Here is a 59344-nt window from a genome sequence, read left to right as displayed (position 1 = left end):
AAGTAATTGCGGATTTTCATATAGTCGGCGTTGACAAATTTTTTTTTACAGCTTGACTCTGTAATTGCATTCTTTATTCTGTTTATTCTGTCCGCAATTACTTTTTGGGCAACCCAATATATCCAAATCTGGACCGATCTGGGCTAAATTAAAGAAGGATGTCGAAGGGCCTAACAGAACTCACGGTCAAAAATTTTAGCAGAATCGGATGATAAATGTGGCTTTTATGGGCCTAAGACCCAAAATCGGCGGATCGGTCTATAAGATATAGTCCGATACAGCCCATCTTCGAACTTAACCTGCTTATGGACAAGAAAGGAATCTGTGCAAAGTTTCAGTTTAATATCTCTATTTTTAAAGACTGTAGCGTGAATTCAACAGACAGATGGACAGACGGACGGACATGGCTAGATCGTCTTACGCTGATCAAGAATACATAGGGTCGGAAATGGATATTTCGATGTATTGCAAACGGAATGACAAAATGAATATCCCCCCATGCTTCGGTGGTGGGTATAAAAATATTAATCAGCAGGCTATGCTCAAAAACAGTCTCACTTTAATCGCCTCAATATTAATAAATAAAATAAACTAAAATTATTTATAGCCTATATGTAAATTTATTGGGTAAATAATTTAATCGACAGCAGCAGCATACCAACAAAGGCTATTGGTATTGTGAAAGAGTTATAAAAAATATTACGCTCGTTTTATTAATTACCCATCAATTTGTTGACCTGGCATCATAAGGTCTGGATTAAAGTCTCAAAGATATTTTTAGCTCTGCAATAAGGTAAGACAATAGTGACTCTAACCACTATTGGCCAAGTGTTTGAAGCTATTCCTGGGAATTAAGTTGCAGCTACAATTTGGCTTAACTGGTTTTGTGTAATAAACAGCGCTCTATTAAGTTCAGAAATGATGATTAGAGACTGTAACTACGATACCATCTTGAGTTGAAACGTTGTTCGAATAAGTTTTTTTATCCACAATCTAATTGAGTTCTATGATATTAGAATAGAAATCATCAGCCGAAAACTACGAAAAAAAAAGATTTTACACAAACTACAATATTACAACAACAACATATAAGCTATTGAGCCACACAGATGAGATGGTTAGTGTGTTTTTCCTTTTCCGTTTCCTCAATAGAAAAATGTCGATACCTGACAAGGTCAAATACTCAGGTGTGATCTGGGACAGGAAACTGAATTGGCATGCCCTCCAGTCCCTTGACGGCACACTTCGTTATGTTATCCGCTTTTTACTCGTCAATATTTGTATACCCATCACCGTAGATGATGGGTATACATTTAGTCATTCCGTTTGCAACATATGATATATCAATTTCCAACCCTAAAAAGTATATATATTTCGGATCGTAGTAAAATTCTAAGACGATTTAACGATGTCCGTGTGTCTGTCCGTCCGTCCGTTGTAATCGCTCTAGAGCCTTCAAAATTGAGATATTCAGCTGAAATTTGGCACAGATACGTCTTTTTGATGCACGCTGGTTAAGTTCTTGAACGGTTCAAATTGGACCATATTTTGATATAGCTGCTATATAGACCGATTTTCCGATAAAGGGTCTAATGCCCATAAAAACCTTACTTTTCCAATTTTGCTGAAATTTGAAACAGTGAGTAGGCTTCCCGACAAATGATACAAATATGGTTCAGATCTACAGTCCGATCTGAACCATATTTGGGTCTGTTGCAGATATAGCTGCCATATAGACCGATCTTCCGATAAAGGGTCTGAAGCCCATAAAAGCTTTAATTATTACCCGATTTCGCTGAAATTTGCAACAGTAGGTTATTTTAAGCCTCCCGACATCTGACCTAAATATGGATTAGATCGGTTTAAATTTAGATATAGCTGCCATATAGACCGATCTCCCGATAAAGGGTCTGAAGCCCATAAAAGCTTTATTTGTTACCCGATTTCGCTAAAATTTAAAGCAGTGGGTAATTTTAAGCCTCCCGATATCTGACTTAAATATGGTTCAGCTCGGACTATATTTAGATATAGCTGCCTATAGACCGATCTCCCGATAAAGGGTCTGAAGATTTATTTATTTGAAGAAGCTTTATTTTTTGACCGATTTCACTAAAATTTTAAACAGTGAGCTATTTTTAGCCTCCTGACACCCGACTTTAATATGGTTCTGATCGGACTATTTTTAGATATAGCTGCATATAGACCGATCTGCCGATAAAGGGTCTGATGCTTACAAAAGCTTTACTTTTTATCCGTTTTCGCTGAAATTTGGAATAGTGCGCACTTTTAAGCCTCAATAGAAGCATTATTTTTTAACCGATTTCGCTAAAATTTTAAACAGTGAGTTATTTTTAGACTCTTGATACCCGACTTAAATATGGGTATGAAGCCCATAAAAGCTTTATTTATTACCCGATTTCGGTGAAATTTGAAACAGTGAGTAGGTTAAGACCTCCCAACGTCGGACCGAAATATGGTTCTGATCGGACTATTTTTAGATATAATAGCTGTCATATGGACCGATCTGCTGATAAGGGGACTAAAGCTTTATTCATTGCTCGATTTCGCTGAAATTTGAAACAGTGAGTTTTTCTGAGCCTCCCGCTATCCGACCTTAATATGGTTCAGATCGGTATATAATTGGATATATCTGCCAAAAAGATCAGTATTTTGTTCTACAAAATTGAATAGTGACATATATATTAGACCACTCAATGTCCGTGCCGAATTTGGGTGCTTAAGCTATCCAATTTTTAACATTTTTGTTAGTGACCACTGTTGCTCTATAATCTCTTACGTGATTTTTGCGCGTTGTTAGGGTCAATATGTTTCAAAAAAACAAATTTATTTCATCCTTTTCTCGACGTTTCGTCGGCTTTTTTCCGACTTTTTCAAGAGTTTATTTTGTGAAATCTATTAACAAGAGACGTATTTTAAATATTTTGTTCTGTTTTATTGCTTTTAAGGTTTTTACTTACATATTATTCTCTTAATTTATTAAAAAACTAGACATCACGACACATTTATAATAAAAAAAAAAAACAAATAAAATGTTAAATATTGCAGCGAAAAATTTAAAACTAATATCACAGAACTATGTTTACACTCTAAACTATTGCAACGGAATACTGTAGCTTTGTATTATCTTTGTCCTCTTTCGTGTTCATTGACTTCTCTATCCTCTGTTGTATACGTAAACTTTCAAGAGTATACCTCTTATTTTCATTTCTCTCTCTGTCAAGAATTCTAACAGCTTTGAAGTCAATGTTGTGTCCCGTCTCCTTAATATGTTGCGATAAAGCTGCGCTTTCTCTGCCTTTCTTGATGTCTGCTTCGTGTTCTGCCATTCGTATTTTCAATTTTCGTCGAGTGTTGCCCACATAACACATATTGCATTGTTCCCCTTCTTTGTCATTGCACGTCAATTCGTAAACAACATTGTCTAGTTGAAGTTTGTCTGCTTTGGTAGTTGTTGTTGTGAAGAGCTTTTGTAATGTGTTATCCAATTTTCACCGGATTGTGACAAAATGGGGTTTACATATATACCCGAGGTGGTGGGTATCCAAAGTTCGGTCCGGCCGAACCTAATGCCTTTTTACTTGTTTTTGTCTTGAACAAACCTTACAGGCCTTTTACCCCAATTTTGGGTATCAGATTCCGACTCTACTTTCAAAGCCTTTTATTTGAGTCCCATATTGTTCGGTCATACAGCATGACGCCACATATCGTTATGTTATCCGCTTTTTACTCGTCAATAATTTGTATGCCCTTTTTGCTTCACATATAAATTCGGGAGGTTTTTTGTAAATGGGGCATGCCCCAGTGACAAAATTTCATATCAGTTTTGTTCTCAACCCTTTTCATTCGGTACCCATATTGTCCTTATCAATTAACATGTCCATTTGTGAGGGTTTTAGTGTGGCCCGTTCTCCCCAGGTTGTTTGACCCAAAATTTAGATATAGGATTCGCCTTTTTGGATTTGGATTGTCTGTCCCTGAATATGGCATTTGAAAAAAAATTATTCCCTTTAGACCATTCTTAATAATCTTTTGTAAGTTTCAAAAAAATCGGTAAATGGGGCATGCCCCCAGTGACAACATTTCTCAGATATTGCATTGGAAAAAAATTGTGAGAGATTCCATCCCCCTACAGATTTCGAACAATTATATAGCCTATTATACCCGTTAGACCATTCTACATAATCCTTAAAAGTTTCAAAAAAATCGGTTCAGCAGTTTTCGTGTTCATGAGGACGAAATATACGGGCAATCAAATACACTCTGACTTTTTTGTTACCTTCCCAAAATTTTCGAATCTAGTTGCTTTGTCTACGAGTATACAACAATTTTCCACGGAAGGCATAATTGCCTTTGATGCAACTTAACAATTCAGCAAATATGACAGACTTATGACTGAAAAAGTGGATTAAATCTCACTCCAATTTTCAGGTTTGCCTAAGTTCCCATAATCTTACGTTTCAAACACTATCCATCCGCACCATCCACAACACAACATAATAATTCAATTAAAGCTATAATCCACAATCTTGTGAATGCCGATCAAAGACGCATTTGATATTAAATTCAATTTTCCATTCTGTTGATGGTGCATCGTTGCAATCTGAAGCGGTAAAATGGTTAATGTTTCATTGAAAATCATCAAATGTCATTTTCACCCTTTATTATTATGTGCTGTTGTTGTGGTTGTTGTTGTAACAACGTAAAGAACCAAAACGACGCCGATAATGATGATCATGTGCCTTCAAATGGCAAAACTCATTGACTTTATGGCGATGAAAAAAGCTTTTGAGCTTAGTCTTGTTTATTTTGGGTGGAAGCTTTCATTTCCATTAGCCCAGGTCTGTGGGGATGTGTTTCGGTTACATATAAACGAACACACATACGTATGTGTAAAAACAGACTAACACTCATTCGCCTGTTGGTACTCGTCTTATTTTTTGTTTTTACGTTTCACATGATCAGCAAACAAAACGTCATTATTATGAATTATTTTTACGTGTTTTGCTCTCGCTCTCTTTCCTCTTTCTCTCACGCTCTCTGAAAAGAGTTGTTTGTGTGTGTTTGCTTTTTTAACCATTTTCGTCTGCTGTTGGTTTAATATTTTTTGTCGGCTGCGAATGATGATGGACTGGCAGACTGACTGACTGACACTCGAGAGTTCGAATGATTTACGGGGCAAGAGAGAGGTGCCACAAATTACGGACGGACTTTGTTTTATTTTTTTGATTGTTTTTGCTGTCGTATTTTGCTCGTTTCGTTAAGGTGTTTTCGTAATGGTGTTGGTTCGTTTTGGACTGTTGGTTGGGTATGTTTTTGAAGTTGTGCTGGCTGACTGGTTGGCTTGTGTCTGTTGGAAAAAAACCACATCAGCTTAACAAATCTGTAGAAAATCTGAAACTCAATGCCCGGCCAATTGCAGAAGTAGAGTGGCAGTCGTTGTATTAAGACGTGTTTTGCGGATCCAAAACCAACCAACCATCCAACAAATCAAGCCCAAGTTTTTTGTTCAAAAATAAATGTAACTCTTAAAAAACTAGTTTTTATCTTTAATAGTTTCTTCTTTTGCAAGATTAAGCAAAAAATACAAACGAAAAAAAATAATTGCATTCAAGCACAAACAAGAAAATACAAAGAAAAAAGAAACAAACTAAAGAAAAAATCCTTTTACTTTTATTTTTGTAACTTCTTTGCAAATTGCCAAGGAAATTTCGAAAGCTCTCTTTTTGTAAATGAAACAAACTGTGATACCTATATTTGTGAATTTGTTTTTATTTTTTTAGTTAAGAAAGAAAACAATTTGAGTCTGAAAAAGTGTTGCGAATTAAGAAAAAAGAAAGCCGTTTATAAGGAGAAATACTTTTAAATGACCGATAAGGATACCGCCTCAATGACAACAGTCCAAATGAAGGCCGACTATGCCGCTAGCGAGGTGTATAGCACCGCTAGCGAGCCACCACCGGTAAGTAGGCCTTGATTGTTTAACACACAAGAACACGAGCACATTAACACACATTGTATGAGTATTAGGATATATAATAAAAAATTTTATAGAGTTCTGAAAGGACTAGAAGTTCGAAAGAGGACTATCCCTTTTTTTTATAAAAACAATTAAAATATAAAAAAAAATTAAATTCATGATGGGTTATATATATATACCGATGGTTGGAAGGCTGGCTTTTAAGTGAATTGAAATTGATTTAATTGAAATTTTCCCACGAACATTCCATTAGCGTACAACGGAGAAACTTCTCTCATATCAGTTGAAGCTGTCCGACTCAATTTCTTTGCTTATCGATAAGGGACCTGCTTATTATAGTCAAATTTAACGGCGCGCCGTTCAGTAAAATCTTTACATGCCAGTAGACTTAACAATTGTCGTGAGATTAAGTGAGGGGATAACCACAACTGAAAGATTTTTCTGATGTTCTGGTCAGGAATAGGGGCGTTCGGCATCACAGATCTAGTATTTTTATTGTTTAATATTTATGGCACTTAGACACGAAAAGTTTCTTTGCGAACAGCGTCAAAGTTATTGCTGCTTCGAGGGGAAGCAAGAGCTTTTAGTCATTCGTAAAAAGATTAAAGGTCAACCCATCGGCAATCCCAACTCTTGTTAAGGAAAATCAGGTATTCACTGACCCGGTTGATAAGGCTAATCAACTGGCTGAAATGTTTGCAGAAAAATTCTTCCTTGCCGTTTAGCAATCAACCACTCCCCGTGATTGATAGTGTCCCTAGTTTGATGCCCCAGATATTCTTTCGAACACTTGGAGTTTAAAGGGGTCCTTGCGGATGTCGACGTTAATAAATCTCCGGGCCCGGACGGTATATCAACACTTGTCCTTTGTAAGTGTTCTTCGACGCTTGCTCGTCTACTACGCAACCTTTTCAACCTTGCTAACCGTGCGGGAGTTTTCCCGGCGAGTTGGAAGATTGCGAATGTTCAGCCCATCTCCAAAAAAAAAAGGTGGGGCGAACAACCCTGCGAATTAACAGCCAATTGTGATATGCTTCGCGCTCTTCAAGGTTATGGAGAGTATGGTTAACCATCATCTTGTCAGATACTTAGAGTTCAATGGCCTACTTAGCGATAGACAGTATGGGTTCCGCAGAAATCGCTCTACGGGAGACCTAATGGCATTTTTGTCGGAACGATGTAGTCGCTTTATCCACCAGTTGGGTGCATATAAGGTCGTGGCTCTGGATATCTCCAAGGCATTTGATAGGGTCTGTCACGGTGCACTTTTATCAAAGCTTGTCGCTTTTGGAGTCGGTAATAACTTCGTTCGATTTATATCGAGCTTTCTCAGAGATCGCACTATACGAGTTGTTGAAGACGGGTTCTCATCCGAAGAGTATACATTGAGCGCTGGTGTGTCACAGGGCTCTATCCTTTCCCCTTCCCTTTTCCTCATTTTCATTGACGATCTGTTGGGTATTTGCCGATGACAGTAGTCTGTGTCATTCGTATTCATTCGACCATAGGCCTAGTCCTCAAGAAACTGTGGACAGGAAGAGCATTATATATGAGACGCTCTCCCAGGATTTGTTGGACATTTCCGAGTGGGGTAGAATGAACAGAGTAGACTTTAACGTACAGAAGACGCAGTGCTGTTTTTTTTTTGTCTCACAAGCGATTCACTGACCCACTACAATCGTCGATATCTATCGACGGTATAGATATTGAGCAGTCATACACTCGTGATGTTCTGGACATAAGATACAATGTGATGCCTTTTGGTCAAAACACTTATTCGAAGTGTCGAAAGAAGCATTCAAGTGTTTGGGCGGCGTCTTAAGCGGTGGAAGAAATATTTCACCTCTTTTGATCTTCTCAATGATACTATCATATCATTTATGACCAGGAGCTCCAAAATCATCCTTAGAGCTACTTGACCGGATTTCATGGAGAGCGATGGTGTTGATTGGGGACAGTAGAGTATCCAACTATTGGTTGAACATCGTCGGAATGTGGATAGCGTTGTATGGCTTATCGTTATTTTCATGGCGTGTATTCCAGAGATATTCGTCTTCTTATCCCTGACGTTAGGATGTTCATCAGGAATACAAGATTTGCCAGGAACTCACACCCATTTTGTAATTGATTGGCCTGTCGACCGAACCATGCATTACCGAGAAAATTCATTTTTCGCCCGAACCATTCGTATGTGGAATCGACTTCCGGCTAATGTCTTTCCCACCGACATTGACGTCCAGAAATTTAAGACGAATATCAATAAACACTACTCCCTCTTTCTCACCTCCAACCCTTCACTTTCCTAATTGCCAACGTAAGGCACTGCATATATAGGGGACATCCCCTGTGTGTTGGTTATGTGAAAAAAATATGGAAATCTCATATCGACTCTTTTATTATCTGATGAAGAATATATGCAAAATTTGAAGCTGCCAGCTTTATATATTCGGAAGATAGCATGGTTTCGACAGACAAACTTTGCTGGATTGACTTAGTATGTCATTTCGAAGGCTCTAAGACCGGTATTTAAAGGTGTAGTGCCTTAGGGATTGATTACATATAACGGGCGGAGAAAATTGTTCCAAATGATTGAAAGAGTGGATTAAGATAAAATATTGATAAATTTTTTAACGAAATTTTACTTCCCTCCGGTGATAGATTTATTTTACTAATGCCGATAACTGTACATCTGAACCGACTTTTTATCAAAATTTATAGCGTTTGTCTTTGGCCTTAAAAAGTCATATGTGGTCTACAAATGTGATATCAACCTTTATACGGCATGTGCTATTGTACTGTCGAGTTGTTGATTTTATCACCGCCACAGAAGTGATGCAAGGTATAGTTCCTTTTTTTTTTGCTACGAATGCTATATAAATGGATACTTTGTTTACGTACTTCATGCTAGAGGATCCCTTAGAAACTATTACAACCAACTTTGGATGTTGTGTCGGCGCGGGTTATCTTCAACCGATAGCTTTAACATTTGGAATTTTGCTTATTAGTATCAAACGGAAAAATAATAGAGGATATGCGTTTAAAATAGATACTTTTTGGGACACTCTAGTGTACATATAATGTTTGGAAGAGTCAATTAAACTTTGGGTTGGTGTACATACACATTTTATAGGGAGGATGTTTATAACGGTCGGTGCATGAAATCAAGAACACGCGTTCTCAAATCATCCCCGCATGTTGAAATTATTTTCAACAACGCCTGTTTATGACAAAGGCGCCATTGGTGCATGATTTTGCAACGTCTTTTTTCTATCGGTGTATGCGATTTCACTGACATGTTGACGATGCGTTCTATTATGAATCCTTCCATGACATGTAAGGCGCAATGTGGTCTAGAGTCGGGTAGATAATATACAAATACTTCAGATTTTACTTCTTACTAACTTATGATCCCAAATTATATATATATATATATATATATATATATTTTTTTCTTTTTAACCATTAAAAGAAACTCTGCAAATGGGGTCTAGGGTACAGGCCAATCCAAACAGTGTGTTTTCACTAATATTAAAGCGATGGGAGGAGTCATGGCTGGAAATGTTTGTATATGCACCTATAATGCTCAATGCTTTTGCTCGAAGCCTGGTGACATTTCATCACAGCTCATTGTCGTTCATGCCCGTCTTTAAATAAGGCCTCCCTTAATGTTGAGCTAAAATTGAAATGGGAAAGCATACATTGAGGTGATATAAATCTCCCCGCAATTCCTTAATGTGAAGTGTGTTATAACACTTTTCATTTTCCTTTCGTAAACTGAGTTTCCACTGTCTTCTAAACGCTCATATACGTATATGTACATATTTTGAGATCTATCCTGCATATGGAAAAAATTACAAAAATTAACCATAAGCCCCACTTTACGAATACGATTAAAGCCACTTACCGCCTTAAAACAACTAAACATTTGCAATGCCTTTTATCTCCTCATAGAGCCACCATATATGACTTAAATTAATTGTGAAATGTTTTGTGGCATAGTTAAAATTGTGGTAAATTAGCACATTAACTAAAATGCTCTCGCTGTTTCGCAAAGTATTACTCGTATGTGCAATACGCATGCCACCATCAACAAGGTTGACTAAACAATAAAAAGATGATGTGTGTATTGCAGCTTTGTCAAAATGAGTAAGGATTTTTTTTTTAATCATTTAAGTGAAGAAGTTTTTGGCCACATTCTCGACTGTCGCTCGACTCTTAATGCAATAGTGGAACAGTTAACTGAAATATTGGGTTGCCCAAAAAGTAATTGGGGATTTTTTAAAAGAAAGTAAATGCATTTTTAATAAAACTTAGAATGAACTTTAATCAAATATACTTTTTTTACACTTTTTTTTTCTAAATCAAGCTAAAAGTAACAGCTGATAACTGACAGAAGAAAGAATGCAATTACAGAGTCACAAGCTGTGAAAAATTTTGTCAACGCCGACTATATGAAAAATCCGCAATTACTTTTTGGGCAACCCAATATATATAAATCTTTTTGCCAATATTATTATACCCTCCACCATAGGAGGTGGGTATACCAATTTCGTCATTTTGTTTGTAACACCTCGAAATATGCGTCTGAGACCCCATAAGGTATATTCGTGATCGCCGTGACTTTTTAAGTCGAACTAGCCATGTCCGTCCGCACGCTAACTTTCGAAGGAGTTCAAGTAAGCCACTTGAAATTTTGCACAAACACTTTTTATTAGTGTAGGTCAGTTGGTATTGTAAATGGGCCAAATCGATCCATATTTTGATAAAGCTGCCATCTAAAACGATCTTGGGTTTTGATTCTTGAGCCTCTAGAGGGCGCAATTCCGATTTGACTGAAATTTAGCACGTGGTGTTTTGGTATCACTTCCAATAACTTTGTTAAGTATGATTCAAATCCGTTCATGATCTGGTATAGCTGCCATATAAACCGATCTTGGATCTTGACTTCTTGAGCCTATAGAGGGCGCAATTCACGTCCGATTGGACTGAAATTTTGCATGTAATGTTTTGGTATCACTTCCAACATTTGTGCGAAGTATTGTTCAAATCGGTTAATGTTTTAATATAGCTGCCATATAAACCGGTCTTGGGTCTTGACTTCTTGAGCCTCTAGAGGGCGCAATTCTCATCCTTTTTTATACTGAAATTTTGCACGTAGAGTTTTGGTATCACTTTCAACAACTCCGCCAAGTATGGTTCAAATCGGTTCATGTTTTGATATAGCTGCCATATAAACCGATCTTGGGTCTTTATTCTTGAGCCTCTAGAGGGCGCAATTCTCATCCGATTTGACTGAAATTTTGCACGTAGAATTTTGGTATCGCTTCCAACAACTGTGTTAAGTATGATTCAAATCGGTTCATAATCTGGTATAGCTGTCATATAAACCGATCTCGGGTCTTGACTTCTTGAGCCTCTAGAGGGCGCAATTCTTATCCGATTTGGCTGACATTTCGCATGAGATGTTTTGTTATGACTTCCAATAACTGTGCTAAGTATGGCGTAAATCGGTGCATAACCTGATATAGCTGCCACATAAACCTTTCTAGGATCTCGACTTTTTGAACCTCTAAGGGGCGCAATTGTCATCCGATTTAGCTGAAATTTTTTAAAACTGTTTCTCTCATGACCGTCGTGTCTAATATGGTCTGAATCGATCAATAGCTTGATACAGCTCCCATATAAACCTATCTCCCGATTTTGCTATTTGAGGCTCTAGAGGGCGCAATTATTATCCGAATGAACTGAAATATTACACAATGACATATACAATGTTGAGCATTCATTTATGGTCCGAATTGGAGTATAATTTGATATAGCTCCAATAGCATAACAGTTCTTATTCAATATTCTTTGTTTGCCTAAAAAGAGATAGAACTAGACAAATGCGATCCATGATGGCCCGGCTGAACTTAGCACGCTCTTACTTGTTTATTTCAGTTTTGTTACAAACATGTTTTTGATTTAGAAATTGTATAGTGTTGTTACTGTTTGAAATCTAGCATAGGAAATTTACAATTATTTGAAATTAGAAAAATTGTTTCCATTAAAAAATTTGCATTTTAATACAAAACACTATTTGTCTATGGTTAATGGCATGTTTTTACTGCCCACAAATTGGCATTTTTATGACCCCATCCTTATGAGCACTCGTACAAACGAAGAGCGACCTTTTGAAACAAGGTTTTACATTTTCGCTGGCAACAAAAACAAAAAACCTTGAATCTGGGTTACTGATGTTTAAGTTATTATCACTTTTCGTACGCTTTGTTGCTTAACGCAACCACCTTTTTAATGTTGGCTTCAATCTTTGATTGCATACTCATACCTAAGCGAGTCAGTCAGTCATCCAGCCAGCCAGCCAGTTAGACTGCCAGTTAGCATGAATGAAGAAGATGAGGTAGTAATGAAAACAAGAAAAAATCATTGCATTGTTTTATTTTCTTCTGAAAGACAATGTATTTTTCACATGTTTTTTTAAAATATTGTGTGTGTTTTTTTTTCTCTGAAAAGCTGCGTGCTAGTTTTAATTTCTGTAAAAATGCCATGGCCATTTGATGTTGGGAAATTAATTTTTTTAATTCTTTGTTTTTACTTTTCATCAGATCAACTTTTAGAACAAAACTTTTTGTGAAACGGATGCGACTAAATGAAACCAGTCACGTTTATGTTCGATCAGCAAAATACCGAATCAATGGTCATGACCAGACATTATTTTGTAAAAGGAAAAAAAAAAATAATAATTAAATTAATAAATAAAAAATTTTAAAGTTTTGTTTAATGCGACCAAGATTTAAACATACAATGAATGATTTCGTTATGCAAGAAATTCTTCTCCACAAGATAACGATTAGTTCCCATTTTTTTATAATTATCGATTAGTACGTGCTATGGAAAGAAAATTTTATTTTGGGCATTATGAAATCCAAAATGCAATCAGAAATCCAACTTTGCATTACGCAAACACCAATAGAATACTGTTTAGCAAATGTGTTAATTTTGCCCATGAACACTCCACTAAGGAACAGGGGCAAACTTCTCACATATCAATGAGTGCAGTCCGATTCAAGTTTAAGCTCAATGATAAGTTGCCTCCTTTTTATAGCCGAGTCCGAACGGCGTGCCACTGTGCGACACCTTTTTGGAGAGAAGTTTTACATGGCATAGTACCTCACAAATGTCCCCAGCATTAGGAGTTGAAAACCAACGCTGAAATTTTTTTTCTGATGATTTCGCCAGGATTCGAACCTTGGCGTTCAGCGTCATAGGCGGACATGCTAACCTCTGTGCTACGGTGGCCTCCTTTGTTCAACTGTATTTAAGCTAATTTTATCGCTTGGTATTTGTAAGCAATTTTTCAACGTTACATTGCCAAAGAACTTAAACACGATTATCGGTTATTTCATGAAGGGGGTAGTGACAAGGCAGCCATGATCGTTTCTGACCATATGATCTCGAAAGGGAAGGAGGAAGAAGAATAAATATTTGGTTCCTCCTTCCCTTTCGAGATCATATGGTCAGAAACGATCATGGCTGCCTTGTCACTACCCCCTTCATGAAATAACCGATTATCGTATTTAAGTTCTTTGGCAATGTAACGTTGAAAAAGTGCTTACAAATACCAAACAATTTTCTCAACAAATTTGTGATTTTAACAACACTTTATCTCCAACTCAACAACAACATTATATGTGACTCCATGGCATTTCTGCTTCCAAGAAAATCCCATAATATTTACATACGTGGATGTGCTATATACACACGCTTACCTACACGATTACTATACAAAGTTTACTTTGCATTGAATCGGGCTGACTGCATCAGATAACTCTGACATTGTAAAAAAAGAGTAATGCAATTCAGCTATGGTGTCATCATGTCATAAATATTCACGTGAATCGGAGAAAAATGCTAAAGTACTATCTGACCTTCAGTTTGAATTCAAACAATTGGTAAGATTTACATATGCACTTTACATATATTTCGTATATATATAGAGGGGCTGACATTGAAGATGATGCTTCTTTGGTGGACATGGTTAGTTTATGAAAATATAAAATGAACAAGTCAAAAAAGGCATTAAGTTCGGCCAGGCCGAACTTTGGATACCCACCACCTCAGGTATATATGTGAATCACCTTTCGTCAGAATCCGGTGAAAATTGGATAACTTGCACCCATGCACCCAAATTCGGCACGGACATTGAGTGGTCTAACATCTATTTGACTATTCAATTTTGTAGAATAAAATATTGGTCTTTTTGGCAGATATATCCAATATTAACCGATCTGAACCATATTAAGGTTTGGATAACCTGAAGCTCAGAAAAACACCCTGTTTAAATTATAGCGAAATCGGTTAAATAATAAAATTTTTATGGGCTTCAGACCATTTATCGGGAGATCGGTCTATATGGAAGCTATATCTAAATAGAGTCCTATCAAAACCATATTTAGGGCAGATGTAGGGAGACCTAAACCTACCCACTGTTTCAAATTTCAGCGAAATCGGGTTTATCGGGAGATCGGTCTATATGGCAGCTATATCTAAATATAGTCCGATCTACACCATATTTGGGTAGGATGTTGGGAGGCTTAAAACTGCGCACTATACCAAATTTCAGCGAAATCGGTTAAAAAATAAAATTTTTATGGGCTTCAGACCCTTTATCTGCAGATGGGTTTATATGGCAGCTATATCTAAAACTAGTCCGATCTAAACCACATTTGGGTCCTATGTTAGGAGGCTGAAAACTACGCACTGTTTAAAATTAAATCGAAATCAGTTAAAAAATAAAGCTTTTATGGGCTTTAGACCCTTTATCGGCAGATAGGTCTATATCGCAGCTATATCTAAACATATTCCGATCAGAAAAATTTTTAGGTCAGATGTTGAGAGGCCTTAGCTAACATACTGTTCCAAAGCGAAATCAGATAAAAATTAAAGCTTTTATGGCCTTCAGACCCTTTATCGGGAAATCGGTCTATATGGCAGCTATATCTAAATATAATCCGAACTGAACCATATTTGGGTCCTATGTAAGGAGGCTTAAAATAACCCACTTATGAAAATTTCAACCAAATCGGGTAATAAATAAAGCTTTTATGGTCTTCAGACCCTTTATCGGCAGATCGGTCTACATGGCAGCTATATCTAAATAAAGTTCGATCTGAACCATATTAGGGTCAGATGTCGGGAAGCCTTACTGTTCCAAATTTCAGCGAAATCAAATAAAAAATATAGCATTTATGGGCATTAGACCCTTTATCGGCAGATCGGTCTATATGGCAGCTATATACAAATATGGTCCGATTTGGCCCGTTCAAGAACTTAACCAGCGTGCATTAAAAAGACGTGTCGGTGCCAAATTTCAGCTCAATATCTCAAGTTTTGAAGGCTCTAGAGTGATTAAAACAGACGGACCGACAGACGGACAGTCCTACGGACATCGTTAAATCGTCTTAGAATTTTACTACGATCCGAAATATTTATACTTTGTAGGGTCGGAAATTGATATTTCGATGTGTTGCAAACGGAATGACTAAATAAATATATGGTGGGTATAAAAAAACCCTCGAAAAAGAAATCCATGCCAGGAATTCCGTGCTACTTGCAAAATCCCTAATTTATTTCCATACTAAGCCCCTAAGTTGGTTCATGTCAGGTATTGTATCTCCACCGCCGGAGTCGGTTGGATGCGAAAGCCGGGCAATTTCACAGAAAATGCTCCAAAGGCCCCGCGTTAACCAAGTTTATTGATGGCAGTCCTCGCCCGGATCTACGCAGTCAGGCAGTCGAGAACTAATCTCAGCCGCTGGCTTCTCAATGTAGGCTCCCAGGTCCACCTTGTTCTCTAGCTTTGATCCATCTGTGTTGCAAGATTTTCCAGATGTCAATACCAGATTTCAGTTCCAAGACTGTGCCGCTGGCAGCAGTGACTCGCACTCGACCTAAAGTGTCGTCTCATGTATCCGATCGTCAACTTCTTCCTTGCAGGTTTCCTATCGTCTCCTTTATTATAGCACGATGGTACAGACTGCTCCTATCCTCTATCCGTACTCCCATCGCCTTAAGTCTAGTAGCCGCAGTCTGTCCGTCCGTCAGTCTGTCAAAAGCACGCTTACTTTCGTAGGAGTAATGATAGACGCTTGAAATTTTGCACAAATACTTTTCATTAGTGTAGGTCGGTTGGGATTGTAAATGGGCCAAATCGGTCCATGTTTTGATATAGCTGCCATATAAACCGATCTTGGGTCTTGACTTCTTAAGCCTCTGGAGGGCGCATTTCTGAAATTTTGCACGTGGTGTTTTGGTATCACTTTCAACAACTGCGCTAAGTATGGTTGAAATTGGTTCATAGCCTGATACAGCTGCCATATAAACCGATCTTGGGTCTTGACATCTTGAGCCTCTAGAGGGCGCAATTCTCATCCGATTTGACTGAAATTTTCCATGAGGTGTTTTGTTATGATTTCCAACAACTGCTTTAAGTATGGTTGAAATTGGTTCATAACCTGATATAGCTGCCATATAAAGCGATCTGGGGTCTTGACATCTTGAGCCTCTAGAGGGCGCATTTCTCGTCCGATTTGACTGAAATTTTCCATGAGGTGTTTGTTATGACTGCCAACAAATATGCTTAGCATGGCGCAAATCGGTACATTACCTGATATAGCTGCCGTTTAAACCGATCTGAGATCTTGACTTATTGAGCCTGTAGAGGGCGCAATTCTTATCCGATTTGGCTGAAATTTTCTACAACGGCTTCTCCCATGACGTTCAACAAACGTGTTCAATATGGTCTGAATCGATCTATAGCTACATACAGCTCCCATATAAACCGATCTACCGATTTCGCTTCTTGAGCCCTTTAGAGGGCGCAATTCTTATCCGAATGTACTGAAATATTGGGTTGCCCAAAAAGTAATTGCGGATTTTTTTAAAAGAAAGTAAATGCATTTTTAATAAAACTTAGAATGAACTTTAATCAAATATCCTTTTTTTACACTTTTTTTCTAAAGCAAGCTAAAAGTAACAGCTGATAACTGACAGAAGAAAGAATGCAATTACAGAGTCACAAGCTGTGAAAAAATTTGTCAACACCGACTATTTGAAAAATTCGCAATTACTTTTTGGGCAACCCAATATTACACAATGACTTCTAGAATGTTCAGCATTCATTCGACAAATGCTATCCATGGTGGACGGTATATAAAATTCGGCCCGGTCGAACTTAGCACATACTTACTTGTTTTTCATTTCAATTTCAACTTGATGCTCTCAAGCCTTTTGCCTAACTCTGACCCCTTTTTTGAATTCTACGTTTCACAAAAAAAAAAAAAAAAAACTGAAAACATAAATGGAGTGTTAATTATAGGTCTTAAATATTATTGCAGAGAATAAATCCGTGCAAAATAACACGGATGAATAAAACACTTTTCGGAAAAAAGTCATGCAAAATTAAGCAAACGACAAAAACCATAAACGTGACATTTTCTTTAATTGAGTTGATAACAAAAAAAGTGCAAAATAAATTTAAGCAAATGTGACAGAAACTTGCAAAAAATAGAAGAAAAAAATAAATAAAAAACAACGTCCTCTTACGGATTAGAAAAGACTTAAACGACCAAAATAGTGTAGACGTCAAAAACACAGCAAGAGCGCCACAGCGGCGCACAAAAAATCAGCCACGACTGACTTAAACCTGCCTGGTTTGGGACCTGAGCATGATTTGCATTTCAATGATATTTAATGAGAAATTTCGAGGAGTATTATGAACGTATATGAAAACGACAAATGATGATTTCGGCTGTGATAAAGACCATAAACTCACACAATGACACTAGGCACCAGGCACCAAGCAGGGAGCTTTAAGCGCACATGGATTTTGCAACATCATCTTTCTAATGGCAGCGCCTCAGTGTGACTTAATCGAGAGTCTATTTGTTATAGCCAAAAGGGAAAATCCCATAAAATTGGATTGTAGATTCTTTTTCATTTTGCCTTTTGAACGAGCGATAATAAAACAATCACCTGTTGGTGAAAAACAACCAAAATTTTACTATTCATATTACAACAGCCAGGGTGTCAGGCATGCAGCCAGGGTGCCGACAAGACAGCCTGATGTCTTATGAAACCTCAACTAAGTACCATGAGGTGCTTACAATCTCAAATGTAAATTTGCTCAATTGGTTGGGACGCCGATAATCAACGTGTTGATCATTGCACATTTTTTTTATCAACAAAAAACACTCTGCAATGGACTTTGCATTTACAAATCTTTGTGTGTTTATCTGTGTAAAAGCTTTTTAAAGCCTAAGAGAATCCAATCGGTCGTTAATGCATTCACTGATTTGTTTTATTCCAGCCACTGTATGACGCACTTTTTGCTGCGTTATGACAAAGGCCTATGACTTTTAGTTCGTTCGTTCAAGTGCTACTTGACTGTAGTCGATATTGGTTCAGCTCATGGTTGTGCATTATTAAAGGTCTGATGGATTTTTACCCTTGACAGATTTATGTTTTTTTTTTGCCTATGGCATGGACGTAATCATTGTAAACCATAGCTACTCAACTATGACAATACACTGACAAAAAGTTGTTAATATTGATCAAAGTTTTTATACCCACCACCGTAGGTAAGGGGGTATACTAATTTCGTCATTCTGTTTGTAACTACTCGAAATATTCGTGTGAGACCCCATACTGTCTATATATTCTTGATCGTCATGACATTTTATGTCGATCTAGCCATGTCCGTCTGTCTGTCTGTCGAAAGCATGCAAGCTCTCAAAGAAGTAAGCTGACTTCTTGAGCCTCTAGAGGGCGCAATGCTTATCCGATTTGATTGAAATTTTGCACGAAGTGTTTCGCTATGACTTCCAACAACTGTGATAAGTATGGTTCGAATTGGTCCATGTTTTGATATAGCTGCTATATACACCGATCTTGGGTCTTGACTTCTGGAGCCTCTAGAGGGCGCAATTCTTATCCGATTGGAATGAAATTTTGCACGACGTGTTTTGTTATGACTTCCAACAACTGTGCTAAGTATGGTTCAAATCGGTTCATAACCTGATATAGTTGTCATATAAACCGATCTGGGGTCTTGACTTCTTGAGCTTCTAGAGGGCGTAATTCTTATCCGATTTGGCTGAAATTTTGCATGAGGTGTTTTGTTATGAATTCCAACAACTGTGCAAAGTATGGTTCTTGACTTCATGAGCTTCTAGAGGGCGCAATGTTTATCCGATTTGACTGAAATTTTGCACGAAGTGTTTCGCTATGACTTCCAACAACTGTGCTAAGTATGGTTCAAATCGGTTTATAACCTAATATAGCTGCCATATTAACCGATCTGGGGTCTTGACTTCTTGAGCCGCTAGGGGGCGCAATTCTCATCTGATTTGGCTAAAATTTTGCATGAGGTGTTTTGTTATGACTTCCAACAACTGTGCTTAGTATGGCGGAAATCGGTTTATAACCTAATATAGCTGCCATATTAACCGATCTGGGATCTTGAGTTCTTGAGCCTCTAGAGAGCGCAATTCTCATCCGATTTGGCACAGATTTTGTACAACGACTTCTTCTTCTTGACCTGCAACTTCTTCTATGACCAATATGGTCTGAATCGATCTTTAGCTTGATATGGCTCCAATATAAACCGATCTCCCGATTTTGCTTCTTGAGCCCCTACAGGGCGCAATTCTTATACGAAGATCACGGAATGCGTGATGTAGTGTGGTGCTTACGTGGGTGTGATCTTCTTTACCGACAGTAAAATTGCAATAACAACCAGGACGGTAAGGTCACGAAGAGTCTTGCAGTTTAAGAAGGAAATTAACGCCATCTCTGAGCCATAACGGAGTAAGGGGAAATGGAACGATTTGGCGGTGAAGGCCAGAGGACTGCCGTTATTAAACTCGGTTAACCCGAAGTCTTTCGGGTCAACGTAGTCCGAGTTAAGGAAGACGGCGACGAATGCACATGCAACATTGTGGAACAGCGGAACGGTCGGTAGGCCGGTGAAAATCCTCTGGGGAATCCAGATCGTGAGAAGACGAGGCTATTACTGAAACGAAGGGATTTGTATCATAACGGGACACATAAGACTACGAGCTCATTTATGTTAAATCGATGCGGCAAGTGATAGCATGTGTAGGGCATGCGGGGAAGATGACGAGACGTTGGAGCATTTCCTTTGTCATTGACCGGCTTTCGTGTCTAACAGATACCGCCACTTAGATGGAGATACAATACAAGACATAAACCAACTTAGGCGGGGTGGTATTGAAAACAATCAAGGATTTTGTAAGTAGCACGGAACTCCTAACTTAAAATTTTCTTTTTAGAGGTTACTTTATATTGGGTTGCCCAAAAAGTAATTGCGGATTTTTCATATAGTCGGCGTTGACAAAATTTCTCACAGCTTGTGACTCTGTAATTGCATTCTTTCTTCTGTCAGTTATCAGCTGTTACTTTTAGCTTGCTTTAGAAAAAAGTGTAAAAAAAGGATATTTGATTAAAGTTCATTCTAAGCTTTATTAAAAATGCATTTACTTTCTTTTAAAAAATCCGCAATTACTTTTTGGGCAACCCAATAGTTTTTAGAGCGCACAACAAGTCGATTACTGGCTTAGGTATATGTCCATAGTGGCATGGAGCGGATTAATATCTGCGGCCTTTGTTCAACCTATGCTAAACTATTCTGTACTCCAAACAACTTCATTTTAGAGCTTAGAGGTGGAATTTCTTCTTAGCTATGAAGATATGTCTCTCCTTTGGTATTGCTACTAACCAATATTCCATTTGGTATTGTCTGCTTTCATTACAGACACATTGAAATTCTTTGAACTTGAACCTATCTAAAGATGTAACATTAGTACATTGATGTTCTTAAAACCCTTTCTTAGTGATGATACTCTTGAGCTCTAGTGATTCTCTCAAAGTGTATGTAAATAGAAAATTTGATTTTTTTAAGTGTAAATCTCATTTAAAAAACCATAGCACGTAATAATTGCTACCGGCTATCGTATGTTTTAAGCAACTGCTTATAATTATGAATAATGCGGTGTCGCGGCTTTTTGATTAGCCGATAACATGTCATCATCAATTCGCCTGCCTATAATGGCATGTATCTATGCATACATTGTTGCTGTTTAACATATTATGGATGGTGCCATGAAGCGTGTTGATGGTCTGATATACCTAAACGGTGGTCTTTGCGTTTTATTTTTAAGAAAGAGAGAATCAATAACAATTAGTTCCGGCTGGACCTAATGTCCACCATTAGAATGTTCTTCACTAGGGAATTATTGCCTGAGAATGAAATCAGCACAAAATGACATGACCATGAAATTTTCGGAAAAAAAACAGTACAGTCCTTTTAGTTGATACCATTAGGCTAAAAAAAAAAATTTTATTGTTTCTCTTATCGAAAATACATCCGTTTCCATGCTAATGGCTGGTGAGAATGTCACGTTTCAGTTCATCTGAGTTGCAATAAAAAAAAACACCAGCGAACAAAACAAAATATTTCTCATCAGCTAAATTTTAAAACGGTTGTTGGTACCACCAGTGTTTGCCAGTTTGGTAGGTAGTATAACCCCTACCCCCCCCCTACCCGCTTCAATAATTATTTATTGTATTAGCTGGCTGGTTGTGGTTAATTTTCGACATGGCTTGCATGTAACTTCATTTATGTTAATTTTTTTTCAGACTTTGCATTTGTTTTAGAAATCTTATAAATTATGGGGGTTTTACTTCCAAAACACCTCTTCAATGACTAGCAAATTAAAGGGGAGTTTGAGGTTTTTTATGGTATTTAAAAACAAATATCATGAGTAAGCTGTGCTTAGCCACTCTTGATTTCTAAGCAATATTTGCGTTTTTCTTTCCAATACACTAGGAAATCGCTTTAATTCCAGTATACATTGTTGCTGTACGAGGCTTGAAACATTTACAATTACTTTTTATTTCGTCAAGCGCAAAACCTGTTTGAATTTTTCATCGTTGCTCATTTGCTTTTTTCTTTAAAATTATTATTTACACTTGTGCACAAATTTTTTGTTAGATAGCAGGCTCTGCAGCAGTGCTGTATATAACTTAAAAGTCAGTAAAGTTGGCAATAAATAAAAGAAGTGGCCACAAGAAAATTCAAAGAATATAATTTCAAGATAATCAAGTAAATGTTAAATTTTGAAAACTGAATACTTGAACCATTTTTCAAATGCAAAGACTCTAAATTTAGAGAGAAACAAGTAAGAGAGTGCTAAGTTCGGCTGGGCCGAATCTTATGTACCCTCCACCATGGATCGCATTTGTCGAGTTCTTTGCGCGGTATCTGGTTTTAGGCAAACAAAGAGTATTGAATAAGAACTATTATGCTATGGGAGCTATATCAAGTTATAGTCCAATTCGGACCATAAATGAATGCTGAACATTGTAGATGTCATTGTGTTATATTTCAGTTCATTCGGATAAGAATTGCGCCTTTTAGGGGCTCAAGAAGCTAAATCGGGAGTTAGGTTTATATGGGTGCTGTATCATGCTATTTATCGATTCAGACCATATTAGACACGTATGTTAAAGGTCATCAGAGAAGCCGTTGTACAAAATTTCAGCCAAATGGGATAAGAATTGCGCCCTCTAGAGGCTTAAGAAGTCAAGATACCAGATCGGTTTATATGGCAGCTATGTCAGGTTCTTTACCGATTTACGCCATACTTAGCACAGTTATTGGAAGTCATAACAAAACACCTCGTGCAAAATTTCAGTCAAATTGGACGAGAACTGCGCCCTCTAGAGGCTCAAGAAGTCAAGATCCAAGATCGGTTTATATGGCAGCTATATCAGGTTCTATACCGATTTACGCCATACTAAACACAGTTATTGAAAGTCATAACAAAATACTTCGTGCAAAATTTCAGCCAAATTGGACGAGAACTGCGCCCTCTAGAGGCTCAAGAAGTCAAGACCCAAGATCGATTTATACGGCAGCTATATCAAAACATGGACCGATTTGAACCATACTTAGCGCAGTAGTTGGAAGTAATACCAAAACACCTAGTGCAAAATTTCACTTACATCGGATGAGAATTGCGCCCTCTAGAGGCTCAAGAAGTCATACCCCCAGATCGGTTTATATGGCAGCTATATCAGGTTATGTACCGATTTGCGCCATACTAAGCACAGTTATTGCAAGTCATAACAAAACACCTCGTGCAAAATTTCAGCCAAATTGGACGAGAACTGCGCCCTCTAGAGGCTCAAAAAGTCAAGACCCAAAATCGGTTTATATGGCAGCTATATCAAAACATGGACCGATTTGAACCATACTTAGCACAGTTATTGGAAGTGAAAACAAAACACCTAGTGCAAAATTTCAGTAAAATCGGACGAGAATTGCGCCCTCTAGAGGCTCAAGAAGTCAAGACCCAAGATCGGTTTATATGACAACTATATCAGGTTATGGACCGCTTTGAACCATACTTAGCACAGTTGTTGGAAGTCATCGCAAAACACGTCGTGCACAATTTCAGTCAAATCGGATAAGAATTGCGCCCTGTAGAGGTTCAAGAAATCAAGACCCAAGATCGGTATATATAGCAGCTATATCAAAACATAGACCGATATGGTCTATATACAATCCCAACTGACCTACACTAATAAAAAGCATTTGTGCAAAATTTCAGGCGGCTAGCTTTACTCCTTCGAAAGTTAGCGTGCTTTCGACAGACAGACGGACGGACGGACATTGCTAGATCGACTTAAAATGACAAGACGATCAGGTCTATGTGGCAGCTGCATACAGACGTATGGTCTAGTCCATACACTTAAATGGGGAGGATCGCTTTATCCAAACTTGGTGCAATTGTTCATTGAAACTACGATTTTCTGAATTCAAGATTTATTATCGGGAGATCGGTATAAAAAGTTCTATATCAAGATATAGGCCATCTTTGAGCGCAAGGCGGACATGTCTGGATCCAAATGTAAAATTTAAAGTGTTCCAAATGGAATGGCAAAATTGCTAACCCTTCGGTGGTGGGCCATCATTATACCCTTGCCGCCTACAGGATATGTCGGTCTTTGTGAAGTACTTTATCATTGATATGAGGAAATTCCTCCTAGTCTCTCAATGAGGAATTTCATTAAGCTAATCAAATGCCTTATTTTTATATAGAATGACATATTTTTAATCATCAACAACATTTCTTGAAAAAACATTAGATGGGTTAAAACTGTTATTTTCCTTTATGTAACCTTTATTTTCTAACTAGGTCGAAGTTAAAAAATTCCCCACTAGATTAGCATAGAAAATTAAAAGTCAGTGCTATGAACTTTTCTAAAATGTTCTACATATTATTTTAAATTCAAATGTAGACTTTAAGATAAGCCTAGCATAGGTGTAAGTGACCGTTTATGTTATGTTAAAAATTTAACTAATTAATATTATTCAATATTCACATACAAGTTTGTGCTTATAAGAAATTTCTTTGACAAAATAAGAACTGGTTATTTTTGCAAAAACTTGAGCCATAAATTACTGTTTAATATATTGACATAATAAATGGGCTTTGAAAATGTTGAAATCACCTGTGGGATCCCACACAATAGCAATTATTGTAAAAAATAAAAAAAATATTAATATTATACCCAACTGCTTAACATAAAAAAAAACAAATTAAAACATTGATAGGTTCAACATACAACAACAATTATAAATATTTATAAACTAAAGTTAAATGCAATTCATAATCATTTGTTAAATGTGTTTTGTTTTTTTTTCTCTAACATTTTCTTTTTTTATGTTTCCCCGCATAAATTTTCCAAAAATGTGTGTGTGTATGTGTGTGCTGGCAAATGTTTTATTTTATGAAAACATCACTGCTCACCAACTCATTTTGCCCAACACCACCAAACCAAAAAAAAAAATCAAACCTCCTATCCCACACCAATCAACCAAACCAAACCAAACTACCAACCAAACAACCGCAATGTGATGGTAATTCGGATCCATAACAAATCTCCCTTCACCCATGCCAACTGAACATTTGAAATGCCCTCAAAATCACAAAACAATTGCAGCTGGGATTTTTTAATTTTAATCCTCAACAGGTTTGTTGCCTAAGTCTTTCGTTTTCGTACAACAGCACCATTAACTCAACTCAACTCAACTCAAACTTAAATTCATTTGGTGTATCTGTTTGTCTTCCTCTGGCCTACTGTTTCTTTTGTTTTTGCACTCATCTGAATAAAGCACTTACACTCGCACACACACACACACGCATAGACTCGAGAAACTTTCGCAATTGCACCTTTTTCTTTCTATGAAGCACCAGCATAAAATATAATTAAAATGTCATTTTCTGTTTTTTGTTTCTGCATTTCTTTGTCTTAGGGCTTAGCTTTGAGCTCTTTTTCATTACTTTAGTTAGATGATGTATGTTTGTTTGTAGGCATGAACAATGCTTGATTTATCATTGTAGAAGGCAATTATTGTCATGAAATTCATCTCATCTTCAAACAATGAACTGAAAAAAGTTGAATTTACTGACAAATGAAGCTGTATCACTTTGGGGGGTGGGGGGGGTACTTGAAGATGATTCCAAGCCAGCGTACCAAACAATGAATAATAATGATGAGAAAGGTGATAAAAAAGCAGTAGACATTCACTTTTCTCCTACACAGCTATGCCATCTATTAAGTTATTACTGCTGCTGCTGCTGCTGCCATCGCAATGAATTTCGAGAAGATGTCGCAACGCAATTATTCATAATTAATTATTGCATTTCTAAGCAGTACCTATTTGCATAGATAGCCCATTAATTTGAGCAGTATAATGCATGCTAACAACTCACGACGACGACGACTACTACTACAATAGCCTAGTACGGGCGGCTTGCCATTTTTGTTTTTTTGTTTTGTTCGCACCTTATGAGCAAACAATAGTTTAGCTAGCAGTTTGAGTGTGGTTATAATTCGCAGTGTATTCGCATTCGTATTTGTTTTCTAAGAAAAAAAATTCTCTTAGTTGAATTAACAATAACATTTGAGTTATGTTAATTTCTGTAACCTTAATAAGGAGTGCCTTAACACAAACGAAATAAGAAAAAACCACAAATCCGAGTAATGACCATAAATGTTAGTAAATAAACCTTGTTCACACACACACACACACATACGCAAATTGTTGGCATGTAGATATAACCTCAGTTGGAGTTCTTTATTTAAGCTTAGAGAATAGCTAAGAAGTGTTAATAGTTTTAGACAACATAAAAACAATTCGCAAATTTTAAAACAAAACTTAAAGAAGCTTCAAGTTTGAAAAAATATATTTTTTCTTCATTAAAAATAAAATAAAAGTTATCGGTAATCGCAAAAAATAAAAAATAAAAGTTATCGATAATCGCAACATTCGATATTTTCCATATTTTTATAATAAATATCGATAGTATCTATACTATCTTTAATTTCCCGCCACCTATATTTCAAACGAATTCATTGCACAATTTTGGCCCAATCGGATGAAAATTGCGCCCTCTATAGGCACAATGTACCTTAAAGGATACATTCAGTGGTGGATCGCTTATTATACCCTCCATCATAGGATGGGGGTATACTAATTTCGTCATTCTGTTTGTAACTCCTCGAAATATTCGTCTAAGACTCTATAAAGTATATATATTCTTGATTGATATGACATTTTATGTCGATCTAGCCATGTCCGTCCTTCTGTCCGTCCGTCCGTCTGTCTGTCGAAAGCATACTAACTTTCGAAGGAGTAAAGGAGTAAATTTTGCACAAATACTTCTTATTAGTGTAGGTCGGTTGGGATTGTAAATGGGCCAAATCGGTCCATGTTTTGACATATACCGATCTGGGATCTTGACTTCTTTAGCCTCTAGAGAGCGCAATTCCAATTTGGCTGAAATTTTGAACAACGGCTTCTCCCATAACCTCCAACGCACGTGTCAAATGCGGTCCGAATAGGTCTATAGCCTGATACAGCTCCCATATAAACCGATCTCCATATTTTTTTCTTGAGCCTCTAGAGAGCGCAATTCCTATTCGATTTGGCTGAAATTTGGCATGACGTGTTTTGTTATGACTCCTAACAACTGTACTAAGTATGGTTCAAATCAGTCCATAACCTGATATAGCTGTGATATAAACCGATCTGGGATCTTGACTTCTTGAGCCTCTAGAGGGCGCAATTATTATCCGATTTGGTTGAAATTTTGTACAACGGTCATGACCTTCAAAATATTGTCTGAATCGGTCTATAGCCTAAAACAGCACAACAGAGATTTCGGGAAAAGAACTCGACAAATTTGATCCATGATGGAGGGTATATAAGATTCGACCCGGCCGAACTTAGCACGCTTTTGCTTGTTTTTTGTTAAATTTAAAAAAAAAAAAATGGCAATCGATATTCGGACAAAAATTTAAAAATCGATAGTGTCATCGATATTTTGCCAGCTCTGGTAGGCACTACCACGAAACAAACATGCTAACCTCGGCGCCGCGGTGGCCTTTGAGAAAATGTGTTCTTCAAATATTGGAGAGAATTAAAGACAAGTACGAACACCTAAAGTACGACCGGGCCAAATTGTTTATATGCTCTCTTCACAATGGATCATAGTTCGGCAATTTCACCGAATGATTATTTTCTGTATGACTTATACCGTCTTAGACTAGGTTTGGTTGGAGAGCACGCAACCTCTGTACTAGCCGCTTCACTCGGAGACCTTAGGTCCTTTGTGTTCACCTTAGAAGAAAGTGAAGAGAAGAAGATGTAGAAAAAATCGATAAGCATACACCACAAAAGGACACAGACAACAAATAAGGGCAGAAAAATGAAACTAACGCTTAAGGCAAAAAAAAAAACGTCCGCGTCATCCTGCAGATGTCTGCCTCTCCCAATACCCAGCGCGATGTCAAAGACCTTACGTCGCTTTGCCCAGTGGGGACTTCTATTACCAGCTCTAAGTCTTGCTTTCTCACCCAGAGTATAAGCGACGTCTGGTTTCGCGAAGTACTCGGCCATAGGAACTTTGACACTCACAAGGCAAAAAAAAACCCACCGTCAAAGTATGATCCAGTCAGCCTATTCAGGTCTCTACATAAGATCTGGTTTCTGTGGGTAAAAACGAACTAAAATCTAAACTCGGAATATTTTTCTCTGAAGATGTTCCAGAATTTACATGTAAAGATCGTTTTGAAGGACTTTATCAAGTTATGACTGTTCTATCAAGTTATATTATAAGACTAATAGGTATATACCGGTACCTAGCACATAATTTGAAGGTCATAACAGAACACTCAAACGAAAATTTGAGCCAAAAAAGATAAGAATAAGATAAATAGAAGAAATGAATGACCAGCCATGACAGGCAAACACAACGAATGGATAAGAATTGGGCCTCCAAATTCGCAGGAAGTGCAAACGCAGTTGTTGAATGTTATAACAAAACTCAACATATAACAATTCATACAAATGGATAAGAAATGCGACCTCTAGCTGCTCATGAAGTAAAAGGTCAAGCTTTCGAAGGTCGGACGATATGAATGATTATTGTCCATCCGTCCGTCCTTCGAAACTTAGAATGTTGTGATGATCATTAGAGTCGTAGATCAATATTTCGAGGGTGGAGATCGACTTATAATGCCATGAAGATCAAAAATATCTATACTTTATGGGGTCTTAGACGCATGTTTCAAGGTATTACAAACAGAATGACGAAATTAGTATACCCCCATCCTATGGCGGAGGGTATAACATTACGACTATTGACAAATTAGCAGCAAAAATCCAATTTGGCCCACATCTGCTATACTGATATATAACAATGTTTTGGCCCATAGTCTTTTGGGATCTTTTGTAGCCTAGTGTTGTGAATTTCAACATCTTTACATAACATCAAGTAACATGGCTTTTTATATTAAAACAAAACAAATAATAATGCTAAAAGCCTATCCATTTGCAATTTCAATTATGAGCGTTTTTTTTTTACATTAGCAAGACAGACAGAAATATGAATGATCTGATAAATCGAAATTACTTTCAATCGGAAGTATGGGATTACTTCGTGATTTTGTGAACTTGAAATTGCAATCATAACAAAAACAGATGAGCAAATGCAAACATTCCAGAGATTTATTGGTTCGACTGAACTTAAACACATATCCACAAAACACACGGATATGCAAACATTAAGCTTTTTGAAATATGCAATTCATGGATTTGTCAGTGCTAATGAATAAATAAATAAAAAAATGAGTTTTGTATCCATTCCAGAGAATTCTTTGTAAGTGAAAAAAAAAACAAACAACAACAAAATTAAAACAAATGCACGGACACGAAAGTAAAATATTTTTCACTAGTCATCATAAATAAATAAACAATTTTTTTTTGAAGTCAACAAAATTCCACCGAGTAAATGAGGCGAAGAAAATAATTTTGTACTTTGAACTATTGATACAAAAAAAATGTTTAATTTCGCAATTTCAAAATATAGATATTGAAGCATGAAATTTGATTACATTTCTAAATACTTCTTTGACCATATTTGTATCATTTTGTAAACAAATCCCCATTTTCATACCCTCCACCATAGGATGGGGGTATAATAATTTCGTCATTCTGTTTGTAACACCTCGAAATATGCTTCAGAGACACCATAAAGTATATATATTCTTGATCGTCATGTCATTTTAGGTCGATCTAGCCATGTCCGTCTGTCCATCTGTCCGTCCGTCTGTGCTTAGTATGCCGCGAATTGGTCTATAACCTGAGATAGCTGCCATATAAACCGATCTGGGATTTTGACTTCTTGAGCCTCTAGAGGGCGCAATTCTCAACCGATTTAGCAGAAATTTTGTACAACGGCTTCTCTCACGATCTCCAACGTACGTGTTCAATATGGTCTGAATCGATCTATAGCTTGATTCAGCTCCCATATAAACCTTTCTCCCGATTTTGCTTCTTGAGCCCCTACAAGGCGCAATTCTTATCCGAATGAACTGAAATATTACACAATGACTTCTACAATGTTCAGCATTCATTTATGGTCCGAATCGGACTATAACTTGATATAGCTCCAATAGCAGTGGACAGTTCTTATTCAATATTCTTTGTTTGCCTAAACAGAGATACCGCGCATCGAACTCGACAAATGCTATCCATGGTGGAGGGTATATAAGATTCGGCCCGGCCGAACTTAGCACGCTCTTATTTGTTCTTTCTCCATTTACACTTGATCAACTGAACTACTTTTGATGACATTTTAACTAAACAAATTTAATACAAAAATAAACTTTCTTTTTACACTGCACCATACTTTGTGTTTAAAGAAAAATTTACGAGCACAATTCTTATCTGATTGTACAAAAAAAGCAATTCAAAATAAATGCAAATTTGCATAATGCACTCGTATCACACACAATACGATACGAGTATTAAAATGTCAAGTGAATGTACGCAAAGATCTCAACTCTGTTGGGGCATACTACCTGCGTCAAAAGCACAATGGAGAAAGTCTAGGGTTTGCCATATTATGAAATTATACGGCTTGACAATATCAAAAAGCAAAACTAATGGTGATTTCGATTATGAAAAAAAGTGCAGCATTTTTTCGACATGTTGCACTGAGATTGAAATTTTGTGTTCGATTCTCCAAAAAAGTGTAACCCCACCACCGGGTAAATGTTCGTTTGTAATGGTGTTGCCCACTGAAAGTGAAAAAATGCTGCATTTTCTACACCGTGGCTAGGCTAGGATGGAGAATGCCGCACTTTAAATCAGCGGCTATCATCTCATGTGCATGCCACCGTTCAAGCAAATTTTGGTTGAAAAGAAGAAGAAGAAAACAATTTGTAGAATGTTTGGCAAAATATTAAAAAGAAATACATAAAAAAAGGAAAAAGTAATCGCGTTTTATTTAGCTAACGGCATATTAGATGCATTGCTACATTTTACAGCATTATTTGGTTGAAATTACAATATACGGGCATATTAACATGTTCGATTGAAAATGTAAAAAGTGTAAAACTATGAGAGGGATAAGGCAGCATTCCCAAAATGTTGTCCCGTATAAGTGCAACATTAGTGTAACATTTTTTTTCAGAATCGAAATCACCATAAGTAATGGTATGTTGACAAGAGTTTACAGTGACTGTTTTTCTTAATTGCCATCTAGAGGGCATAAATTGCTTTCCAAAAACAAAATAAAATATGAACTTTTTATAGATGCAATTAGTATGTTATTAGTAAGGTGTGTTTTAATTACACCTTTTAGTGTATAATTTATTTAATGAGCAAAGTGACATAAACTTATTTTATATCAGCGTGTGCCTATGATATTACTGTTGCAATTGCTAATTTGCAACGAAAACATGTCGTATACTTAACAAAAAAAAAAAACTCCCCAAAAAATCTAGTTCCGTAGGATGGGGATATACTAATTTCGTCATTCTGTTTGTAACTACTCGAAATATTCGTCAGAGACCCCATAAAGTATATATTGGGTTGCCCAAAAAGTAATTGCAGATTTTTTAAAAGAAAGTAAATGCATTTTTAATAAAACTTAGAATGAACTTTAATCAAATATACTTTTTTTACACTTTTATTCTGAAGCAAGCTAAAAGTAACAGCTGATAACTGACAGAAGAAAGAATGAAATTACAGAGTCACAAGCTGTGAAAAAATTTGTCAACGCCGACTATATGAAAAATCCGCAATTACTTTTTGGGCAACCAATATTACAAAAAAAAAGTTGTAAATGAGCACATTTGATAGCATTAGTAGAGTATGTTTTAATTTGTGTTGTAGTTCTATCATTAAATTTAAATCACATTGCAAGACCTACTTTTTGTTAATGTTTTTGTTTTTTTGCCACAAATTTCATAAATTTCACCATACCAATGTCATTTTTAGACAATTATAAAGAATTTACATATTTTTTAATAATTTATTTTTTTTATTTTAATTATAGGCCTACAAGCGTCAATCGAATTCGGTGAAAATTGCTAAAATCACCGCTTTCACCATAATCGTCTCGTCATTCATTTTGGGAGCATTTATTTTGGCTTCATCATATTTGCAAGCCAAAGCATCATGTGACCAAGTGCAGGCACTTGATTCGGTTTTAGAGAAGGAATTGATGCTGGAGACTTTGCAACAAGTAAACAAGGTAAGAATATGTTTATTTAAAATGGAATATTTTTAAGCATGAACAAAATTTTGAAAGTGTTGCGAGGATGTTGCAAATGCAAGTTTTTTTGCAAATTTGCCCATGAACATTCCATTAACAGGGACACGGACATCGTTAAAGACGAAGGCGATTTAACGATGTCCGTGTATCTGTCCGTCTGTCCGTCCGTCTGATGTTATCACTCTAGAGCCTTCAAAAATTGAGATATTGAGCTGAAATTTGGCACAGATACGTTTTTTTGATACACGCTGGTTAAGTTCTTGAAAGGGCCAAATCGGACCATATTTGGGTATAATTGCTATATAGATCGATCTGCAGATAAAGGGTCTAATGCCCATAAATGCTTTATTTTTTACCCAATTTCACTGAAATTTGAAACAGTGAGTAGTTCAAGGCTTCCCAACATAGGACCCAAATTTGGATTAGATCGATTCATATTTAGATATAGCTACCATATAGACCGATCTTCCGACAAAGGGTCTAAAGCCCACAAAAGCTTTATTTTTTGTCCAATTTCGCTGAAATTTGAAACAGTGAGTAGTTTTAAGCCTCCCAATATCCGATCCAAATATGGTACAGATCGGACTATATTTAGATATAGCTATCATATAGACCGATCTCCAAATAAAGGGTCTGAAGCCTAAAAAATCTTTAGTTTTTGACCGATTTCGCTGAAATTTGAAACGGTGAGTAGTTTTAGGCCTCCCAAAATAGGACCCATATATGTGTGAGATTGGACTATATTGAGATATAGCTGTCATATAGACCGATCTGCTGATAAAGAGTCAGAAGCCTATAAAAGCTTTATTTTTTAACCGATATCCCTGAAATCTGGAACGGTGAGTAGTTATAGGACTCCCAACACAGGACCCAAATATGGATGAGATTGGACTATATTTAGATATAGCTGCCATATAGACCGATCTACCGATAAGGATCCGAAGCCCATAAAAGCTTTACTTTTTGATCGATTTCGCTGAAATTTGAATTGGTGAGTAGTTTTAGGCCTCCCAAAATAAGACCCATATATGGGTGAGATTGGACTATATTTAGATATAGCTGCCATATAGACCAATCTGCCGATAGGGGGTCTGAAGCCCATAAAAGCTTTATTTTTTAACCGATTTCGCTAAAATTTGAAACGGTGAATAGTTTTAGGCCTCCCAACATAGGACCCAAATATGGGTGAGATTGGACTCTATTTAGATATAGCTGCCATATAGACCGATCTACCGATAAGGATCCGAAGCCCATAAAAGCTTTACTTTTTGATCGATTTCGCTGAAATTTGAATTGGTGAGTAGTTTTAGGCCTCCCAAAATAAGACCCATATATGGGTGAGATTGGACTATATTTAGATATAGCTGCCATATAGACCAATCTGCCGATAGGGGGTCTGAAGCCCATAAAAGCTTTATTTTTTAACCGATTTCGCTAAAATTTGAAACGGTGAATAGTTTTAGGCCTCCCAACATAAGACCCATATATGGATTAGATTGGACTATATTAAGATATAGCTGCCATATAGACCGATCTCCAAATAAAGGGTCTGAAGCCCAAAAAAGTTTTATTTTCTATCCGATTTTGCTGAAATTTGAAACAGTGAATAGTTTTAAGCCTCCCAATATCCGATCCAAATATGGTACAGATCGGACTATATTCAGATATAGCTGCCATATAGACCGATCTGCAGATTAAGGGTCTGTAGCGCATAAAAGCTTTATTTATTACCCAATTTCGCTGATATTTGAAACAGTGCATTTTTCTGAGCCTCCCGCTTTCCGACCTTAATATGGGTTATATCGGTTTATGTTTGGATATATCTGCCAAAAAGACCAATACTTTGTTCTGCAAAACTGAATTTGGGTGTTTAAGTTATTCAATTTTCACCGGATTGTGACGAAAGGTGGTTTACATATATAACCTAGGTGGTGGGTATCCAAAGTTCGGCCCGGCCGAACTTAATGCCTTTTTACTTGTAATCCAAATCACGCCTCCTTCAATTTTAAACCAAAAGATTACTTTTGTGTGTATCTATTACAGAATGCCTATAGCAATCAAAGAAAACAAATTGTGTTTAGGTTTCTTAATACCACAACAATTTATATTGCCTATAGCGCATAACAAAATTATAGTCATCGCCAAATTTCTCTTGAATTATGGATATACGCAGTAAATTCTAAGAACAATAATTTGGGGAGACAAGGTAAAAAACCGCTTATGACGCAGGTGATTAAAATATACGAAAGTGGTTGTTAATATCAAACAAAAAATACATAATGCCTCCGAAAAATTAAGAAAAACAAAAACCAAAGAGGACTTTGGCGAAATTAATTATTTGGCAGTTTTATATAAAGAAAGCAGAAAAAAAAATCATTCTACCATATAATGTGCTTAGAGCACATTGAATTTCTCAACAAATTTAATTCTTTGTTTACCCCAAACGTCTTTCTGCCTGCTTGCCAGCCCCCAGCGAAATCAGCAAAAGAAACAAAGCAAAACAAAAAATACTTAAATAACGATTAGCTTCAGAACTAATGAGCTGCAGAGACAACTATTAAACATTCAAGCATAAAACATTGTCCATTCGTTCGTGCTGGTATGGACCGTACCATGGCACTGATTAGCGCTGTTGCTTGTTTTTTTTTTGTTTTCTTTTTTGCATTTTATAATCACCAAGGTTCATCAAAATTTTATTTTGCACAACCACAAACAAAAAAAACGAATCCGAAAATATTATTTTGTGGGGAAACAATAGATTTTCCGCATGCAAATGGAAACCATGATAGCCAGCATAGTAAAATAAGACTTCATGTCAATAGAGGGGGAATTCGATTGTTTGTACATCCAAGTTTAGGTAGATAAATAATGGCAAAAATCATCTATTGACTAGCTATAGTGGCTATTTAAGTAGTTTTCCACATTTCCATACAGCTTACAGTCATTATTGGACACGCGAAATGAAATTTTTTATTGAAATTTGCCAACACCAATTGAGCTTTGCGAACGTTGATGATGATGATGATCATCATCATCTTCATCATCGCCATTATAAATGTAAGATCAGCGACAGATGTCTATAATTATAATTGCTGGTTAATATTGTTTTATTGTTTCCAATGGGTGTTTTTTCTAGCTTTCAGGTATATTCGTTGTTTTTTTTTTTTCTTTCTGAAAAATGACCGGGTATTAAACGAAATTAATTTCATGCTTTATTAGTTTCTACATTTGTAAAATGTAAAACCAGCAAACCCCTATACAATGGTCTAAAAGCCCCTCAATTATTGTGACAGTGCGATCTATCGCCATGATATGGCAAAAACCAGTCTCTAACAGCCACATGGGCAGTTGTTCGAAAGTTATGTACATGGAAAACATGATGTAAATGAACCTTTGTTCAATTAACCAGAAAGTATCAGAGTTCGTTTGGCGTAATTGAAGTAATGGTGCAAATCAGAAATAATGACTAAAAGCTTTAAAAACAAAAAAAAAAAAAAAACAACGAAATGAGAGAATGCTAGAATGATAGAAATGCCACGTATTGTTTCATTATAGATTGGAAACACTTTTTAAAAATAAAAACGCATTGGATACCCACCATCTTGAAGAAAAATTCACCATTTAAAAATCTTAGCAGCTATTATCGAAATATGGTCTGATCTGGACCAAACTCGCCAGGGACGTGAACATTCCACTAAGGAACAGGGGCAAACTTCTTAATGAGTGCAGTCCGATTCAAGTTTAAGTTCAATGATAAGGGGCCTCCTTTTTATAGCCGAGTCTGAACGGCGAGCCGCAGTGCGACACCTCTTTGGAGACAAGTTTTACATGGCATAGTACCTCACAAATGTTGCCAGCATTAGGAAGGGAAAACCACCGCTGAAAATTGTTTCTGATGGTCCCGCCAGGATTCGAACCCAGGTGTTCAGCGTCATAGGCGGACATGCTAACCTCTGCGCTACGGTGGCCTCTTAATATCAAGAAAAATCTCAATTATCAAGGACAAGTATCCATTCACTTTTGATTGATATGATCATCGTTTGCATTGACTATTTCTCTGAGTCTGTGAAAAAACGAATGTCAAATGCTGGTATTTTGGCCCATTCCCGTACAATGGCTTTCTTCTGTGCATTCATGCTGGCATTTGTTAAGTCCTTACCTGGCTCCCCAAAATAGACCAAATAGAAAAATCCATGGTATTTTTACGATATGCTTTCGAAAATAGATAACAAAAACACTGGGCAGCTGCTTAATAACGTTTGGAAAACCAACTACAATACAGTAGGGGTAGAGTGAAAACTCGGTGGATAGAACGCCTCTATTGTATGAACGACTATTTTCTTCTTCTAGTACCATCGGTCAATAAAAAATTATTATTTTACTCAAATTTCAATACATTTGTGATTCTAACCAAATGTGTAAAAATTTTCAAGATTTTACTCAAAAATTGTAAATTTCTTAGAAAAATCATCATCAATTGTAAAAAAAAACCTTGTACAAAATTTCAGACAAATCGGATAATAATTACGCCCTCTTGAGGCTCAAGAAGTCAAGATCCCCCAACGGTTTTTATGGCAGCTGTATCAGGTTATGAACCGATTTGAATCGTACTTAACACAGTCAATGGAAGTCGTTGCTGAGCACAGTTGTTGGAAGTCATATTAAAACACCTCATGCAAAATTTCAGCCAAATCGGATAAGAATTGTGCCCTCTAGTGGCTCAAGAAGTCAAGACCCAAGATCGGTTTAAATGGCAGCTATATCAGGTTATGGACCGATTTGAACCATACTTGGAACAGTTATAGAATATCGTAACAAAACATTTCGTGCAAAATTTCATTCCAATCGGATAAGAATTGCGCACTCTAGAGGCTCAAGAAGTCAAGACCCAAGATCGGTTTATATGGCAGCTATATCAGGTTATGGACCGATTTTAACCATACTCAGCACAATTATTGGTAGTCATAACAAAACACTTCATGCAAAATTTCAGCCAAATCGGATGCGAATTGTGCTCTCTAGTGGCTCAAGAAGTCAAGACCCAAGATCGGTTTATATGGCAGCTATATCAGGTTATGGACCGATTTTAACCATACTCAGCACAATTATTGGTAGTCAAAAAAAAACACTTAATGCAAAATTTCAGCCAAATCGGATAAAAATTGTGCCCTCTAGTGGCTCAAGAAGTCAAGACCCAAGATCGGTTTATATGGCAGCTATACCAAAACATGGACCGATATAGCCCATTTACAATCCCAATCGTCCTACACATATAAGAAGTATTTGTGCAAAATTTCAAGCTGCTGGCTTTGCTCCTTTGAAAGTTAGTATGCTTTCGACCGACAGACGGACGGACGAACAGACAGACGGACGGACAGACGGACGGACAGACGGACGGACAGACGGACGGACAGACGGACGGACAGACGGACGGACAGACGGACGGACAGACGGACGGACAGACGGACGGACAGACGGACGGACAGACGGACGGACATAGCTAAATCGACTTAAAATGTCACGACGAACAAGAATATATATACTTTATAGGGTCTTGGTCGAATATTTCGAGGAGTTACAAACAGAATGACGAAATTAGTATACCCCCATCCTATGGTGGAGGGTATAAAAAGACATTTTGAGGTGTAGCGAAGAGCATGGGGCCAGCGGGTTTTTATTAAAAAAAAAATAAAAACTTTATGCATTCCATTTTCTAATTGACACCAACTCGAATACCTCTTTTACTTGAATGTCTTTGTCTTAGATCGCCCACATTTTCCTGTTGAAACCAATTGTCTTGAATATTTTTTGGAAAGTTTTTTTTTTCAATTAAATTCCAAAACCATCTCAGCCCTGCTTTCTCAAGAATTGTCGTATATGGTTTTAAACACAATTTTTGGAGGAGGTTTGTTTTCTTTTGTGTAAAAGGCAGGCAATTGCACAGTGAGGCAGAGATGTCAACATCCCGGTTGCCCAAACAAGCACCCACATAATTTCATAAGTCGAAATCAAAATCCAATCATTACCATATACAATGTCTTCATCATTATTATCACCAACGTCATCATGGTAGGGGTTGTCATGAAATACAACACGTTGAGACGTTACGGCTCATGGCAAACGGCAAACGGCAAAATAGTACCCCTTCCATGGCATCTATACAGACATTTGTACAAATCTAGACTCATAAATTAAAGCAAACAATCTGCTCGCACATAGATAGTTAGATGTACATATTTACTCATGCCATAGCAATGCACATAACATATATGCATGGTTGAATACCGGAATGAATATCCGTCAGTGTGTTGTCCAATAAAATGGTATCTGAAGGTAACCAGGCAGACACCAACAACAATTGTGCATTGTGGATCCATCCAACAAATAATGAAATCAATGAAGCAAATTTCCATAAAACATGCAACAATTGATTTGAACAATAAACACAATTACAACAGCCATTCAGCCAGCCAGCCAGCCGGCCAGCGAGATGACGTTGACAGTGGCTGTGACGTCGACATCGACATCGACGTTGGTCGTCGGCATAGTCAACCACTTGGAGCTTTGGCATCGCCATTCATGTTTATTGATAATGACGTCGATGACTATTACATTTCCAATGGATTGGTGCAACTACCTACCTACATTGCCAATAATCAGCTCCAAAACAAGAAATCATTAAAAATGCAAACGCTTTTAAATGCATTTGCAAAAACCAATGTAAAGTTAAAACTGCATTAACATAAAGATTACTCGTACTCGTTTTCAATTACTCTTGATTGTAAAGCAAAAGAGCAAAATTTAAATATGAAATGACACAGTCCAGTCATGCTGCAGCCTCGAAAGTTGATGATTATGAGCTGGGCTGTATGACTGTGACGTTGTCGATGATGATAAAGTGAAAGCACTTTGGGTGCATTGCGCTGTTGACTTTTGCTGATTCATTTTTCTCAAGAAATAAAAGTAAACCAAAGTTGAAGTGCCTTACCACAAATGCCAAAGTTTGAAGCTTGACAAAAAGTCTTAAGCCAACTTTGGATGCCACGTAGCGGCCAAAGCACTCAGACGCTCAGGCCAACTGTTCCAACTCATCTCCATTTAAGGGGGCCCACAGACACTACAGATGTATTTGCACAAAATCCCACCGCAGAGAAAAAAAAATGCAATGCAATTTCTTGTTGCTATTGCCTTGAGTTCGAGCAGTTGGTGCATGGCACCATTTTAGACATTTTGTGTTTTTGTTGCTGCGGTTTCATTATGTGTGACTACAATCGTTCCTTGGATGGATGATGTATGGCCATAATAAAAACAAAGTTAGCAAAGTTCCCCCTTTGACGAAAATAAAAATGAAGTAGTTGTGTTCGAATTCAGCAAATAACCAAGAAACAGGCAAGTGATAACAATCAAATCCACTTTTGCTGTTCGACTTAAACTCTGCAGTGGTTCGAACAATCGCGTTTGTGTCTTAAGTCTTTCGTTTTCTTGGTAAACACTCCAGCCAAGCCAACAAAACCAAACAAACAAATGAGTGTACAAGACTTTTACACATACACACACACACACACACACACACATGTGTTCAATCGTTTTGTTGTAGTGATGGTTGTGCTTGTTGTAGCCGTTGGTTTGTTTGTTTTTAAAATGAAATGTTTTGTCTTGTCTACTGCTGGATGTTGTTGTCAAGATTTGCGTGAGTGTCTTTGTATGTGCGTCGTCTATTTCGAAAAGTTGGTATTTTTTGCTTTTACGTAAAATTATGTAATAAAGCATTTTATTTTTTTCGGTTTTTGTTTTGTCGCCATCTTCCCATCTAACATGCATGCACAAACGCTTCTGGCAAGATTTAAAATCTCCCAATAAGTTTGGAATCTTTTTTGTTTTTTTTTTGCTCCTAACACCTTCAGTCATTATTGTATTTTTTTTTGTCTATTGTGTTTGTTATTTAAGCAGACGATTATTTTTTTTTTTTGTGTATGCTTTCCATTGTATTTTTTTCGCTCTCTCATAGAATGGGGGATTTTTGTTTAGAACGTTGTGGAACATTTGCGTGTTAGTTATACATAGTTGCTCTGCTACTGATAGACAAGACAAGTTTCAAAATCGCTTGCTTGACAAAAAAAAAAACAAACTGCCACCACTAAAATATCTCAAGAATTACTTTGCACAATTATTGATGGTTGGCCTGAAACCTGTTTCTCGAAATCTATTTTGTTTTCAACACGTAATTCAATGGAAGATTTTGGATTCCTTTTTTTTTGGTATTGTTATTCGTAGCCCTGTGTTGGAGAGCGAAAAAAACATAGCTGAGAGATAAACATTAATTAAAAATCTTGGAAAAAAAAGTCAATTATTTTTAATTAGTTAAGTAACAATGAAAATGGCAATTAAGTGTTCTTTAGTTCGCTTTGGCACATACACACAAATCTGTAATTATGTATTATGTGAGGGGATTCGCAGTTTTTATAGTTCTTTGGAGTTGTTTGGTATAATTAAAGTCTTAATGTATATTTTTGTATGGTGTAGCACAGACTTCTGGACTTCTGCTTGGCAAATTATGACAGCAACTAATGAACAATAAGAAAAGTTAAACTTAAAAGTGAAATAAACAATAAATTTAATTAAATAATATTAAAAAAAATTCCGAAAGATGGGGGTATATTCATTTTGTCATTCCTCTAGCAACACATGAAAATATTCAGGCCCAACCCCATAAAGACAAGACAATCTGTCCGTTTGTCCATCTGTCTATTGAAATCACGCTACTGTCTTCAAAAATAGGGACATTGAGCTGAAACTTTGCACAGATCTTCTTTTTTTCTCCAAAGGCAGGTTAAGGTCCATGATGAGCTATAACGGAGTTTTATCTTCATATGCAAATTGCAAATTTTGCCCATGAACATTCCACTAAGGAACAGGGGCAATCTTCTCACATATCAATGAGTGTAGTCCGATTCAAGTTTAAGCTCAACGACAAGGGGCCTCCTTTTCATAGCCGAGTCCGAACGGCGAACCGCAGTGCGACACCTCTGTGGAGAGAAGTTTTATATGGCATAGTACCTCACAAATGCCGCCAGCATTAGGAGGGGAAAACCACCGATGAAAGTTTTTTCTGATATACTCGCCAGGATTCGAACCCAGGCGTTCAGCATCATAGACGGACATGCTAACCTCTGCGCTACGGTGGTCTCCTTTATCTTCATATAGTCCTCTAAAGACCGATCTGCCGATTTTAAGTCTTAGGTCCATGAAAGCCACATTTTTTTATCCGATATAACTGAAATTTGGCACAATGAGTTGTGTTAGGACCCTCGACATCCGTGTTCAATACGGCTAAGATCGGTTCACATTTGGATATAGCTGCCATATATACCAATTTTCCTATTTAAAGTCTTAAACCCATAAAAAGCGCAGTCATTATCCGATTTCGCTAAAACATGGCACAATGCATTGCGCTAGGCTATTCAATATTGGAGCTGAGTATGATAAAGATCGGACTATATTCCGATTAAAGGTCTAGTAGCTTATGGGCAGCTTTTATTACACGATTACGCTGAAACTTAGTCCAGTTAGATATGTTAGGCTTTTCCATATCTGTGTCTATATATATATTGGGTTGCCCAAAAAGTAATTGCGGATTTTTCATATAGTCGGCGTTGACAAATTTTTTCACAGCTTTTGACTCTGTAATTGCATTCTTTCTTCTGTCAGTTATCGGCTGTTATTTTTAGTTTGCTTTAGAAAAAAAGTGTAAAAAAAGTATATTTGATTAAAGTTCATTCTAAGTTTTATTAAAAATGCATTTACTTCATTTAAAAAATCCGCAATTACTTCTATATTTGGTCTATATTTGGTTAAAGTTGCCATATAGACCGATCTTCCGATTTAATATCTTGAGTCCATAAAAGGCGCATATATTATCCAATTTCACTGTAATTTGCCACAGTGAGCTATGTTAGGTTTTTCGACATCCTTGTCATATGATTCAGATCGGTCCATATTTGAATATAGCTGCCATATATATCGATCTTCCGATGGCCCCATAAAAGGCACATTTCTTTATCGATTTCGCTGATTTGTTATACAATGAGTTGTACTATAGCTGCCATATGAACCAAAACTCAGTTTTACTGTCTTGAACGGTGAATTTTATTAGACCCCTTGAGGTTCGTACCGAGTTCGGTCCATAGCGTTCCATATTTCAAAATAGCTGCTATGTGGTCTCTAGAGATATACCTTTGATTGTTCAAAATAACGAAACCTACTTAAATAGAAGCCAAATCAAGTTATGAACTGATATGAGCCGTATTTGTCATGACTGTTAGAACTCATAACAAAATAATTCGTGCAAAATTTTAGCCCAATTGGATTACAATTGCGCCTTCTAAGGATCAAGATGTCGGAGCATATTATGTGGACCAAATCGGTCCATGTTTAGATATCGCTTAAACAGGCACCGATTTGGTTAATTTTTGGTCCAGGCGAAGCTTCATTTTGTCCCAAATGTCATATCGCCTAAACGATGCCAATGTTAGTCTTTTTTGCCCACTTTTGAGAGATATGACAGTCTTTTGGGCACCATGATATTTTACGATCGTTTTTGGGCTATATGATATTTGTCGTTTTGGGCGATTAAATGCGCTTTTACCTCTCCATTTATGATTATTTAATATGAAACAAGTAAAAGCGTGTTAAGTTCGTCCGGGCCGAATCTTATATACCCTCCACCATGGATCGCATTTGTCGAGTTCTTTTCCCGGCATCTCTTCTTAGGCAAAAAAGGATATAAGAAAAGATTTGCTCTGCTATTAGAGCGATATCAAGATATGGTTCGGTTTGGACCACAATTAAATTATATGTTGGAGACCTGTGTAAAATGTCAGCCAATTCGAATAAGAATTGCGCCCTTTGGGGGCTCAAGAAGTAAAATAGAGAGATAGATTTATATGGGAGCTGTATTGGGCTATAGACCGATTCTGACAATAATAAACACGTATGTTAATGGTCATGAGAGAAACCATCGTACAAAATTTCAGGCAAATCGGATAATAATTGCGACCTCTAGAGGCTCAAGAAATCAAAAACCCAGATCGGTTTATATGGCAGCTATATCAGGTTATGAACCGATTTGAACTTTATTTGACACAATTGTTGAAAGTAAGAATAAAATACGTCATGCAAAATTTCAGCCAAATCGGATAGGAATTGCTCCCTCTAGAAGCTCAAGAAATCAAGTCCCCAGATCTGTTTATATGACAGCTATATCAGGTTATGAACCGATATCATAACAAAATACCTCTTGCAAAATTCCATTCAAATCAGATAAGAATTGCGCCCTCTAGAGGTTCAAGAAGTCAAGACCCAAGATCGGTTTATATGGCAGCTATATCAAAACATGGACCGATATGGCCCATTTACAATACCAACCGACCTACACTAATAAAAATGATTTGTGGAAAATTTCAAGCGGCTAGCTTTACGGACGGACGAACATGGCTAGATCGACATAAAATGTCACGAAGATCAAGAATATATATACTTTATGGGGTCTCGGCACAGATACGTCTTTTTTATGCACGTTGGTTATGTTCTTGAACGGGCCAAGTCGGACCATATTTGGGTATAGCTGCTATATAGACCGATTTTCCGATAAAGGGTCTAATGCCCATAAATGGTTGATTTTTTATCCGATTTTGCTGAAATTTGAAACAGGGAGTAGTTTAAGGCTTCTTCACAACTGATCCAAATATGGTTCAGATCGGACTATATTTAGATATAGCTATCATATAGACCGATCTCTTGATAAAGGGTCTGAGGCCCACAAAAGCTTTATTTATAGCCCGATTTCGCTGAAATTTGAAACAGTGGATTATTTTAAGCCTCCTGACATTTTACCTAAATATGGTACAGATCGGACCATATTTAGATACAGCTGCCATATAGACCGATCTCCCGGTAAAGGCCATAAAGGCTTTATTTTTTATCCGATTTCGCTGAAATTTGCAACAGTGGGTTATTTTAAGCCTTCCGTTTCCTGACCTAAATATAGATTAGATCGGTCCATATTTAGATATAGCTTTCATATAGACCAATCTGCCGATAAAGGGTCTGAAGCCCATAACAGCTTTATTTATTATCCGATTTCCCCTAAATTTAAAACAGTGGGTTATTTTAAGCCTTTCGATACCTGACCTAAATATGGTTCAGATCGGACTATATTAGATAAGGCCGCCATATAGACCGATCTCCCGATAAAGGGTCTGACGGCCATACAAGCTTCATGTTAGATCCGATTTCGCTGAAATTTGAAATAGTGCGCAGTTTTAAGCCTCCCAACGTCCGACCCAAATATGGTGGAGATCGAGCTATATTAAAATATAGCTGCCATATAGATCGATCTCCCGATTAAGGGTCTGAGGCCCACAAAAGCTTTATTTATTGCCCGATTTCGCTGAAATTTGAAACAGAGAGTAGTTCAAGGCTTCCCGACATCTGACCCAGACTATATCAGACTATATTTAGATATAAATGCCATATAGACCGACCTGCCGATAAAGGGTCTGGAGGCCATAAAAGGTTTTTTTATCCGATTTCGCTGAAATTTGGAACTGGACGCAGTTTTAAGCAGATCGGACTATATTAAGATATAGCTGCCATATAGACCGACCTGCTGATAAAGAGTCTGAAGGCCATAGAAGTTTTATTTTTTAACCGATTTCGCTGAAATTCGTAACAGTGAGTAGTCTAAGAACTTCTAACATTGGATACAAATATTTTTCATTGGATCCAAATGTGACCGATTTACCGATAAAGGGTCTATTGCCCATAAAAGACCTATATATTACCAGATTTCGCAGAAATTTGATTAATATGGTTCAGATCGGTTTAAAATTGGATATATCTGCCAAAAAGACCAATATTTTGTTCTACAAAATTGAATACTGTCATATATATTAGACCACTTAATGTCTGTGTCGAATTTGGATGGTTAAGTTATCCAATTTTCACCGGATTCTGACGAAAGGGGGTTTTCATATATACCCGAGGTGGTGGCTATCCAAAGTTCGGCCCGGCCGAACTTAATGCCTTTTTAATTGTTCTTATTTCAGGTGTTTCTAGCAATGTACGCTAAAATAGTTGAAACCATTTTAACCAAAATCTGCGTTTATTTTTTTTTCTTTACACCCTCACATTATGTCATTAAAATGAAAGTTTGTAATGAAAGTTTAGAATTTAAAAACATTTTTTTTAATAACAACATCAAATCGTTCATAAAAACAGAGTTAGAGCTGTACTTTCATCGGTTTTTAACCACAAAGGCTGGGTGTTAATTGAACACGATTGGACTAAACCGCACTTTACCAATTGGGTACACTCCAAGCCTAATTGTTTAGAATAATTTCCACATACAATTTTGTTACTTTGTTTGCATTTGGGTATTTTCCCTTTTAATTAACGTCACAGTGCTAATATTTATACTCGTTTATCACAAGCCACACACACACACACACACTTTTTCTGCTCTCTCGTTGGTGTTTTTAAAACAAATTGAGAAAAAACAAGAAGAAGAAACAAAAAACACAAACAAAATGTGTCAGAAAAAGTAATACACCTTGAGTTGGACTGGTTTAATGAAACCACACATTTATTGTGGCTTGAATTTTATTTGAATTTTTGGTCGCAGCTCTGGTTTTGAGTACTAAATGAATGACTAATTTTCAGAAATTACGCTTTGCTGACATTCATTGGTGGCCCACAAATGAAATTTAGCATATATAGCACAAATATTATTAATTACGGAAATGATGAGGAAATGATGATGATGATGATAATGCTGTTCAAAAGTAAATCAATTTCTGAGTGGCAGCAACAACAACAACAACAACAATATTTAAAAAAATAGTGAGCTAGACAAATCTCGATTTCGAGCATGACCTTGAGTCGATAAGTTTAGAATGAGAAAATCTTTGCATTGTTTTCAAATACAACAGTAATTTATAGATTTTATAGCTAATAAATAAACCCCTGAATGCATGCAAGCAGACAAGTATTAAAGCTTTTTTTTTAAATTGTACAAAAAACAGTTTCCCCTCATAACTTGACCCTAACCCACATTTGTTTTGTTCAATTTATTTCGTATTTATTTTTAATTTTGCTCACATTTTTATTAAGATTTATATTAAAAATCCCCATGTAACAAAGGTAAACTTAAACTTCTCCAAGCCAAGCCAGAAGACATGGCGTGAAACAATTCGGTGCCATCAAAATTAAAAAAAAAAAACACCATTGTCCATACCACATAGTAATCATAATTAAATGTGATTTATTTTTTAACGTGAAACCTCAAACGCCAACCAAAATAATTATATTAAATTTTTTCCAAATCTGTGCTCAAAACATAATCGCTTATGAAACAAAGTACACACATAGGAAAAACAAAGTAGAATTGTTTGCCCTATTTAGAAAAATTGGTATTTATTGGTCTATAATCTAATTAAAACTATTAAACGCGATTTTACCAAAAGTCAGAGATTTACCCCACACCAACGTTTACGAACTTAGTGAATTTGTTTGATTCGATTAGCAATATCCGTTTGTCTGTCTGCCTAGATGGGATTTTCGAACGAATTCTCAAGGAATATGGCTCCTGAGACGAAACCTATGCAAATTGCAAGTTTTGCTCATGAACATTCCACTAAGGAACAGGGGCAAACTTCTCACATATCAATGAGTGCAATCCGATTCAATGAGAAAGGACCTCCTTTTTATAGCCGAGTCCGAACGGCGTGCCGCAGTGCGGCACTTCTTGGAGAGAAGTTTTACATGGCATAGTACCTCACGAATGTTAACAGCATTAGGAGGGGAAAACCTCTGAAAATTTTTTCTAATTTTCTCGCCAGGATTTGAACCCAGACGTTCAGGGTCATAGGCGGACATGCGCTACGGTGGCCTCCGGATGCTTCATATGTAAATTGACAATTTTGCAAACATTTTAAATTACGTGTGAATACAAGAAGTGACATGTCATAAGACAATTACATACCGTGTAATAGCGCCTTACATGGAATAAAGAGAACGATTCAAATCTCACTTATACATTTTTGTATGATTTCGGCTTGAAACATTTCTGTTAGTTTTGTGCAATCTTGTTCTATATTCAAAACTGCACTCGCTAACTACAATCTCCCTGCGAGCGGCTAAGTAGCCGAGTTGGTAGGGAGCTCAGCGAAATGAAATGCGAGGGTCTTGAGTTCGTCAAAATCGATTCAGATTTGAATGTACCACCTATACATATTTATCGCCGGATTTGCACTGATATGTCCGTAATAACAACAATTTTCAAACGATGTGTTTAATAGTCTGTTCAGATTTCGATATAGCTCTCATATACATTTATTGGGTTGCCCAAAAAGTAATTGCGGATTTTTCATATAGTCGGCGTTGACAAATTTTTTCACAGCTTGTGACTCTGTAATTGCATTCTTTCTTCTGTCAGTTATCAGCTGTTACTTTTAGCTTGCTTTAGAAAAAAGTATAAAAAAAGTATATTTGATTAAAGTTCATTCTAAGTTTTATTAAAAATGCAGTTACTTTCTTTTAAAAAATCCGCAATTACTTTTAGGGCAACCCAATATGTTTATATATTGCCCGGATATATAATTATAGGGTAGGTGTAGGGTATTATGTAGTCGGCTCCTCCCGACTTTTGCCTTTCCTTACTGGTTTTATCATCATTTTATTCTACATACCGAACTTCTGTCAAACCAGCAAAAATTAAAGCTTCTAGGAACCGAATAAGAAGGATGCGGAGACCGGTTTATATGGGAGCTATATCAGGTTATACAACGATTTGATACAGTTTTTGGAAGTCGTAACAGAACACCGGACATGCTAACCTCTGCGCTACGGTGGCCTCCGTAGCGCAGAGGTTAGCATGTCCGCCTATGACGCTGAACGCCTGGGTTCGAATCCTGGCGAGACCATCAGAAAAAATTTTCAACGGTGGTTTTTCCCTCCTAATGCTGGCAAGATTGGTGAGGTACTATGCCATGTAAAACTTCTCTCCAAAGAGATGTCGCACTACGGCACGCCGTTCGGACTTGGCTATAAAAAGGAGGCCGCTTATCATTGAGCTTAAAACTTGAATCGGACTGCACTTATTGATATGTGAGAAGTTTGCCTCTGTTCCTTAGTGGAATGTTCATGGGCAAAAATTGCAAATTACAGAACACCACATGCTAAATTTCAGCCAAATCTAATAAATATTGCGGCTTGTAAGGTCCTAAGAAGTCAAATCTGGAGATCGGGAGATCGGTTTATATGGGAGCTATATCAGGTTAAAGACCGATTTGGACCGTACATGGCACAGTTGTTGGAAGTCATAACAGAACACTATATGCAAAATGTCATCAAAATCGGATTGGCGTCCAGGGGCTCAAGAAGTCAAATTGGGAGATCGTTTTATATGGGAGCTAAATCCAAATCTGAACCGATATTCCCCATTTGCAATCCCCAACTACCTACCTTGATATTAAGTATCTGTGCAAGCGGCTAGCTTAACGACCTCTATCGTGATTTTGACAGGCGGACGGACGGACATGGCTAGATCGACTCGAACGTCAAGAGGATCAAGATTATATATACACTTTATGGAGTCTTAGAAGAATATTTCTAGGTGTTACAAACGGAATGACTAGCTTAGTATACCCCCATCCTAAGGTGGTGGGTATAAAATACTTGATACCCAATCAAGCTAGAAATTAATGTAAGCACAACAAAAATTTTGTTACATGTTAAAGTTGCCAAATCCCCCAAATTGCTTTCCAAATTGAAGTTTAAGGCCAAGACCTGCTCCAAACTTAACTTCATTAAAGTTACGAAATATTTTATTAGGAGCAACATAAATTTACGTTGGTTCATAAGGCAAATGACCAAATTGTTATAAAAAAAAAGGCAAAAGACAGATGGCTAATCACATATGTGGAAAAAAAAATTAAGCAATAAATATGAAATAACAAATCCCAATTTTAAGTATTATATCATGTGGAGATACACCCTTTTTTATGGGACAAAAAAAAAGGCAAACAAAAAATAACATTGTCTTGAGCTAAGTTGTTATTGCCCAACCATTATCCGGCAACCATATTTATTTATTTTATTTTGTTTATTAACCACAACGTTGAGGGTTTTTCTTTTCATTTTTTTTTTTTGGGTTAACTAACAGCAAAAACAAATCAGGCATTTTAAAGTCAATAAACTTTTGGCGCAACACAACAAAGACGTTGCGCATAGTCCAGTGGATCGCCAGTCACCGGCCTCTCGTTCATTGTTAATTCGTCCAATATTGACTATCAACAGATACCGAAAAGCACACAGCCAGTTAGTCAGTGAGCGCTGGTAGGTAGCACTTTTTCGGTTGACTTAAGATTCGATAGTTGCAAAAATAGCTTTTATTGTACGGCCAGCAACAACATCATCGTTCGTTTGTGATTATTGTGAGGGAAAACTGGTTTTCCATCTTACCAAATGCGGCGAAAAGCCTCACTCTGATATTCAATCCATTCGTTGGCTAATGATGTGAAGATGAAGCATGGCTGGATCTTCTGCAGTTGAAGACGAAACTAGTGTTTCAGCCTTCTGTTTTGTTGAAAAGGAAGTGACCCTATGATGGCAACAATCGCAACAATCCAACAACATTATACCCAATTGCATGTTTCCTCCACTCCACTTTGCCTGTAGCGCTGCGCTGCTCCAAGCTATTTGATGTTACGTCTATCCTATCAGTGTGCCTGCCTAGCCTTAGCTGGCTTACTAGCTTGCATAATTCAAGTGCTTATGGTTGGAGCGTTTTATTCACCAAGTGTTGGATGTCGGTATCTGAATGAAGTACCAGGTAGCATTAGATAAATTATTTAGGCATAACTTAAACGAATGCCATGCTGGTAAGGTACTCCCTTGCAACAGAAAAAAATGCCTTGTTTCAGCTGCGGATGCCATAACTTCAGCTTTGGTGCATTAGTACATGCTCGGATGAGTATTTTTACAAAATATTTCCGTGTTTATAATGCGGTACCTCTTTCAAAGACATAAATCTGTGAAGGTGTGTTGTTGCATGGCATGCAGGAGTGTTTGATGCTACACCATTTATGGTTCAAACTCAAAGCAACTTGATGTCGACATCTTGAAAATTGTTGCACCCATTTTACCGATTGCATTTCCCGTACAATGCATTTTAAATTGTCTAATGCGAAATTATTGGGTGACATTTTATTCGCAACTAAAAAAATTTAAACAAGTTATAGTCCGATTTGCACCATAAATGACTGCTGAACATTGTAGAAGTCAAATTAGCAAATTTTGCCCATGAACATTCCACTAAGGAACAGGGGCAAACTTCTCACATATCAATGAGTGCAGTGCGAACGGCGTGTCACAGAGCGATACCTCTTTGGAGAGAAGTTTTACATGGCATAGTACCTCACAAATGTTGCCAGTACTAAGAGGGGGAAAACCACCGCTGAAAATTTTTTCTGATGGTCTCGCCAGGATTTGAACCCAGGCGTTCAGCGTCATAGGCGGACATGCTAACCTCTGCGCTACGGTGGCCTCCACATTATAGAAGTCATTGTGTAGCATTTCAGTTCATTCGGATAAGAATTGCGCTTTGTAGGGGCTCAAGAAGCAAAATCGGGAGATAGGTTTATATGGGAGCTGTATCAAGCTATTGATCGATACAGACCATATTAGACACGTATGTTGAAGGACATGAGAGAAGCCGTTGTATAAAATTTCTGCCAAATCGGATGACAATTGCTCCATCTAGAGGCTCAAGAAGTCAAGACCCAAGATCGGTTTATATGGCAGCTATATCATTTTATGTACCGATTTGCGCCATACTAAGCACAGTTATTGCAAGTCATAACAAAACATCTCATGCAAAATTTCAGCCAAATCGCATGAGAACTGCGCCTTCTAGAGGCTCAAGAAGTCAAGATCCAAGATCGGTTTATATGACAGCTATACCAGATTTTGAACCGATTTGAATCACAATAAAAACAGTTGTTGGATGTGATTCCAAAACACCACGTGCAAAATTTCAGTCAAATCGGATGAGAATTGCGCCCTCTAGAGGCTCAATAAGTCAAGGCCCAAAATCGGTTTATATGGCAGCTATACCAGATTATGAACCGATTTGAAAGATACTTAGCACAGTTGTTGGAAGTGATACCAAAACACCACGTGCAAAATTTCAATCAAATCGGACGAGAATTGCGCCTTCTAGAGACTCAAGAAGTCAAGACCCAAGATCGGTATATATGCCAACTATATCAAAATATGGACCGATTTGACCCATTTACACTCCGAACCGACCTACACTAATAAAAAGCATTTAGGGGGCTAGCTTTACTCCTTCGATAGTTAGCGTGCTTTCGACAGACAGACGAACGGACAGACGCACGGACAGACGGACGGACATGTCTAGATCGACTTAAAATGACGATCAAGAATATATATACTTTATAGGGTCTTAGACGCATATTTCGAGGTGTGGCGAAATAGAATGACGAAATTAGTATAGCCCCATCCTATGGTGGAGGGTATAAAAACCTCATACTGCAGTCTACTCAAAGGCTGAGCATATTTCAATTGAAACCGCTTCGGCTTACTATAGGGCTGCGTTTTTTTCCACACTAGGAAATGAGAAACTCGGATCATACCTGACCTAGGGGTTGAAAATTACAATCGAACTCAAAATACGGTATTTCAACAAAATCGGGTAATAATTGTGCCCTGCTATTGATAACATCGGAATCGCTAGGATCGTTTTGAATTTGAGGATTTTGGATGTCATAAAAGAATACCACATGCACATTTCAGCCACATCGAGGTAGCGATAGCATTCTCCAGATGCTCAAGATTTCTAATCTGGACAAGCTATATCTAAGGATTTGCCGACTTGTCCCAGTCAAATGTATATGTGGAGTATTTGACGAGGATAGTAACAAAGTTCCCATTTTTTTTTTGTTCAATCAAAAAACGCGCAGGGGATGTCCCCTATATAGGCAGTGCATTGCGTTGGAGAGGCTAGTTAAGGATAGGAGGGGCGAAAGAGGGAGTAGTGTTAGTTGACACTTGCTTTGAATTTCTGGATGTCGTAAGTAGCCGGAAAAATATCCGCCAAAAGTCGATTCCACATACGAACCGTCCTTGCCAAAAAAAAGAATTCTCTCGGTAGTGCATGGTCCGATCAGCTGGCCAATCGATTACAAACCGATGCGGGCTTCTAGAAAATCTTGTATTTCTGACAAACAACCTCAAGTAAGGAGTCAGAAGACTAATTTCCAAAGAACACACACCGTAGAAGAATCGATAGAACAGCGCCACACAACCCGCATTTCGACCATGTTTAAGGGAAACAATAGAGTTGGATATCCTACCATCTCCAATCAACACCAACGCCCGCCTCTGGATGATTTTGAAGCTCCGGCCCATATATGCGAGTTATATGCCATTTTCGGCCTGCTTCTTTCGACACTTCGAACACATGTTTTCACCAACGGACATCACATTGAATCTTCATGTCCAGAACATCCAGAGCCTCTGACTGCTTGATATCTACACCGTCGATAGGTATTAACGATTGTAAAGTGTTGGCGAATCGTTTGTGGGACAACAAACAGCACTGCGTTTTGCGTGCATTAAAATCTACTCTGCTCATTCGATTCCACTCTGAAATGGCCAGCAAATCCTGACAGAGTGTTATGTCCGTAATCTGCCTCCTGTCTTCAAAGTCTCGAAGATTCGGCCTATGGTCGAATGAAAATGAATGACAGAGTTTGCTGTCATCCGCGAACTAGTAGATCGGATTCGAAGTCAGACCCAGTAGATCGTCAATGAAAATAAAGAGAAGAGAGGGAGAAAAGACAGAGCCTTGTATATTCGTCAGATGAGAACCCATCTACAACAACTCTTATAGTGCGATCTCTGAGAAAACTCGATATAAAGCTAGCCAAGTTATTACCGACACCAAAAGCGACAAGCTTTGAAAGAAGTGCACCGTGCCAGACCCTATCAAATGCCTTGGAGATATCCAGAGCCACGATCTTACGCTCACCGAACTGGTGAATAGAGCGACTCCAATGTTCAGACGGGAATACCATCAGGTCAACCGTGGAGCGATTTCTGCGGAATCCATATTGTCGGTGCCAGACCCTATCAAATGCCTTAGAGATATCCAGAGCCACGACCTTACTCTCACCGAACTGGTGAATAGAGCGACTCCAACGTTCAGACAGGAATGCCATCAGTTCAGCCGTGGAGCGATTTCTTCGGAACCATCGGTCGGTCGGTCGCTAGAAGACCATTAGACTCTAAGTATCTCACAAGATGGTAGTTGATCATACTCTCCATAACCTAGGAAAGCCCAGAGCATATGGCTATTGGTCGGTAACTCGCAGGGTCGGTTGCCTCACCCTTCTTAGGGATAGGCTGCACGTTCACAATCTTCCAACGCGACGGGTAAACACCCGCACAGTAAGCAAGGTTGAAAAGATTGCGTAAAGGAGTTAGTTCTTCAGATGTGGATACGGTGTGCTACGGATAATTCCCAACTAAATGAAATAAAATAAAAACTTGATAACTTAAACAAATATCTGTGGCTTATATTTGAAAAAAAAAACTTTTCTAACCACTATCCCTTCCCCTCTACCTTATTTTGCAGGAGCTTCCACGGGCCGAAGCCTTATTGGGACGTGAAAATGTCAATGATGACGATTTACAAAGTCTCAATAAAATGGAGACCGTTAAAAAGGTTGAGATCAAAGCCGAACAAGCCACTCCCTCCGAAGAAGAGTTTAGCATGAACAAGATCAACAGCGACAGCGAAGAGGCTGAGGTTATGCAAAAGTATCCCGGTAAAATTCCTTTGGAATTGGACTTGAGCGATTTGGCAGCAGCTCTTTTGCAAAACAACAAGAAGTAAGCACGGCCCTTACCATATCGTTTCCAACACACTAAACAAATTTGTCTTTCCCCTAGATCTCGTATGAACTGTGTTGTCGAACGTAAACATGCCGAGGAACTGGTTGACTCTCCCTCCAAAACTGTGGCCTTGCCCTTCGGCATGAATTTGACCACTGAACCCAAGAAGGCTCGCATTACTGGTGAACGCATTTCGATTTTCTGCGAAAGTGGCAACGAAAGCAAGGAACAAGACTCGTCCAAGAGTTCTCGCAGTGAAGATGATGATGACAGCGATGAAGATGTTGAATCTATTCGCCCCATGTTCTTCCCCTTCCAACGCGTGCCAATTCCATTCGGACCCATCCCCAACCGTTTCCCATTGACCCATATGCCACAGCGTATGGAACCCATGAAGCCACGTCACCAACCTGAACAATTGCCCGGTTTCTTGCGTCAAATGCCCCCACCACCACCACCATTCCAGCAGTTGCCCATGCGTCCCCCCATGCCACCACAAGTGATGCAGGCTCCCCACCCTGAACCTCAACGTATCTTGCGCATTCAAGTTCATCAGATCCCCTTGAGAGAGTTGATACATGTTGCTGATGATGTGCCCCAACAAATCCAGCCACCACAACAGGCTCCTCTGCCACAACAACAACAACTCCAACAACAACACCAACAACAAAGCGAGTCCCAGCAACAACAAGATAGTCCTCAAAGGCCATTCTTCCAAGTATGTATAGACTTGAGAGTGACTTTATAGGGTCGGCTCTGTATCTCAAATGTCTTTCATTTCCATAGATCCAACGTATGCCCTTAGATTTGGCCTTGGAGCGTGCCGGTATTACCGCTGAAGATTTGGCCAACATTCAACGCATGACCGAAGATCGCATTAACGAAGAATTCCGTCGTCTGACCATCGACTCCGATGAGGAAGACAACAGCAATAGCTCCGAAGACGATGAAGAACCCCGTGAGGCAAGCAGCAACAGCGAGCAAGAAAAGTCCCAGCAACAAGAGAGCCAACAATCTGAACAAGATTCGGAGCAACAACAACGTCAAGCCCGCATGCAAGCCATGCCCATCCAAAGACTCATCCTGCAACCTTTGCCTGAGCAACCACGTGATACCATGATCCCACCCATGCCCGATCGCCGCATGCCAATGGGTCATCCCGGCTGGGGTCGTTCCCTTGCTCAACCTGTTAGCATACCTGTGCCCATGATGGATGGCCAAAACGATATGTCCGCTCAAAATGATGATTCCTCGTCTTCCTCCTCCTCCTCCGCTGCCGATGAGTCCGAGAGACCACATTGTAAGTATGGGTGGATTTAATCGCATAGAATAATCGCAATTTAATATGATTTGAAATGAAGAGTAATGCATTAACGTTTCCATAAGGGCTCCAAATGTTTTCTAAAGAATGGTTAGAAGATGGGTGCAGATCGAGATGACGATTAATAATTTGAATTTTGATAACTTTAGGATGAATGATATATCATCCTAAAAAGATGGGAGCAAGTCACACTAACGCGGAATAATCGTGGCGACGATAGAAAAACTGGCTGTGTTGACGAAGGTTTGGGTCGGACTAGACTCCTGCGTTGCCATTTAGAAGGCCATTTAGTGTTTCAAGCTAGGGAAGAGAATAGGACAAGATGCGTACATAGAAGACACAAAAACCGAATTCTGGAAACTGGAACGATCATAGATTACATAAAATAGCATAGTTTGTTTGTTGACCATCAGTGCGAGAAAAGTAAGGGACAAGCCTGAAAGTCTTGAATTGCAACAATTTGCATCATTTGGGTTCGAGGCTACAATGAAATAGGTGGTATCGAGAGAGCAGATGACTTTCCTGTAAGGGCTTTCAATGAACAAGGATTCCGCATGTAGCACTGTGGAGCGGTTATGGGGTCGAATTCCCCTGGCTGAATTAGGAAATCTTCAATTCAGCTTGGTTGAATAAGGTTTCCCTTAGGAAAACTTCAATTAAGACTGGCTGAATAAGGTTTTCTAGGAAATGCCTTGAATTCAGCCTGGCTAAATAAGGTATCCAGAAAATTCATAAATTCTGCCTTGCTGAATAAGGTTTTCCATAAGGATAACTTTTTTCGGCCTTTGGTTCAATCTGGATGAATAAGTTATTCCTAGTATAGATCTTTCCGCCGTGGCGCAGAGATTTGCATGCCCAAATATGATGCTGAAAGACAATTTCAGAAAGACATTAGAAACAATTTCAGCGTTGATTATCCCCTTACTAATGCTGGTTACATTTGTGAGGTATGCTGCCATGTTAAAACTTCTCTACCAAGTGGGGAAGGCCACCGTAGCGCAGAGGTTAGCATGTCCGCCTATGACGCTTAACGCCTGGGTTCGAATCCTGGCGAGACCATCAGAAAAAATTTTCAGCGGTGGTTTTCCCTTCCTAATGCTGGCAACATTTGTGAGGTACTATGCCATGTAAAATTTCTCTCCAAAGAGGTGTCGCACTGCGGCACGCCGTTCGGACTCTGCTATAAAAAGGAGGCCCCTTATCATTGAGCTTCAACTTGAATCGGACTGCATTCATTGATATGTGAGAAGTTTACCCCTGTTACTTAGTGGAATGTTCATGGGCAAAATTTGCAATTTGCAATTTGCAAGTGGGGACGCCGTTGGGACTCGGCATAAAAAAGGTGATACTTATCATTGAGCCAATATGTACTTATAAGGTCATGAGAACAGCTGAGTACAATTTTGTATACCCTCCACCATAAGATGGGGGTATACTAATTTCGTCATTCTGTTTGTAACTCCTCGAAATATTCGTCTTAGACCCCATAAAGTCCGTCTGTCATGCTAACTTTCGAAGGAGTAAAGCTAGCCGCTTGAAATTTTGCACAATACTTCTTATTAGTGTAGGTCAGTTAGGATTTTAAATGGGCTACATCGGTCCATGTTTTGATATAGCTGCCATATAAACCGATCTTGGGCCTTGACTTCTTCTGACTGGCGCAATTTCTATCAGATATTGGGCTGAAATTTTGCATGGCGTGTTTTGGTATGACTTCCGAAAACTGTGCTAATATGGTCTAAGTCGGTCCATAACCTGATATAGCTGCCATATAAAACGATCTTGAATCTTGACTTCTTGAGCGTCTAGAGGGCGCAATTTATATCCGATTGGGCTGAAATTATGACTTTTAATAACTGTGCCAAATATGGTTTAAATCGATCCATAACCTGATATAGCTGCCATATAAACCAATCTGGGATTTTGACTTCTTGAGCCTCCAGAGGGCGTAATTATTATCCGATTTGACTGGTTATAGTTCGAATCGGTCTATAACCCGATACGGCTCCCATATAAACCGATCTCTCTATTTTACTTCTTGAGCGCCTTAAGGGCGCAATTCTTACTCGAATTGGCAGAAATTTTACACAATGACTTCTACTATGGTCTCCAAAAAACAAATCAATTATGGTCCGAATCGGACCATAACTTGATATAGCTCCAATATTATAGCAATTCTTTTCTTTTATCCCCTTTTTCCCTTAAAAGAGATATCGGGAAAAGAACCCGACAATTGCGATCTATGATGAAGGGTACATATTCGATTCGGCCCGGCCGAACTTAGCACGCTTTTACTTGTTTATATTTGTTTGGATTTTGCAGTAAATCCAAATGTCAAAGGCTTGATAACGCAGCTGTGATGTTTTTTAAAATCTTAAAAAAGATTCTATTTGATCCGATGTTTCACATATAAACAAGATACAATGATGAAAATACAAATAAAAAAACAAACATTTAAAGGGAATAAGTTGTAAAGCAAAGTTTATTTTGAAAACAACTTTGACATTTCAATTTACAGCATTTGCCCCTCAAGGTAGATTCGTAGGGGGTAGATTTTTGTTGTTGTGCTAATGACGCTACCTCTTAATTGTATCATGTCATTGAGCTTTTACTTTAATCGGACTGCACTCATGGCTATGAGAGAAGTATCTCCTGTTCCTTAGTGGAATCTTCATGGAAATTTAGTAGTAATTAAGTTAGTATAGATCTTTCTATGTTTCTTAAAGCACATATAGAGCAATCCAAGCCAACTCTTGATCTTGTTTTCATTATTCTTTCAGCTTTATTTACATTTTATGTATCATATATATATACATTTTATTTACCTTTTATATATCAAAAAAGGAATTCTTTTTAACGCTACCCTTTATTTTTTTAGAACTTTTTTTTTCTTTTATTTCTACTTACAGTTGTCCACCCACGTTCCGTCTAAGAATCTGATTGTATTAAATCATCTGTGATGTTTTGCTGCTAATTTCAACCCAAAATGGAATCTCCAAATATCCAATATTTTAATAAAACCCAACTATACACACGCACACACACATATACAGAAAGAGCAATAAACAATGGCAGCTGTAATTAATCTCTTCCGAGTGTATAAATTTCAATGTTTCCCTTTTTATTATTTTGGCTACTTGTAAGAAAATAATAATAATTGGTCCATTCGAAAAAAATAAATATTATATAAACCAACACAGCATATGTGTGTAATCTCTATTATTTATGTTTTTTATTTGTTCTTTGCTATGATGTTTATCTATTTTTTAATTAATCTCTTCTTTACTTGTATTAAATGTATGAATGTCTGTTATTATGTATATTTCATTTTTTTCTTGTTCCGTCTTTCAAATCTGTAATAATTGTTGTTAATTTTTAGAGTTTTTTTTTTAAAGAATTTCATTTAATAATTTGAAATACATTAAACAACTTTTTGTAAGGAAATTAAAAAATAAAAACATTGTAATGTAAATAAGAAAACCTAAAAAAATGGATTTGTTATTCTTACATATAATGGCTATAACAGGCCAGATGAGGCCCTATTTTCCCGCATAGACAAGCGTAGTTATTGTTGTTGCAGCCAAATGCTTGTGTTTCGATGTAAAGACCCAACTAGAGCTGGCAAAATATCGATGGCACTAACGATGCTATCGATATTTAATTTTTTGACTAAATATCGATTGATATTTTTCCGATAGAACTATCGCAAAAGTTCAATTTTTTTGCAAAATTAAACAAAAACAAGTATAAACGTGCTATATTCGGCCGGGCCGAATATTATATACCCTCCTCCATTGATCGCATTTGTCGAGTTCTTTCCCGGCATTTCTT

The 59344-nt window shown here is 37.6% G+C and overlaps 1 protein-coding gene across 3 annotated transcripts; it reads left to right on the top strand.

Moving 5' to 3' along the window:
* The first annotated feature begins 5413 nt into the window (after positions 1 to 5413).
* LOC106092754 (bromodomain-containing protein 4) lies at positions 5414 to 58732 on the top strand. 3 transcript variants are annotated; one of them, XM_059362094.1, is made up of 8 exons: positions 5414 to 5539; positions 5802 to 5980; positions 25088 to 25117; positions 31996 to 32193; positions 53933 to 54189; positions 54250 to 54910; positions 54979 to 55492; positions 58423 to 58732. In XM_059362094.1, the coding sequence occupies exons 2-8, from the start codon at positions 5885 to 5887 to the stop codon at positions 58443 to 58445; spliced, it is 1779 nt and encodes a 592-aa protein (XP_059218077.1). In that variant the 5' UTR covers positions 5414 to 5539; positions 5802 to 5884; the 3' UTR covers positions 58446 to 58732. The 3 variants fall into 3 exon arrangements, with proteins under 3 accessions (XP_059218077.1, XP_059218082.1, XP_059218085.1); XM_059362099.1 differs by having other exon boundaries at positions 58392 to 58732; XM_059362102.1 differs by lacking the exon at positions 25088 to 25117 and having other exon boundaries at positions 5417 to 5539.
* Positions 58733 to 59344: the final 612 nt, after the last annotated feature.

The sequence above is a fragment of the Stomoxys calcitrans genome, chromosome 1 (assembly GCF_963082655.1).
Source record: "Stomoxys calcitrans chromosome 1, idStoCalc2.1, whole genome shotgun sequence".
Lineage (NCBI taxonomy): Eukaryota > Metazoa > Arthropoda > Insecta > Diptera > Muscidae > Stomoxys > Stomoxys calcitrans.
Note: the sequence above shows the minus strand (reverse complement) of the source record. Positions and strands in the feature narration are given on the sequence as shown.

Bases quoted from the DNA above. Each gene is read 5' to 3' on its own strand.
- LOC106092754 (XM_059362094.1), top strand. From the start codon at position 5,885: ATGACCGATAAGGATACCGCCTCAATGACAACAGTCCAAATGAAGGCC. The intron at 5,981-25,087 runs GTAAGTAGGCCT...AAACAATTGCAG, and splicing joins CCGCTAGCGAGCCACCACCG to CTGGGATTTTTTAATTTTAA. The intron at 25,118-31,995 runs GTTTGTTGCCTA...TTTTAATTATAG, and splicing joins TTAATTTTAATCCTCAACAG to GCCTACAAGCGTCAATCGAA.